At 43.6% G+C, this 72,089-nt stretch overlaps 1 protein-coding gene and 1 long non-coding RNA gene across 3 annotated transcripts; one reads left to right on the top strand and one right to left on the bottom strand.

Moving 5' to 3' along the window:
- The first annotated feature begins 38,672 nt into the window (after positions 1 to 38,672).
- On the top strand, positions 38,673 to 43,798 carry LOC140120565 (uncharacterized). Its single transcript, XR_011853876.1, has 3 exons — positions 38,673 to 38,926; positions 41,456 to 41,612; positions 43,071 to 43,798. It is a non-coding gene; the product is annotated as an uncharacterized lncRNA (long non-coding RNA).
- A 3,629-nt stretch (positions 43,799 to 47,427) lies between these two features.
- On the bottom strand, positions 47,428 to 53,153 carry CAMK2N2 (calcium/calmodulin dependent protein kinase II inhibitor 2). Of its 2 annotated transcripts, XM_072142384.1 has the most exons (3): positions 52,555 to 53,153; positions 51,754 to 51,768; positions 47,428 to 50,378 (listed from the first exon to the last, which is right to left on the bottom strand). In XM_072142384.1, exons 1-3 carry the CDS (start codon positions 52,721 to 52,723, stop codon positions 50,308 to 50,310), a joined length of 255 nt encoding a protein of 84 aa, XP_071998485.1. In that variant the 5' UTR covers positions 52,724 to 53,153; the 3' UTR covers positions 47,428 to 50,307. The 2 variants fall into 2 exon arrangements, with proteins under 2 accessions (XP_071998485.1, XP_071998486.1); XM_072142385.1 differs by lacking the exon at positions 51,754 to 51,768 and having other exon boundaries at positions 52,555 to 53,149.
- Between the last annotated feature and the right edge of the window lie 18,936 nt (positions 53,154 to 72,089).

Raw genomic sequence — 72,089 nt, 5'->3', positions numbered from 1 at the left:
GTCTACTCATTCTCCCTCTTCCTACAGTCCCAAGTAGCGAAGTTAGTATCAAAATATGACTGAGAGCAGCATCTTTTAAATTGCTTGGAACTACAGGAAGATTCTTAGAGTCCTGTTTGGTGTGCTGGGGCGATGACCCGGGTGCCCACATAAAGGGTGAGTGCCGCCTCTGGCACCCGTGCCATAGGTTCACCACCACTGGTCTATATACTCCAGGGGCTAGCAGGCTATATACTACAGGGGGCTGGCAGGCTATATACTACAGGGGTCTGGCTGGCTATATAGTACAAGGGGCTTGCTGGCTATATACAGTACTGGGGAGGCAGTGACCAATGTATTTCCCACCCTCAGCTTATACTCGAGTCAATGGGTTTTGCCAGTTTTTTTTCTTAAAATTAAGGGTCTCGGCTTATACTCAGGTCGGCTTCTACTCAAGTATATACAGTACTTGTCTTCTGAGACCCTTTGTCTTTTCTTTATATACTGCATTGTCCTCTTGGTTGTGACACATATCTGTATGACCATTTTTCTGTTTGTCTTTTCTGTATTTCTTTGTGTTTTCGTCTTGGTACAGGAAGGGGAAGTCGAGTACCAGCTAGGATAGCATTTTTATATTTTGATAGATTGGGGCTTTTTGGACACATGGATACCTACCATATATACTCGAGTATAAGCCTGGTTTTTCAACACAAAAAAAATGTGCTGAAAACCCAAACTTGGCTTATATTCGGGTAAAAACAATATAGGTTTTACCAGGTTTTTGTGGTAAAATTACGGGCCTCGGCTTATACTTGGGTCGGCTTATACTTGAGTATATACAATAATTTTAATGGTTGTTTATTTGTCCTTTTTTTTTAGAGAAAGTGGGATGATTTTGGATTCATGGCGTTTTGTATTATTACTTTTTTTAGGCCCCTTAGGGTTCCTTTATTTCTTCTCATGTTATATACATTTTTTAGAATATTTAAAAAAATGCCCTTTTTAAATTTGTTCTTGAGGACATTGTCCCAGTTTATGCCATAAAGGTCCCCTCTTGGCTGCAGTATATGTGCAGTAGATACAATGCAGGTGCAGATTTATGTGTGCGGTATATTCACTGCAGGTACATATTTATGTTTGCATTATAGTGACTGCTATTACAGATTTGTGTATGCAGTATAGTGACTGCATGTACATATTAATATGTGTGGTACATTAACTCTAGGTATTTTTTTTTTTTTACAAAGGCATAATTGTGATTGATCCCATATTGGTTGGCTGTTTGGATCTCTTTCTTAGAAACATATGCGTGAATTAAATATATGCAAGGTCTTGCCATATCATGGCTCAGGCTGTAGTAAATTTAGTGGGCTGGGTTGACCTCGCCCAGTCACAGCCACTTTTCAAAAAACAGTGTTGAGAGGGGGAAAAACAGCGATTTTATGGCCATATGGCATGAGTTACAACTTTTTCATGCATACAAGGCATGATAAATGCCCCCCAGCTTAATTTGTATGAGGAAAATACACACATGGGTCCTTAGAACCAGTCACTTTTAACTGGAAAGCTAGAAAAAGTTGGGACCTGCTGTGATAATTGTGTCACATGTGTCCGGTCCAAATAGTAACAACTTAATTCACTTTTGTCTGAACGCATATGACATACGTCCATACTGTGCTTACAACATATCTATATTCTCTTGCACTAATATTTTAATGTTTATTTTTAATCACTATGGCACAATAGGATCTGTATCTGTGTTCCGACAGTAATTCCACCTACATTGAGATGCCCAAAACTTTCACTTCTATGGGATGATGTCTATAGTTACACACATGGGACATTGAATGATTAAACATCTGATTGTTAGGGATGGGGCAGGTGCTTTTTCCTTCACTGATGAGATATTGATGGCCTATCCCAGTGATGGCGAACCTTTTAGAGACTGAGTACCCAAACTACAACCAAGACCCACTTATTGATCGCAAAGTGCCAACATAGAAATTTAATTTGTGACTCAATTAATTCATACTCCCTTCTCTGTCACAGTTTTCATTGATACGAGCACCCTGAGGACACCAATAAAGCAGAAAATAGAAGAAATTTGGATGATCATTGTAGCTTTCCTGCAGGATCCCATAAACAGGAAGAATTGTCAAGGCTGGAGCAGCAGCTACAATGATAATCCAGATCTGTCCACACCTTCCCACTCCTCCAGTAGTCCCACGTAGCTCTGTCACTTTAAAATAGCTCTGTGCACAGCAAGTCCTGGGCTGTCTGGGACTGCAGGAAGATACCTGGAGTCCTCTCTGGTGATGGCCTGGGTGCCCACAGAGAGGGCTCTGAGTGCCCACTCTGGCACCAGTGCCATAGGTTAGCCATCACTGGCCTATCCTGTTTAAATGCACTTTTAATGTAGTATGCCTTTACCGACTATTGCTCCATTTGGACCTACCCAACACCTCTAGCTACCCCCTGGGGGAGATTTATATACATTCCTCACATAACACATTTTACACGTCAATCTTTAAGGCATCACTTGAAAAGTAATGTAAAATGAAATCCTATTTTTCTTCGTTTCTGTCAAACACCATCCTGAATGTCATTTTTATATAGTGTGTAGGTGTTGAAGAGATCACTGTATTAGTCATGTTCTCTCTAGTTAAAAAAAGACAAATGTTACAAATGCAGCTTGAAACCAACTTTTCACTTTTAGCAAATACCGAGATTTCAAGTGCAAAAATATCTTTAACATTTAACACTCATTCTGCATCTGTATTATGAAGAAGACACATTATTTACAGTATATAGAAGGTTATTCAAATATTCACATTTACGTATCTTTTATTTGCTTGTGTTCAGAAATTCAGATGATAGATAGCGGTTGAGTTTTGCTAGATAAATGTGCAGCTAAATCTTCAATCTCTAACCAATGTCTATCCATAGAAGAATAGAATAGAATGGCTACTCAATAATTTGCTGCATTTGATTCATTTATTTGTTGGGGTTATAAATTATTGCAACTTGGGTGAAAATCTAAATGTTTTAGTACATTATATTTTTTTATTGTGGCGAATAGCTTATGGTATCCTTTCCCTATATTAGTTTTGCATGTTAGCTCACCAATTCTTTGCCATTCTACCGCATTAGATTACAACTAGACACAAAGTATGTTAGTTTGATATTTTCCAAATCAATTTACAGTGAACCCTTAAAGGACATTTACCACCAGGATGAAGGATTGTAAACCAAGAACACTGACATACTAGTTTGTGACCCCTCTGGCAGAATCTGATTTTCTTGTAGCTTCTTGTGCCCTGTGGTTGCATATATTGATCAGGTGCAGGAGCATGATAGGAAGGCTGCAGTTCCCCACCGTAGAGAGGCACTGGGAAACAATGGTTGGTAATAGGATTTAAATGCACCCCGACTAGAAGTCGGAATGGCCAGGGAACTCGGGTACAATTGATCTGGGGCCCCAGCACTTGCCCGGGTTGGCCGGGTCCTGGCGCCGGGCCTGCATGTGTGTATAAATTGTCTTCTGTGAAATATGACTGACATGTATGAATATGACTGATGGTGCCAATGGTGTATTTAACTCCTTAAGGACTAAGTTTATTTTTACCCCTAGGACACTGCCCGATTTTTCAGATCTGCCTGTGTCACGATTTGCAGTTATAACTTTGGAACGCTTTATCTTTCCAAGTTTTTTTTTTAGACTGTTTTTTCATAACCTGTTGTATGTCACAGTAATGCTATATTTTAGTTGAAATATATTGCACGTATTTGTAACAAAAATGAAAATTTGGTAATAATTTTGAAAATTGTCCTATTTTTCTGATTTCTAAATGTTATACTAATCATACAGTTAGTCTTATCACCCAAATTGGTTGGTAACTAACATTAACCATAAGTCGGACATAAATTTTTATATGTTAATGTATTTGATTAGGACGTTAGTTCAAACAACGATTTTCCAAATATTTAAGTAAATTTCTGATTCGATACAAATCACCACATTTTTAAAACTGCACCCCTCAAACTATTCAGAACAGCCTTTTGTTAAGCTTGTTAACCCCTCAAGCATCTTACATGAATTAAAACAAAATGGAGGCACTGAGCTTTTAAACGGCAGATTTTTATGACATTATATATTTGAAAAGTTCCTGAGCTACAAGAACAGTGACCCTACCCAATAAATTATCCTATTTTGGAAACTACACCACCAAAAAAACTTGCTTCAGCCACTAAATTTTTATTTTTTAGAAGGGGTTAAAGAAGTAAACAGTGATATCCCATTTATATAGCTTTTTATGTTTGACTTGTTCTACACAATAAAAACTAATTTGGGGAGAAAAATTCCTTCATTTTGCATTGCCGTCTACTAAGGGCGTAATATTTTTATTATTTTGTTGATTGAGCTGTTTTAGGGCTTATTTTTTGCGGGTTGTACGAGTTTACTTTTTATTGGTTTCATGTAGAGGCGAATGAGATTTTTTTTATAACTCTTTATGGTGTTTTCTTGTTTGGTTGGATGCGCAAAACTCATAAATTTTGCTGTGTTTTTTTTTTCATCATACGGGTTCAGTAATGATTTTATTTCATTGCACAGGTTACGGACGTGGCAATAACCAACATGTGCTGTTTGTGTGGTGTATTTAATGTTTTATTTTGTTTGGGAATTTTAGGCTATTCAAGGCATGTATTGGTCTTTCTGAGGAAGAGAGCTTGACTACAGTTTTAAAATCTCCTCCTCCTTAACCCCTTAAGGACGGAGGGTTTTTCGCCTCATTTCTCGCTCTCCAACTTCAAAAATCCATAACTTTTTCATTTTTCCGTGTACAGACCTGTGTGAGGGCTTATTTTGTGCGTAACAAATTTTAATTTCCCGTAATGTTATTTATTTTAACATGCCGTGTACTGCGAAGCTGAAAAAAAATTCCAAACTTGGAAAAATTGAAAAAAAACCGCACGTGCGTCATGTTCTTGTGGGCTCAGTTTTTACGACTTTCACTCTTCGCTTCAAATAACACACCTACTTTATTCTTTGGTTTGGTGCGATCGCGGTGATACCAAATTTATACAGGTTTTATTGTGTTTTAATACATTTTCAAAAATAAAACGAATGTGTACAAAAAAGAAAAAAAATTTTTTGCCATCTTCTGACGCTAATAACTTTTTCATACTTTGGCGCACGGAGATATGTGAGGGGTCATTTTTTGCGAAATGAAGCGACGTTTTCATTGCTACCATTTTGAGGTCTGTGGGACATTTTGATCATTTTTTATTTCATTTTTTATGTTATGTAAAAAGGTGTAAAAGTCTCATTTCGGACATTTGGGCGCCATTTCCCGCCTCGGAGGTCACCGCTGCCCATAACCGTTTTTATATTTTGATAGATCGGACATTTTGGGACGTGGCAATACCTAATATGTTTGTGATTTTTACTGTTTATTATGTTTTATATCAGTTCTAGGGAAAGGGGGGTGATTTGAATTTTTAATATTTTATTAATTTTTTTTATTTTTTAAACTTTTTTTTTTCTTTTTTTTTTCACTATCTTTTAGACCATCTAGGGTACATTAACCCTAGATGGTCAGATCGCTGCTACAATATACTGCAATACTTCTGTATTGCAATATATGGCATTTTTGCAGCACATTCATTACAATGAGCCACTGGCTCATTGATGACGTTCGGGGGCGTTCGGGGGCGTGGCGATTGAAAAAAAGATGGCGGCGCCCGCGCGCCGCCGTCTTTTAAACGCCGCCGGCGACTTTGCCGGCGGCAAAGAAGGTGTTAATAGCCGCGATCGGTGCAAGCACCGACCGCGGTTATTAGCGGTGGGGGTTTTGTGCAAAATGCAAAAACCCCCACCTTTGTATGAAGAGGACTCAGCCCGTGAGCCCTCTTCATACATCCCTTATACCTCTGCGCCGTAGAGCTACGGCGCAAAGCGTTAAGGGGTTAATTTTCTCCTTATCTCACTTCAAAGTTGATTTTCTGGGTGATGCCACTACACTAGGTCATGGAAGAAACACGATCTGGAAGGTGTTTAGCTGCTTGGACACATCTTAATAATGGTTTATTGGATTAATTGGATTAATTTCTGCAGGACATGCTGGGTAGTTTCCCCAACATATCCAAGGCCGCACGGGCATTTCAGTAAGTAGATACAAAATCTGAGTGAAGGAACCTGATAGGGTAGCGTCTGCCTGTATCTCCTCTCTGGATGTTATTGCACTAGGCACAATGTAGGCAGGGGAAGGTTCCTTTCTTAGGAGTATTTAAAAATGTTTGCCTAGGTAGTCTCTGGGAAGAGCCTATGTTGGCTCTATGAATGGGATGTCCTTTGGTCAAAATGGGCCAGTGGCGTCCAATGAGTTTATGTCTACTGAAAACAAAAGGATGATATAAATGTACATATGGAATATGGGCTTTATTTTCTTTCAGTGGACGTGGTTTTCATGTCTTGTATTTGTATATGGTATTGGTCTGGTAACCTCATGCACAAAATTTAGATTGCTTACACCAAGCTGGCAGAAATGCAATGTCTTGTTACTTACTATGCGTTCCCATGCATTTATGGCAGCCCGGATGAATCAACCATGTCCATCTATTCTCCTCTGGTTTTTCATTTATAAAAAGACTTGGGGATAAGGTTGTCCCCAAAGTCATACCTTTTTTGGCCACAAATCTGACACCTTGGGATACTACATTATGAAGATCTTTATTCAGCGAAAGTATTGGTAAGTATTATTATTTGTTTAATATTTTCAAACTGACAACTGTACTGCGTTGTGAATGTGACAGGTTTAGTTTTCCTCACTTATCTTCTATGATGTTCCTTTTTATTATTACAGTTCAAAAGTTCAGACCTTGGTTTATTCATGACCTTATTATATGCTGTTGTTATAAGTTGTTCACTGTAGCCTTGTTCTTTTAATCTTACACTGACTAGTTAAATATATAATTTGTATATCTCTTCCAAATGGAACAAAAAGTTTTGAACAAATCATTATGATAAATGAATGTTTCCTCGAAGTCTGCCATGTATGCATTTGCATATGGGGCTGCCACGATTAAGCCCATTGCTGTGCCCTGTATGTCAAAGGTGTCCTGAAATAAAAAATAGTTTTCTTAGTACCAAATTCAAGACAACATTCAATTTCCAAAGGTGGACGGTAGTTCTGAAATCAAATTTTTTGGACTGCTTGGACCCCTTTATGTGCAATGGAGGTATATAAACTGTTGACGTCGACTGTGTGTAGTATATGGGGTTGTACTTTGCCTGTATTTTTTTATTAATTGTAGAAATTCCGATGTGTCTAATAGGAAAGATTTTATAGTGCGAACCAATTGGGTCAATATTTTTGTTAAGTGCACAATAGTGAGGCAAACTGTACTAAGGCAGATGGCATCAGTTGTCATATATATCTGGGCCAATGTCAGTTTTAGGAAAATACCCGTATATATACTCGAGTATAAGCCGACCCGAGTGTAAAGCCAAAAACTGCTTAAACCTATTGACTCGAGTATAAGGCGAGGGTGTAGTATACAGCCAGCCTCCATGTAGTATACAGCCAGCCCCCTGTAGTATACAGCCAGCCCCCTGTAGTATACATCCAGCCAGCCCCCTGTAGTGTATAGCCAGCCAGCCCCTGTAGTATACAGCCAGCCCCCTGTAGTATACAGCCAGCCAGCTCCCTGTAGTATACAGAAAGCCAGCCCCCTGTAGTATACAGCCAGCCCCCTGTAGTATACAGCCAGCCAGCCCCCTGTAGTATATAGCCAGCCAGCCACCTGTAGTATACAGCCAGCCAGTCCCCTGTAGTATACAGCCAGCCAGCCCCCTGTAGTATACAGAAAGCCAGCCACCTTTAGTATACAGCCAGCCTGCATGTAGTATACAGCCAGCCAGCCTGTAGTATACAGCCAGCCCCAAGTAGTATACAGCCAGCCCCAAGTAGTATACAGCCAGCCCCATGTAGTATACAGCCAGCCCCAAGCAGTATACAGCCAGCCCCATATAGAATACAGCCAGCCAGCCCCATATACTATACAGTAAAACAAAAACGTAATACTCACCCTCTGGTGCCCGGATCCACGGTAGCGGTTCCCGATCCACAGCGACGGCTCCCGATCCACGGTGGCAGCTCCCAGCGGCTTCTGTCTTTTTTCTTCTCTAGCCGGCAGTCGTGTCCATGCGATCTCCCCACGACACACACTATGATGACACCGCCGCATCATAGTGTGTGCCCGCCGGCAGATCGCATGGACGCAACTCTGCTGGCTAGAGAAGAAAGAAGACAGAAGCTGCCGGGAGCCAGCACCGTGGATCGGGAGCGGCCGCCGTGGATTGGGAGCGGATGTGTTGCGAGTATTACGTTTTGTTTTTTTTTTAATCCACTTGTGTATAAGCCGAGGCGAGGTTTTTCAGCACATTTTTGTGCTGAAAAACTCAGCTTATACACGAGTATATACGGTACTTAATAAGCTTATGGAACGGATGATGTTCACTGCTGGTAAACACAGCCCATGAATAACTCCATTGACATTATATGGTTAGTTGAAAATGGAAAATGAAAAACTATTGACATAGGAGAATTTAATTTGGTGGTGACTGGGACATTTTGCCATGTTCAAAATATTTTGTTAATTTCTTCAAAATGGTAGTCAACCCTAGGGCCGGGCGGGGAAAGGATCTGCTGGTTCCAGGGGTGGTGCTTCTAGGGACCGAGAAACATTCTGATGCTGGAGGAAGCGATAAAGGTGCTGAGAGGAGTCTTATACTTATTTATAGCCTATTTATTCAGGAGGTCTACCAGCCAGGATACTTCCACATATGCTGCTTACATGATATACATCATTGCTTTACTCTTTTCTTTTCTAAATGCCCTTCTCAATAGCATAGAGTTTTGCTCTTTATATTAAGGATACCCACTGGTGTAGTTCTTCTCAGCTTCTCTCAGCAATGAAGACATCTGTACTCATACTCTTATGTGTCCTAACATGAATACCTATATTTACCACTCTTTTGGAATGCCCATTGCATTTGGGATTTCATAAAAAATTATATGTCACAGCAGTGAGCTTTCTGTTTCAGCTATTCACTCAAGGACTAGCAAAACTTGCATTCATATGAATCGTTTTTCCCCCATTGTTTCCTTGTGCACCTGCAACAGGATCTACTGAAGAGGTCACATCTTCATACCTTGAGCCCAGCAGACTGCAAATTTAAGCTATAGTACCCTAGTGCTATTTATATCTTACAGCTGAATTATTACATAATGGCTCATCATGTGTTGTGTGGGTGTAATTCTAGCATGAATGTTATTCAGTTTAGTAGCTGGTTGCAGAACACGGTAAGAAAATAATTAGTAACACTATTAATAATTACTAGCAGATTAACATTTTAACACTATACATAACAATTTGCAGTGGCCATGCAGATAAACTACAAAAATTATTTATGGACCATGCGTTACAGAGTGTCTCCTTTCATTGACTCTTAGAAACTGTTAGAAACATTTAGTCCGTTACTCTCTCCTCTCTAGATCACACTGACTAGTCCGTAATGCCCTTATGTGAGGTCTGCACACACAGCTGAAGGTCCCTATTCCTGCAAACTAACTGTCACGCACCAGAGGTAGTGGACCCAGTGGACCACCGCTGTTGATGACGTAAGCAACTATAGTTTTTACATCCTCAGGATGCTGATAAAATTGAAAACTGTGACAGAGCAGGTAGCAATACATTTTTGCCACTTTGTAGTTGTAGTTTTGTCCCTCTATCTCTCAAAGGTTCCACATCACTGATCAATGTCATATTCTGAGTATAACGGGCACCAAAGTAGCTTTCCAGTGAGAAGACAAAATATCTCAGCTCCGGTGAGTATTTTTTTGGAGAAAGGGAACCACATTTTAAAGTGGACTTGTGGTTTCCCTGTTGCTACTAGTAAAGAATAAGAATGTACCATGACATAATATATATATATATATATTGTGGCAGGGTGGCTGCCACTAGAGAAGCTTTTGGGCATAAAATGTGCATTTTGCCTTATGAAAAGCTGAGTAGAAGACAGACCTGGAAAAGTTGGGTCTGTCTAATTAAGTTGATTAGTTTTCAGCTGGAGGGGCTGCACTAATACATGGGGCAGACTTCACACTGGGCTCCACCCTGGGGAAGAGACAGGCTACGGCAAAGGCCTGTGGAGCGGTGGCAGTGAACTGTTACTGTGTTTTTGGGGTGGCTGGCAGTAGGCCAGCACCTGGTGAGGTAGGGAACCTCGATGTTTAGTTAGTGCCGGAGAGGCTTAGGTATTATTTTTATGTTTTGAGTTTGTGTACTGCCAAATAAAGCTGGCTGAGGCCAGTTTTAACCTTACTCACATTGTGTGAATTCCCTGTGTGTGCTGGTCGTCTGCTTAGGAGACGACGATCCCCGGAGCTAATCCCTTACATATGGTGGAGGATGCGGGCATGAAAATCAGCACACACAGCGAGATTTAAAGGGCCAGTAACCCTCATGTGAGAGACTCTTGTTCCTGCTGCTGGAGGCGCTGTGGTCACGGGAAGATTTGTCTTGGTGTGAGAGATATACAGAGACTGCTTGTTTGCTGTGGGAGTAATCACCATGGGTCCGATGGATGAGTTCCAGAGACGCTGGCGGCAGATGATGTGGGAGGACCTTGGAATGCCAGAAGCCATTCGGGTTATGGAGACCCCAACTGCCAAGGCGAGCGGATCCCAGCCGATGGTTCGAGATGTCTGTGATCGGTCTGCAGTTCCTGAGGAGAGGTTGCTATGTGCCGTTGCCGGGGGCAACCGACGGGAGCAGCTTTGCAGATGTCTACAGATGAACCGGTGTGTGGCGGAATGTCCTGCGGCCAAGTGGCCACGTGTTGCAGCGTGTATGCAGCAGCGCAAAGATGTGGTTGCTAGGGGCAACCAACGGCGACAGCATGCGGCTGTGCCATGTGAGGTCAGTGCACCTCATTGTCCTCTGGTCAGGAGACCAGAGAAGTTGCCAGTCAAGACCTGTGAGATGATAGTGGGTGGAATCCCGCTGATGGTGGAACTGGACTGTTCTCAGGATGTCTCCAGAGTTAAACCGGACATCTTATTGTTCCTGAAGTACCAGCCAGGGAAGGGTAAGACTGTCTGGATTGACTTTGAAAGTGATATTGCGATTGTGACACATAAGCTGGAGATTTGTGCAGATCTGGAGGTGGAGTTCATCCTGGGGATAAACCTCCCTTTTTTCTGGGACTTGTGGGAAAGTATTCCAAGTAGTGGGAATAGCTGCTTTTCCTGGGAGACCCCTCTGACATCGGGTACAGTCCCAATCTCCCCAAAGGACGATCTGGAGAAGTCTCAGCGACCTGAGGTGATGGTGGGTGGAGTCTCAACAGGTTGCAGTCTGAACTGTGACCAAGGGGTCTTGATCCCACAGAAGGAGACTCTGCCACTGAGACTGATAAAGTCTGATGGACTATGTGATGATGATAATATTTGTGATGCCTTAATTTCTGAAGTTAAACCAGAAAAGTGTAATGTTGTGCATAATCTGCCTCTAACCTGTGATTATAGTGTTAACTGTGATTATATGACACTACCTGTAACATGTGACAATTCTGCAATGCCGATAACATCTGATAGCGTTACAATGTCTGTTCAGAATTATGCAGAGTGTGAACAAGGTGCAGCCCTAGATACTGAGAGAGTTAGCTCAGAGGTGCCCCTAGAGGTTGTGAGTTGTAATGACACAGGTAGCGAGCCTGAGATGTATAATGTAGCTAATGGCAGTTCAGATAGGGATACCGCCATAGCAAGGGCAGGTGAAGATAATGAGATCCTGATTGTTAGTGGTTTCCCTTCAGCCCAGAGTTACACAAACAGTGAGTGTGAACAGAGCCCTAGAGAAGCAGCTACTCGCTCAGAACCTGCAGGAGGTGAGGATAGCCTGTGTCAGTCACCTGTGGAGGAGTCTCACATCAGTGTTCAGGAAATGTCAGGGGGAAACCAGACATCTGATACACCTGAGGCTTCTGAGGAGATTGATGTACTGAGTTCGTGTGTGAACAAGGCCAGAAGAAGCATCAATAAACTGAAGCGTCATGTGAATACTGGTTTGCGGAATAACTGGTATAAATGCTACAATTGTCACGTGTCTTATAGAAGAAAAGATGACCTAAAGAGACATATATTACAGAAACATGAGTTGAAGATTGATATCTCGTACTGTCCTTTCTGTGATACAGTGTTTGCAAAGAAAAGTGAATGGGAGGTTCACATGTGTACGTGTTCGGGGAACAAAAGAAAGTGCCAAAATGGTGATGCCGACCTCCAGGTGTGTTCTGTCGTGATGTGGCACCAGAAGTGTCCTAGGAAGGAGACCAGGCGTAAACCAGACCCCTGTACACCTGCTGATGAACCGCAGAATACGCATGATGGCGTGCTGACTGAAATTGTGTGTGAACAGGGTGGAAGCGCCACTCTTAATCATACACCTACGGATGAGGGGACCCCAGATCCCCAGAAGGTGGTGGAACATGTGATGCACCAGCCCTTTGGTAGTTCTGCCTGCAGTGTGGCGAGTGCAGTCTACAACTCTGTGAGGGAAGGTCGCCCATGCATCCGCAGTGATCGTGATGTTGCTGAGAAGGAGGAGAAGCCCTTGACTGACGTTACAGTGACTGGATCAAGGCCTCTCATAGGCATTCTGGAGCCACCGGTTGCCACAAGTAATGACTTTGCTCGCAAAGGTTTGGGGAAACAGGAGTCCAACCTGGTTTTTCTTCAGCAGCCAACTGGAAAAGCCGTATTGAAGACAAATACAGTGACTGGTGCCCGAGACACTGTTACAGGTGCGACGACCGATATATTGGGCTGGGAAGCTGGTGCAGTACAAGGCGGTGTGGGTGTTACTAAGTCTGTAGTCTCAACCGTGATGGCCACCCAAGTGGGATCGCTTATAACCAGTAGTCTGAATACAGTCTTGGGAAAATCCGAAGAATGGGTTAATGGTTACCCTCCGAAGACAGGTGAAGAGCTGTCTCAGCCTGCTGAACCTGTGGAGAAGGTTGAAGTGGCGCCAAGTCTACAACAAAGGGACCAGCCGAGTTGCTGTGTACGTGTGGAAGCTCTGTCGTCTCGTCTCTGTCATAGTGCATGCCAGCATTCTCTGGGCAAGTGGAGGAATACCCAGATGGGCCCTACAGAGACTCCAGCACAGCTGCACCCAACGGTAGATCTGCCTGATCATCTGAAGAGCGAAAGTGAAGATGGTCTGGATGGTGAGAAGTGCCTTGAAGATCTACCGGGTGATGACTGCAGTGGATGTGAGGAGACGGTGTCTGATATAATGTCAACAGAGCCCTCGAAATTCCTACACAGGAAAGACTCGGTGAAGACTGAGGTGTTGGCCAGCAAGGCGTATGAAGGATTGACCGAGGAAGAGGTCAGCCAGGAACCTAGTGCAAGCCATGAAGAGCTTAAGGCTGCCATTGTGGAAAGTCCATGCCAGGACTTGGGTCCGAAGTGTTAGCTGGAGGTGATGAGGATGATGCTGATGTTGAGATGAGTTTCACCTACACCGAGAGCGGAGGTTGTGACCTCAGAGGTAGCAAGCGCACAGCTTTGCAGACATGTGACCAGAAGCTCACCAATGTGAATCGTGCCCTGGTTCTGAACGGTAATGCCCCCTTCAATGACAAAGAAGGTGCCGAAGCTGAAGACTGGAAAACGGGCAAACCCGTGCGTGTCGTGTGCAATGCTAAGGGGAAAAAGCACAGTGCATATGCCTCAGTGGATGGTAACCGGTGTGACGGCATCCACAAGGTGATGAAGAGATGGGGCCTAACCATGCCAAGCCCTGAGGGGTATGTGGAGTCTCCAGTAAAATGCAAGAGAAAGAGGAGAAGAAAATCTATCATTGTTAATAGAGACATGATTGAAGATGATCAGTTGTGTGAAGGAAGAGATGCTGGGACTAATTTTGAGCTGTCTGTGTCTCCTGCAGTTAAGGAAAAAAGCTGTCATTTTCAAGGTATAGAAGATGTAGTAGATAGTAGGGTCTCTACAGTGCTTCTAGGAACCGTAGGGATTAGACCCCAATATAGGAGCTTTGACCCCGGAGGGAGAATTAAGCTTATTGATCAGGCCTACGGCCTTGATCACAGGGGGAGGATATGTGGCAGGGTGGCTGCCACTAGAGAAGCTTTTGGGCATAAAATGTGCATTTTGCCTTATGAAAAGCTGAGTAGAAGACAGACCTGGAAAAGTTGGGTCTGTCTAATTAAGTTGATTAGTTTTCAGCTGGAGGGGCTGCACTAATACATGGGGCAGACTTCACACTGGGCTCCACCCTGGGGAAGAGACAGGCTACGGCAAAGGCCTGTGGAGCGGTGGCAGTGAACTGTTACTGTGTTTTTGGGGTGGCTGGCAGTAGGCCAGCACCTGGTGAGGTAGGGAACCTCGATGTTTAGTTAGTGCCGGAGAGGCTTAGGTATTATTTTTATGTTTTGAGTTTGTGTACTGCCAAATAAAGCTGGCTGAGGCCAGTTTTAACCTTACTCACATTGTGTGAATTCCCTGTGTGTGCTGGTCGTCTGCTTAGGAGACGACGATCCCCGGAGCTAATCCCTTACTATATATATATATATATATATATATATATATTATTATATACACCGTATATTCCGGCGTATAAGACGACTTTTGAAGACTGAAAAATCTGGTCTGGTCTGGGGTCGTCTTATACGCCGGTAATGTTTCTCACCTTTCCCGCGATCCACCAAAGCTCCGCTGCTACACTCCGGCTGCCGGTGACAGCTCCGTGGGTGCTGGCGACGCAGAGAATATGAAGTCGGCACGTGGCTGACGTCATATTCTGTGAGCCGCCAGCGCTCAATGAGCTGTCACCGCCGGCCGAAGTGTAGCAGCGGAGCTTCGGTGGATCGCGGGAAAGGTGAGAAGCTCTAGAGAAAATCTTGCCTTGCGGCCATCAATAAAGCAATGAAAACAGATATAATTCAGCAGAATACTTTAATATTGAAAGGGCCTATGAGTCTGCACCCCCATAGATTAGTCAGTGGTTATGGGGGACAGCCTCAGGTACTACAACTATATACGATGGAGGGGTGGAAGCAGGTGGCTCTGTCCACTGTGTAGTAGGCATATTGAGGTATTACAGCTCCATCTACCTTTACTTCAATGGGATAAAGTGAAATAATTGGGGGTAGAAATCCTTTTTACGCAATGGATACCATTAGTTCATATTACAACAGTAGTATGCCATGGAATCTACAGCAAATGCAAATTGTGCCAAAACACAGTGTCCTTCATTTATGCAATAAGGCCTCTACTTGCTCCATTAAATGGATACCAGTTTGGATGTTTGGAAATTAATTTAATTTAATGTGCCAAGCAGGCTGGCTATATAGAGGGGGAGGCGGCAGGATGTATACTGGGGGGACTGGCTGGCAAAATACAGGGGGAGCTGGCTGTATACTGGGGGGACTGGCTGGCAATATATAGGGGGGCTGACTGTATACTGGGGTGGTTGTTTGGCTATATACAGGGGAGGGCTAGATATATACTGGGGGGGCTGGCGGTGGTATATGGCATAGTAGTTATATTCCTGTACATAAGGGGCAGTATTATAGTATAGTATGGTAACATTTACAGTAAAATGGACGATGGTAATGTTGTTGTATGCCTTATGTTTATGAGCGACAGTTTTCCTGCTATATACCTGCATGTCATAAGAATTTAAATTAAAAAAAAGGACCATGTTAAATTCAAATCTGTTTTTTTTTTTTTTTTTTTTTTACCGGTGTTTTGTATGCGTTGGAAAATGGGTAGTCTTATACGGCGAATATATCTTAAACTTTATATTTTAACAGGAATGTAGGGGGGTCGTCTTATACACCAGGTCGTCTTATACGCCAGAATATACGGTATATATATAATGTAATAATATAATACCATGACATATTGTAAGAAGAAATTGTGACAATAAGTCTAAATTCAAATGCACTTATTTTTCATTAGAAATTGGCCAACAAGTTAGCAACTAAAGCGATTATTTAATAATATCTATAGAGTTCATAACCAAATCAAAATAATGATAAACATTACTACAGGGAGTACTTCTCACTCAGAATACATCATATTCATGGAAAAGGCCATAGTTTCTCATATAAGGGTTAGTTAACAGCAGATCATTTTTGTATTTATTGTAAATCAAACTGGTTCTGGATCTTGTCTCTAGACACCCGTTTACCACATGACTACCCAACTGTTTTAAAGAATTTCTACTGACCTTTTTTAATTGAAATTTTTGATGTGGCATAGAGGCCCTGATAAATATCCCCCATGATCTTAAGGATTGGCAAACTCCCAAATACTTAGAGGATGAGCCAATTTGTAATTGCCCAGCGTCAAAATTATTAAGGAGTGGATCCAGGGGAGGAACAGTTTATTTTAATGCCAGAGTACGCACCATAAATACCCATAAAGGGGGGGGGGCAGGAGCACTGCACATCATCATGTCATCTGCGTACTTGAAACCACCAATTGCCTTTAAGGCCCTAACCATACATGCCAAATGCTCCACCGCCAGGGCGAACAGGATCAGGGACGGGGGCAACCCTGACGGATCCTGCTACCCAGTTTAAATGGATCCGGCAACACTCCATTCACCCGGAGCCTGGCCTCTGGCTCTGGGTAGAGTAGTTGAACCCACCGCAAGTAATACGGTTTAAATCAAATTGTCTGCATGACTGCCCATAAAACTCCATCTCAACGCTATCAAAAGCTTTGTCAGCGTTGAGTGAGATGACAGCCCTGAATTTTGCATTCTCTGGGGATGTTTGTAAATGCATAAACAAGCGCAGATATTAATAGTGGGGGATTTACCCGGCTAACAGTCCAATGTGCACATTGCTTGAACTTTGCACTTTGTCTGTATTGGTCAATAATGATCACATGACCTCCTCCATTTTGTTTATATACCTGTACACAATCATGGATATTCAGCTTGAGAAAGGCTCACTGTTTGGAGCTGAAACGTTGCTCTTTCACATGGAATAATTCTACTAAGGTGACTTTTCACTACAATCTGGTGTGCTGCTTTTTTTTTCTTTGTCTCTATAACTGAAGGACCTGATGCCCGGCCCTCTTAGGTGTGCACCCTTCTTATTTTTGTTTACCCATTGTCTGTTTTGATAGTGCTGCTTGGATCTTTTCTTACTGAGTTTTGTAACTAGGACATGGCTAGCAAGATTGGTGGTATGCCCCAGTGCACTCTCTGCCGTATGTATACACTGCTGGAGCAGGAGTTCCAAGGTGACTACCGCTGCGATAGATGTTCCCATAACTGTAAATAGAGGGGGTAGAAAGGGGTCCAAGAAAAGGAAGGCCAAATTTGACTCTGAACACCCAGGCAAAATGGCAAAATTGTGCAATATAAGGATGTCAGTGTCAGGAATGGCAGCCCTAGTGCCAACAGCTGGGGGATCAGACCAGCTAGTAGTAGGGGGGATGTGCAGGTAAGTCGAGGCAGCTAGTGGTTGTAGGGGACTCTACTATAATCAGGAAGACTGATAGAATAATTTGTCGGCAAGACCACCTCAACCGAATGGTTTGCTGTCTCCCTGGGCCCAGGGTTCGGCATGTGGTGGAAAGGGTGGATAAATTTACTGGGAGAGGCTGGGATGACCCAGCTGTTATGGTCCATGTTCGAACCAGTGACAGAATAGAAGGTAGGTGGAGGATCCTAAAGAATAGTTTTAAAGAATTAGGTTCAAAGCTTAAAGGAAGAACCGCCAAGGTAGTAGTCTCTGGAGTACTACCTGTGCCATGGGCTACACAGAGAAGACAGCAGGAGCTTAGGGAATTAAATGCATGGCTCAGATCCTGATATAGAGCAGAGGGATTTGGGTTCCTAGAGCCCTGGACTGGCTTTCCATTGGAGTACAAGCTGTTTTCCGCACATAACTTGCACCGAAATTGTAGGGAGGCTGCTGTGCTGGGGGAGAAGATCCTAGCAGCGGTGGCAGACTATTGAAACTAAGATTGGGGGACACAAAAGGGGTAGACGGGTCAGAAAAGGGACAGGTTATGTTGGTGGGTGGTGAAGTGGGCAGTGAATGAGGGAGTAGGGCAGTGGATAAGGAGAGCCACAAGTTACAAAACAATTGTGAGGATATATGTGCCAGTAAAATTACTATAAATCAAATAAATAACTGCGGAATTTTTTTTTTTTTTTTTCACAAATGCCAGAAGTATCGCCGGGAAAATGGGTGAGCTTGAGGCTCTGATATTAGAGGAACAGTTAGAGGTTGTTGGTGTAGCGGAGACATGGCTCTATGCATCACATGATTGGGGTGTTAATATTTAAGGTTTACCACTCTGTCGGAAAGACAGGACAAATAGGAGGGGAGGTGGTGTATGTCTGTATGTCAGAAGAGACTTAAAAGTGATTATGAATGAGACAGTGGTCAATGAAGAGTGTGAGGAGGCTAAAACTTGGGTTGAAATTCAAAGCCAGGAGACTTTGAGAAAATTATTTTTGGTGTAATTTATTATTTAACTCCCCCCCCCCCCCCCCCCCAATATCTCTGAAGAAGTAGAGGGTCACTTATATAAAAGGATGGAGCAGGCTGCACAGGAGGGTACAGTAATGATAATGGGAGACTTTAACTTTCCAAATATAAATTGGGGTCAGGGCTCTTCTTCATCTGTGCAGGGGAGAACTTTTATCAACTTTCTCAGGGTAATTTTATGATGCAGCTTGTGGAAGGTCCGACAAGAGATGAAGCTTTGCTGGTCCTTGTGATTTCTCACAATGCGGAAATTATCTAAAATGTCACTGTCCGGGAAACCTTTGGGAAGAGCGATCAAAACATAATTATTTTCCTCTTAAACTGTAAAAATCAAAAATAGGTGGGAAAATTGAAAACATTGAATTTTAAGAAGGCTAATTTCCCGAAATTCAGGGCTGAACTACAGGATATAGACTGGGATTAAACCTATGCAAGAAAAAGTCAGAATTTCATAGATGTATTTTGCAAAAAAATTGTGGTAGAGCAGACATGTTACAGAAATGCCAGCTTATGCTGGAAAAACAACATAAACATCAGGTGGACGTGATTTGTAAACAAAATAGTATAAAGAAGATTTTTATTTTATTTATTTTAAAAGTTTATCTGAATGCCAGGCAAATGCCAGAAAGGCCTTATAACCATATGAACACATAGTCATGCAAGACAATAAACGTTATAAAATCCAATATAATGATTACCTGGCACAGAAATTCTCACGTTCTCCCAGATGACTGACACCCCGACGCGCATTTTGGCACGCTGCCTTCGTAAAGGGGTGGAATATAGACTGGGATCAGACACTGTCACATGATGATACTAATGGTAAATGGGAGACATTCAAATCTATCCTGGGTCATTATACTTCTACATTTATTCCAGTAGGTAACAAGTATAGATGGGCTAGATTACACCCCATGTGGCTTAGAGCTAAAGTTAAAAGGGCAATTAATGATAAAAAGAGGGCATTCAAAAAATATAAATCTGACGGGTCGCCTGAGGCTTTCAATAATTACAAAACACTTACCAGAATCTATAAAAAGGAAATAAAATCAGCCAACATACTGAATGAAAGACATGTGGCCAAAGATAGGAAAACAAATTCAAAATTTTTTTTTAAGTATATCAATGCGAAAAAAATGGATCAGAGAAGGTTGGACCCCTTTATTCTGAAAATAGGGCATCGGTGACTGGAGACCAAGAGAAGGCGGAGATACTAAATGGGTTTTTTAGCTCCTTTTATACAATAGAAGAAATAACTTCTGACGTGGGTGGTGCCAGTGTGGGTCATACATCCTGTAATATACTAGTCTGGCCGAATGTAGACATCATTCAATCTAAGCTCAATAAAATTAATGGGCACATTTATTTACCCGTCTGCAAGAGTTCACATAAAGTGCATGGTCCGACGATAATGCACTGTGCTGCGATTCACAAAGATTGTGCGCCCTATATCATGAATGTGTCGCTTCCCCGCTCAGGTCCGATAGAGTTCAACATCTTTTAAGTGGTGCATGTAACTGCATAAGCTTGCAACACAATTTAAAAGTTAAATCCCGCGCTCAGTCTGAATCAGTCAGATAGTCCGATGGCATACCCCAATTTGTGTTGCATGGCAGCCAGCGCAGCTGCGCCAAAAAACTATCGTGTGCACCAAAATCCCAGCATGGACACCTGTTAAATACTTGTCCAAGCCGTGTAATCCCCGAAAACAGTGCAAAGTCCGACTAAAGTGACTAAAGTAAATGAGCCACAATGTGTACAAGGCTCCTGGACCAGATGGGTTACACCCCAGAGTTCTTAAAGAACTCAGTTCTGTTATTGCTGTGCCGCTGTCTAAAATCTTCAGGGATACACTAATGTTTGGTACCGTGCCAAGAGACTGGCACAAGGCAATTACAGGCATGTAAGCTAAAGTTCCATTTTGGGGAAAATATTGGAAGGCTTAGTAAAAGACTTCATACTGGGGTATGTGACATCAAATACTATAATAAGTGACAGCCAGCATGGGTTCATTTGCAATTGGATTGAAACTGGCTGAAGAGGTTGAGATTAGAGATGAGCGAACATACTCGTCCGAGCTTGATGCTCGTTCGAGCATTAGCGTACTCGAAACTGCTCGTTGCTCGGACGAATACTTCGCCTGCTCGAGAAAATTGCATCTCCCGCCGTTTTGCTTTTTGGCGGCCAGAAACAGAGCCAATCACAAGCCAAGAGACTCTGCACTCCACCCAGCATGACGTGGTACCCTTACACGTCGATAGCAGTGGTTGGCTGGCCAGATCAGGTGACCCTGGAATAGACTAGCCCCTGCCTGCGCTGCTCGGATCATTCTGTGTCTGGATGCCGCTAGGGAGAGAGCTGCTGCTGGTCAGGGAAAGCGTTAGGGTGTTCTATTAGAATAGTGTTAGGCAGGAGTGATTCTACAAGAACCCAACAGCCCTTCTTAGGGCTACAATAACGTTATACTTTTTTTTTTTTTTATTTGCTTGTGGCTGGGCTTGCTGGCACTAGTAGTGCAGCTAGTACCATATTGTGAGGAATTAGCAGGGGGACTTGCTACCGTTGTGTTTAGCTCTTAGTGACACACATATCCACCTCAAACACCGAAGTGGGACAATTTATTAGGGGTTTGAGTAGAATTAGGCAGAGTCTGCTGATTTTTTTTTTTTTAGCTGTATTTCATTTTATAGCTCAAACTCATCTTGCAAAGCAGTGTGCTTTCAGTGTCGGCTACAAAATAGCCATAGGAGAACCCCAACGGCTTACTTAGGCCTACAATAGCGTTATATTTTCCTTTTTTTTGTTTGCTTGTGGCTGGGCTTGCTGGCACTAGTAGTGCAGCTAGTACCATACTGTGAGGAATTTGCTGGGAGACCTGCGGCCGTTGTGTTTAGCTCTTAGTGACACGCATATCCACCTCAAACACCGAAGTGGGACAATTTATTAGGGGTTTGAGTAGAATTAGGCAGAGTCTGCTGATTTTTTTTTTTTTTTTTTTACCTTTATTTAATTTTATAGCTCAAACTCATCTTGCAAAGCACAAAATCCAGTTGTGTGCTGTCAGTGTAGGTTAGAAACTAGCCATAGCAATAGGATAGCATCGTTTTGTTAAAAAAAATAAAAAACAAAAAAAAAATAAACACAAATTATTTTTTTTTTCAAGTTTACACTTTAATTTGGAAAATGTTTAACCCGAGGGCTAGGGGTAGAGGACGAGGGCATGGACGTGGGCGTCCAACTACTGCAGGGGTCAGAGGCCGTGGTCCTGGGCGGGGTGAGACACCACCTGCTGATGGGGGAGCAGGGGAACGCCGGAGAGGTACACTCCCTAGGTTCATCATGTCTCAAGTTACTGGGACTCGTGGTAGAGCACTGTTGAGGCCAGAACAGTGCGAACAGGTGATGTCGTGGATTGCTGACAATGCTTTGAGCAATTTGTCCACCAGTCAGTCTTCCACGCAGTCCACCCATGTCACCGAAATCGCCACTCCTCCAGCTCCTGCACCTCAGCCTCCTCCCCCCCAGTCTGCCCCCTCCCAGGAAAATTTGGCATTTGAACCGGCATACTCTGAGGAACTGTTTTCTGGACCCTTCCCACAGTCACAAACCACTTGTCCGGTTGCTGCTGAGCAATTTTCCGATGCCCAGGTTTTCCACCAGTCACAGTCTGTGGGTGATGATGACCTTCTTGACGTAGTGGAAGTGTGTAAAGAGGTGTCCGACGATGAGGAGACACGGTTGTCAGACAGTGGGGAAGTTGTTGTCAGGGCAGGAAGTCCGAGGGGGGAGCAGACTGAGGGATCGGAGGATGATGAGGTGACAGACCCAAGCTGGGTTGAGAGGCCGGGTGAACACAGTGCTTCTGAGACGGAGGAGAGTCCTCGACCAGAACAGGTTGGAAGAGGCAGTGGTGGGGCCAGACGGAGAGGCAGGGCCAGAGCTGGTGCATCAGCGCCAAATGTGTCAACTAGTGAAGCTCCCGTGGCGAGGGCTAGATCTTCAGAAGTCTGGAGGTTCTTTAAGGAAACACCGGATGACCGACGGACTGTGGTGTGCAACATTTGCCAAACCAGGCTCAGCAGGGGTTCCACCACTACTAGCTTAACTACCACCAGTATGCGCAGGCATATGAATGCTAAACACCCCACTCAGTGGCAACAAGCCCGTTCACCTCCGGCCGTGCACACCACTGCTCCTTCCCCTGTGTCAGCTGATAGTCAGCCCCCTGCCCAGGACCCTGCCACAAAAACCCCATCGTCGCCTCCACGATCCTCCACAGCATCCACCAGCGTTCAGCTCTCCATACCCCAGACGCTGGAGCGGAAACGCAAATATAGTGCAACCCACCCGCACGCCCAAGCCCTTAATGTGCACATCTCCAGATTGCTTAGCCTGGAGATGCTGCCCTATAGGCTAGTAGAGACCGAGGCCTTTCGCAACCTCATGGCGGCGGCCGCCCCTCGGTATTCGGTCCCCAGCCGCCACTACTTTTCCCGATGTGCCGTCCCAGCCCTGCACCAGCACGTGTCAGACAACATCATCCGTGCCCTGACCAACGCCGTTTCTGACAAGGTCCACCTGACCACGGACACGTGGACGAGTGCTGCCGGGCAGGGCCACTATATATCGCTGACGGCACATTGGGTTAACTTGGTGGAGGCTGGGACCGGGTCTGACCCTGGGGCTGGTCATATACTGCCGACGCCGAGGATTGCGGGGCCTACCTCGGTCCAGGTCTCAAAGGCCTACTATGCCTCCTCCTCCTCCCACCCCTCCTCCACCTCCTCCTCTGAATTACCATCCGTGGGCATGGCGCCATCAGTCGGTAGCTCTAGGCACAACAGCAGTGCCATCGCTAAGCGACAGCAGGCGGTGCTCAAACTGCTGAGCCTAGGCGATAAAAGGCACACCGCCCAAGAGTTATTACAGGGCATCACGGCGCAGACTGATCTGTGGCTGGCACCGCTGAACCTGAAGCCAGGCATGGTTGTGTGTGACAACGGCCATAACCTGGTGGCAGCTCTGCAACTCGGCAGACTGACACATGTGCCATGCCTGGCCCATGTGTTAAATCTCATAGTTCAGCGTTTCCTCAAGACATACCCCAATCTGTCTGATTTGCTCACGAAGGTGCGCCGCATCTGTGCGCATTTCAGGAAGTCCAGCACAGATGCTGCCACTCTCAGGGCAGCGCAGCGCCGCCTCCAACTGCCCGCTCACCGACTGTTGTGTGACGTGCCCACGAGGTGGAATTCAACACTAACCATGTTATCCAGAGTTTACCAGCAGCGCAGAGCGATTGTAGACTGCCAGATGTCAACTTCCACCAGAACTGGTAGTCAGGTCAGTCAGCTTCCTCAAGTCTACAATGAGGAGTGGACGTGGATGTCTGATATCTGTCAGGTGCTGAGTAACTTTGAGGAGTCAACACAGATGGTCAGTGGTGATGCCGCCATCATCAGCCTCACCATCCCGCTGCTTGGCCTGTTGAAAAACTCTCTGGTCAGCATGAAGTCGGAAGCTTTGCGCTCGTCACAAGAGACGGGGGAAGAAGATTCCCTTGTTGATAGCCAAAGCACCCTTAGGTCTGTTTCTCAGCGCATATCGGAGGAGGTGGAGGAGGATGAGGAGGAAGAGGAGGAGAATGTTGGCGAGACAGAAGAGGGGACCATTGTTCAGTCCTTCACTGTTCAGCGTGTATGGGCAGAAGAAGAGGAGTTGGAGGAGGAGGAAATGGACAGTCAGGCCAGTGAGGGGAGTGAATTCTTGCGCGTTGGGACTCTGGCGCATATGGCAGATTTCATGCTAGGCTGCCTATCCCGTGACCCTCGCGTTCAAAGAATTTAATCCAGCACCGATTACTGGGTATTCACTCTCCTGGACCCACGGTACAAGCAAAATCTTTCCACTCTCATCCCTGGAGAGGAAAGGAGTGTGAGAATGCATGAATACCAGCAGGCCCTGGTGCACAAGCTGAAACAGTATTTCCCTTCTGACAGCGCTAGCGGCAGAGGGCGTACTTCTGCGGGACAAGTAGCGAGGGAGAGTAGGCGACCAGGCAGCTTGTCCAGCACTGGCAGGGGTACGCTTTACAAGGCCTTTGCCAGTTTTATGTCACCCCAGCAAGACACTGTCACCTGTCCCCAGTCTCGGCAGAGTAGGGCTGATCTTTACAGAAAGATGGTGAGGGAGTATGTAGCTGACCATACCATCGTCCTAAATGATCACACAGCTCCCTACAACTACTGGGTTTCAAAGCTGGACATGTGGCACGAACTGGCGCTGTACGCCTTGGAGGTTCTTGCCTGCCCTGCCGCTAGCGTGTTGTCCGAGCGGGTTTTCAGTGCAGCTGGTGGCATCATCACCGATAAGCGTACACGCCTGTCGACTGACAGCGCTGACAGGCTGACGCTTATCAAGATGAATAAAGCCTGGATTTCTCCGCATTTCCATTCTCCACCAGGTGAAAGAAGCTGAACCTGAATAATGTATGCACTCCTCCTCCTCATTGTCCTCCTTCTCCTCCTCTTTGTACACTAAGGCAGAGGAAACTGGCTATTTTTTTGCCAGGGCCAACTGGCTCTGGCTATAGTACTCTATGTATTTAATTTTTCTGGAGGGCTAACTACCCTGTCCTCTGTTTTAAACAATTTTTGGGAGTGCCACATACAGGCATTCAATCTATGTAATTTTTCTGGAGGACCAGCTACCTGCTCCTCTGGTTTGAAAACTTTTTTGGACTGCCACATACAGGCACTCAATTTATTTAATCTTTTTGGAGGACCAGCTACCTGCTCCTCTGCTTTGAAAACTTTTTTGGACTGCCACATACAGGCACTCAATCTATGTAATTTTTCTGGAGGACCAGCTACCTGCTCCTCTGGTTTGAAAACTTTTTTGGACTGCCACATACAGGCACTCAATTTATTTAATCTTTTTGGAGGACCAGCTACCTGCTCCTCTAGTTTGAAAACTTTTTTGGACTGCCACATACAGGCACTCAATCTATGTAATTTTTCTGGAGGAGCAGCTACCTGCTCCTCTGGTTTGAAAACTTTTTTGGACTGCCACATACAGGCACTATCCAAATTAAATTGTCTCCATAGCAGCCTCCACACGTCGTCTTTTTAGCTGCCTTCACACGTTGTCTCCATTGCTACCTCCACACGTCATCGCCATAGCTGCCTCTAAAAGTAGTCCATATAGCTGCCTCCATACATGGTCCCCTTATCAAACGAGCTGTGTCAGGCAGAATTTTGGATTGTTTTCATGGCTTCCATGTTAACTTTGTCGCCACCCTGCTGTGTAATCCACAAAATATACTGGCAAACTTTTATCATTTACCAATATTATTTCAGCGCTTCTTGCGCATCTGTTTACATTCCCCTCACCCGCCAGAACCCAAACTTATAAGAACGCTACTACACTTGATCTTATACAAAAGGTTCTTAGAAGTGCTGTTTGGGGAGTAGCCTAGAGACAGGGGCTTGGATTGGCGAAAGCTCGCCTGGCAGCGGAGCGCCAGCTCCATCCCAAGATCCAACTAACATAGTTTTAACTGCAGCACCTTTAATCTACTACTAGTTCAATGCCTCCATACATGGTCCCCTTATCAAACGAGCTGTGTCAGGCAGAATTTTGGGTTGTTTTCATGGCTTCCACATCAAACTTGTTAACTTTGTCGCCACCCTGCTGTGTAATCCACAAAATATACTGGCAAACTTTTATCATTTACCAATATTATTTCAGCGCTTCTTGCGCATCTGTTTACATTCCCCTCACCCGCCATATCCTAAACTTACAAGAACGCTACTACACTTGATCTTATACAAAAGGTTCTTAGAAGTGCTGTTTGGGGAGTAGCCTAGAGACAGGGGCTTGGATTGGCGAAAGCTCGCCTGACAGCGGAGCGCCAGCTCCATCCCAAGATCCAACTAACATAGTTTTAACTGCAGCACCTTTAATCTACTACTAGTTCACTGCCTCCATACATGGTCCCCTTATCAAACGAGCTGTGTCAGGCAGAATTTTGGGTTGTTTTCATGGCTTCCTCATCAAACTTGTTAACTTTGTCGCCACCCTGCTGTGTAATCCACAAAATATACTGGCAAACTTTTATCATTTACCGATATTATTTGAGCGCTTCTTGCTCACCTCCTTTGGTTCCTCTCTGCCACCCATTGGTTTTAAGCCTGAGTCCATTTGGGGTATGTTGCCAAGACACTCTCTAGCCTGCCGCTGCTGCCGCTGCCTCTGCATAGTCCCCTATAGTGTCAGGGTCAATTATTGGATCACAACAAAAAACAAAGTTTTAAATTTTTCCGCTCACCGTCTGATGTTCACTGTGCTGGCTGCTGCTCTGGGACCATGAGGGTAGAGATTCAGTAGGAAAAAAAAGTGTTGCAAGCCGCACCAGGTGTGGATAAAACCATCGAAAACTCTTTATTCCAAAAATTTGTTTAAAATAACACGGAAGGTGTACATAGAAAAAGACGGAGCATCCTGCTTTATAGAGAGTGTAAATGCTGACAAATGGCCTACGCGTTTCGGGCGTACACGACACCCTTACTCATGGCTGGTTTCTAAGCAAATGGAGTATGTGTATATATAGTCTCCCTCACCTGCCAGCTCGTCATGCTAATGATGTGCACGTGATAGAGAAAGTGAAATACAAGCTTAAAAACATGATGTAAAAACCTTTGCATAAAGTTACAGAATATTACCGACCAGTATGTTATTCCCATATCCATGTATCACACAAATATATAATTCTATTGTCTAACAATGTGGTCACTCACTTGAATGAAACATTAGCCGGGAGCTAATCCGGAAGTGTATCCCGGAGGCTTGACAGGAAGTATGTGTCCTGTGTCTCCATGGTAACATAACGCCCGGAGTGTGCCAGATCCGGCTTTGTTCTGCGAGGTCCGCGAGGATCAAGACAGAACAAAGTAAACAAGGATCTCGGTAGGTAAGAGTTTATTGGTGAGGACCTTCTAGTGGTACACTCTCATTCAGGTATATTATAGACAGTGTTGGGAATGGGAAAAAGACATAATATATCGACAATGAATACTCGAACGAGAAAAGGTAATGATGATCCCAGTATAAAAAAGGAAAAAAGAAGAAATAGGAACTAGCTAATGGAAAAATAAAGAAATGTGGAGAATTAAGTAGCACCTTATATATGTTATTCCATATGTGGGGAACATGTATATTGGAGAAGCAATGCGTTATTAACCCCATACCTTGGTGTACCCTGTAGATAAAAATAAAATAAAGGAGAGAGGGAGGATCAATAATGAAACATCAGTTCCCTTTTAAAATTCATGCCCCTTGGAAAGCTGGTATTAAGTGCAAAGATCCAATATGCCTCTCGATCCAGTAACAATTTGTATCTGTCTCCTCCTCGTTGGGGAAGATGTACCTGTTCTATGGCAAATGTTTCCAGCGAGGCTACTCCTCCCTGGTGGCACTCGACAAAGTGTCGTGCCGCTCCAGAGAGGGATCTTTTCCTGTCCTTTTGTTGTGCAGCATTAAGTTTGTTCCAATTACGTATGTCTCTGAGGTGTTCCAGGAATCTATGTTTGAATTTCCTAGTGGTACACCCCACATAGAACTTGGTGCAAAGGGTACATTTGATCATATACACTACATGATCAGAATTGCAATTCAAAAAATCCTGTATGTCATGTAATTGTGTAGTGTCAGAATTGGGAAAGGTTTTTGTGGGTACAACGAAGGAACAGGTCTTACATGGGTGCGAGCCACATCTATAAAAACCTTTGTGGTGTAGCCATGTCCGTTTGTGTTTAGTTCTGGTGCCAAAATAACTTGGAGATATTTTATTTCCAATTGTAGGTGATTTTTTGGCTATAACTTTGACACCGTTACTTAATAGTCATGATAGTTTCTCATCCCCCTGCAAAATAGCTAGATATTTCAGGAAAATATTCTTAATATCTGAAAACTGATTAGAGTATTGCAGAGTCAGACATGGAATATCTGCATTGTTTGTTGGCGGACCCCGATTAGTCCTGTGTTTAAGCATATCTTGGCGGTTTCTATTAGAAATGGCAGTTTCTGCCCTGCTTAGCATCCAATTGGGATATTTTCTGTCCCTAAGTCTATTTTTAATCTCTGAGACCTCCCGTGTATAGTCCGCATTGTGGCTACAATTCCTGCGTGCCCTGTTCATTTCTCCTACAGGAATGGCCTTGATGACATGCATGGGATGTGCACTGCGTGCATGTAAGATTGTGTTTCCCGCAGTTGTTTTGCGATAAGTGGATGTGGATATGGTTCCCGATTCATCCACCTTTATTTTTAAATCAAGAAATTCCATGTAAGCCTTGTTTGTGGAAAAGGTAAATTTTAAGTTGTATTGATTGTTATTAATGTAATCCACAAACGCTGGCACGGCAGACACATCTCCGACCCACACTAAGAGTAGATCGTCGATGTATCTGCCGTACCAGTGCACAGCGTCGCAAAAGGGGTTATTGGTTGAAAAGATGTATTCCTCTTCCCACATTGCCATTACCAGGTTTGCCAGGGAGGGGGAGAACTTAGCCCCCATTGATACCCCCTGTATTTGTAAATAGTAAGTATCATTAAATGTGAAGAAGTTGTGTGTCATCAAGTACCAGGTCACCTCTTTAAGGAGTAACTGTAAGTTATCTCCATATCCACTATATTTGGTGACATGAAGATCCAAGGCCTGCATGGCCACATGATGGGGTATGGAGGTGTACAGAGAGACCACGTCGCATCCGACCCACGAGAAGTCCGGCTGCCACGCGATCCTCTGCAACCCTCTCAGCACATCCCCTGTATCCTGCAGGTAACCAGGTGTTCGTTTGACGAGGGGCTGCAAGAATGTGTCTAACCATTGGCATAGGCGTTCGTTAAGGGAACCTATCCCTGAAATTATGGGTCTCATGGGGGGGGGGGGGGTTAGTCCCTTTGTGTATTTTTGGCAGCGCGTGCATGATCGGTGTGATGGGGCTTTTGTTTTTTAAAAATTCTGCTTGTTTGTCGGTCAGCACCCCCAAGGCTGCACCGTCATCAATGATGTTAAACATTTCTTGTGAGAATTTTTTGGTGGGGTCTGCCGGTAAGATGCGATATGCCTGCCTGTCTTTTAATAGGTTTTCCACTTGGGTTTTATACAGATCACGCCCCATAACAACAACCGTACCCCCCTTATCTGCCATTTTTATGACTTTGCTGTCGTCCTCTTTCAAGGACTTTAATGCCATGCGTTGTTTAAAGCTAAGATTGGATGGGGTACGTGAGTTGTTAGCATGGAGTTCCTTTAGGTCACGTTCCAAAACCTCCTGGAACCTATCCATAGCATCCACCCTTGCCTGTATAGGATAGAAATCAGGGTTAGGCACATTAAAGGTACATGAATCAGCCGTGATATTTAATCTGTCTTCAGTGTGATCATTAACGTCCGACAGTGTAATCATTGTAAGTTGGTCTGCGAAGTTCATGTCATTAAAGACGTTGTTATATGTTGGGACCTCGTCCCTGTTAATCTGGATTCCGGTTTGGAGGTCACCTGATAAGGGTGTATCCGAAAAAAAGTGACTTTTCACTGTAAGACCTCTTATAAATTTGTTAACGTCCTTTAATGTCCTAAAAAGGTCGAAATTGGAAGAAATGGAAAAATTGAGACCCAGAGATAATATTTCAATTTGATCGACGGTTAGAGGGGAGTCAGAGAGGTTGACAACATCCATAGAAGAATTTATTTCTGGCGTTGGCTCCTCAGGTTCCTGTCCTGGGTTTGGGCATTTTTTTCGGTGTTTCCTGCCTCCCCTCCTCGTTCGTTTTTTGGCGGCTGCTTTTTATTTTTTGGTTTCTTATAGTACGAGCTCTGCGCATTGTGATGCGGTTGTGAAGATTCCGGATCCGATATATCCGTATCAGCGTTCGAAGTCTCCATTTCTGATGGACTGAAATTGACTTTTGGACTGTCCCGAAAACGCCTCCTGTGGGGACGTTTTTTAAGGATGGAACGGGGTGTGGATCGTTGCTGATCCCATCTTCCCCACTCGTACACTTGTTCGTGTGTATAGTCATACGTATCTCGTTTAAATTTATTGCGTTTCATTAGCATGACGAGCTGGCAGGTGAGGGAGACTATATATACACATACTCCATTTGCTTAGAAACCAGCCATGAGTAAGGGTGTCGTGTACGCCCGAAACGCGTAGGCCATTTGTCAGCATTTACACTCTCTATCAAGCAGGATGCTCCGTCTTTTTCTATGTACACCTTCCGTGTTATTTTAAACAAATTTTTGGAATAAAGAGTTTTCGATGGTTTTATCCACACCTGGTGCGGCTTGCAACACTTTTTTTTCCTACTCAATTATTGGATGTTTTAGATGCTATCTAGCCTCATTCGGTCACTCTGTCATTGCCATGCTGTTGCCCATACTTTTGGCATAATGGTGCGATTAAGCAGCCTCAGAGGCATCCATGCATGCTGCCCCTGATGTTTCCTGTCCATTTCCGTGGTGTTTCCATCCTTTTCTGAGGTTCCCAGGTGCTTGGCCAAGCTTCCCTGTGCAGATCCTTGGTCCCCTTGAAAAATGCTCGAGTCTCCCATTGACTTCAATGGGGCTCGTTATTCGAGACGAGCACTCGAGCATCGGGAAAAGTTCGTCTCGAATAACGAGTACCCGAGCATTTTAGTGCTCGCTCATCTCTAGTTGAGATCAATCATTCCTGCTCAGAATGGTCACCAGTAATATGTGGTGTATTAATGATATAGAGATAGGAATGAATAGCACTGTGTCTTTTTGCAGATGACACCAAGCTGTGTAGTGTAATACAGTCTATGGAGGATGTTCATAGGATGCTGGGTGAATTGGACAAATTGAGTGTTTAGTCATTCACTTGGAAAATGAGGTTTAATGTGGATACATGTAAGGTTATGCACCTGGGGCTAATAATCCACAGGCAACATATGTCCTTGGGGGAGTAAATCTGGGAGAGTCCCTTGTTGAGAAGGATCTGGGCTTACTAGTAAACCATAAATTAAATAACAGCATGCAATGTCAATCACCTGCCTCTAAAGCAAGCAAGATCTTGTCATTTATCAAAAGTGGTATGGACTCTTGGGATAGGGATGCAATATTACTACTGAACAAGGCATTGGTTTGGCCGCACCTGGAATATGCTGTCCAGTTCTAGGCTCCAGTCCACAAAAAGGACGCCCTGGAGCTGGAGAGGGTTCTAGAACTAGATTTATTTAGTCTGGAAAAGAGACGACTACTAGGGAACATGATTGATTAATTTATATAAATATATTAATCGTTCATACAAAACCGTCTCCATCTGGAGAAAACAAAGTTTAATCACCAAAGGTGACAGGGCTTTTTTACTATGAGAACTGTCAATCTATGGAATAGCCTGTCTAAGGTGCTGGTCACGGCAGGGACAGAAGGGAGCTTTAAGAAGGGCCTAGATGCCTTTTTACACCTAAATAACATTGACAGTTATATTATATAGAATTGTTTCCCCTAAATCCCTTCCTCACCCAATCCCTTCCTTGGTTGAACTTGATGGACATTTTTTTTCCACCGAATAAACTATGATCCTATGATACTTTGATATTCACACACCGTAATTTTGTCCCTGACCAACAACAAAAGAGGCTTCAAATTAAGATCCACATAATCCCCAACTTTCTTGGTGATGTTCATCCCCAAATAATGAAATTCCTCCACTACCGAAATATTGCCCATCAGCAGGTTGGGCAGCTCCCGATCCTGGACAACAGGGCTGATTAAGAACAATTTATCCATAATCTCGATTACTGCCCAAAATTGGTAATTACTGCCATAACAATGCGGAGCGTAAGTTCAACCTCTGTCAAAAACAACAATAAATCGTCAGTGTAGAGTGATATTCTATCCTCCCCCATCCCATATCTTAACCAAGACAACTCCACGTTCTGACATACCCAATAGGCCAGAGGCTCAATTGCCAGTGCAAACAAGATGGGCAACCGGGGTGCACCCCTGTCTTGAACCTCTCTCTAATTGAAAGAGGTTTGACAGCACCCCATTCAAGCTAATACTTGCTTCCAGAGCCCCATACAGAAACTTTACCCAAACAATAAACATCGAACCAAGTCCATCCTACGCAGCACCACCCACAGGTAGCCCCACTCAACACAATCACGTGAACCACAGAGCCAACCATCCAGGATAATATGCTAGACAACACCTTTGCTTGTACTTTCATGTCAAATGACAGAAGGGAGATCGGCATATACCAATTCTTCCACTCCCAGGATGGTTGCAGTCGTTCCCTTTCAAAGCTGTACTACAACAAATAAGACAATAAAACTTCTGTATGCTTCCCATACACCTAATTGTGGATCCCATCTAGTCCAGGTGCCTTCTCATTTGCCATACTTGCCACTACCAGATCTAATTCCTCTAGTGGGGCCTACAGTAATTCCCTCTCTTCCTTAGTCAGCCACGGAATATCAGTACCCTGCAAAAAAGTATCCAACTGTTCTTCCATATGCACTGCCATTTTACAGACTTTTGTAGAAACTCTTAAACTGCTCCAAACACCCCTGCCGTATCTGTCACTAACCGTCTCAACGGGTCCCGAAGAACAGAGAGAATTTATTATACAAAAAAAAAAATCAATGTTGCATAGCACTCGGAATGAACTGTGGAAAACTCTGAACACAATCTGATCAAAATTGCACAATTTTGCCTTAGAAAATATGCACAATTTTCAACACAATTTTTTCTGTGTTTTTAATGGAGCCATGATGTTTTTAATCATGTGTTAAACCATATATACATCCCTTCAATGGACTTGGCATTTGTTTTTGGTCCACTACTGAGCCTGACTCCACTATATTCGTGCAGCGAGACATGCAGAAATCAGAGGAGTTGAGCTGAATTACTTCTTTTTGATTTTTTTATATTCCAAACAGCAAGTGCAAATTATGATTGCCTCCCCCTGCTACTAACTTTCACAAAGTCACCAAGACTGTTGCCTCTATCTGTATTCCTGGCATGGTCTATAGAGAATACACTGCAAAGATAGAACATAGCCATATCATTGTCAAACTGCTCTGGATTAACAGAGCTCTGAGACTGAAGGGCCAGTAACACTATAGTACACATACATAGATAAGACCTCAGCATATATGGCTGTCTGTTAGCTGATCTTAGGCCACCATTACAACTTCTTGCATACACAGCTTGTTTCTGCAGACTTTGCAACATAGAAATCTTAGGTTCTTTACTTCATCCTCAACCCCCCCAACTTCTTAGCATAAACGAAATGCTATTCTCTTTCTCCCATAGAGATGACTATTATGCCTCCACAGTAGCCAATATAACAATATACAAAAAGTGCCCTCACAGTAGCTAAGATTAGTCTTTCCCTATGTTCCTTGTCTCCTCTACTATTTGTGGAAGAATTGCCCTGTAAAATTAGAGCAGAAAATGAAATAGAGGAATTTAGATGTGAAGGAATAAAAGCTAAAATACTTTTATATGTGGATGACGTACTGCTATGCCTTAGCCACTCAGAAAAATCTATTCCAAAAAAGTGCAAATGGTACAGAAGTTTGGGACACTTTCTGGCATTGAGATTAATTGGAAAAATCAGTCTGATGTCCCCCGGACCAGGTTAAAAAAGTCAAATATTAAGAAATTAGTTTTCTTGGAGCCACTACAGAGTTTTGAATATTTAGGTATTAAGATAAACTGAAGGATATGTACATTTTGGGAGCTTAACATCCAAAATCCACCGGTTTGTAAGGTCAGATATCCAAAAAAAATGCAATGAGGCAGCACTCCAATAAGTATAAAGGTGATCTTTATTCACCCACGGCAAAAAAGGTGTAAAGTTTCAGCTCATCCATAGAGCCATTATCAAGCATCTCTATGGATGAGCTGTAACGTTGCACCTTATTTTGCCATGGGTGAATAAAGATCACCTTTATACTTATTGGAGTGCTGCCTCATTACATTTTTTTGGATATCTGACCTTACAAACCGGTGGATTGGGTTTGTTGGAGGCGTGCACCCACCATTGGACTTGATCCATTATACATGCTGTGCTGCTCCACAATCAGACTGTTTGCTATTGGGAGCTTAGTATATTGTCTGTGATCAACAAAAATTCCAACTAAAATTAGTATATGGACAAAACTACCGATTTTGAAAATTGACAGAATAAGTTTAATAAAAATGGTAGTACTACTACACATTTTATATACCGTAGTGAATTCCCCTACAAACAGCCTTGTGTGTCCGCATGATTTTAACCTCAATAAAGGATTATTCTTCTACATTGGACCGTCTCCGTGTTTGGCATAGAGTGCTGGATCCAAACCTGCTTTTTCTTCTTGTAGTGAATTCCCGGGTATGGGTAGAGTAGAAATGGTTAATGTTAATCAGAAGGTGGAATAATCCACTCATATGGGGGAAGGAAACTGGATAGGCAGAGTTGCACTGAAATCTTTTTTCCATTATTTTTTAGCCAAATCTGAGTGTATGTGTGTGTGTGTATATATGTATGTATGTCTGCTAAAGGAATCTGTACCGTCCTGTTTACAGTCAGCAAATTTTGCACAACAGCTTTCTGTGACTCAGGGAATGTCATAGAATAGGTTTTGACCTGAAATTTTCACCCCGCACCTTCCAAAATCCACTTATTAACCACCATATACAGAATGTCTGCTGCTGCGGCAGTTGGAAGCTGAGCCGTGATTGGTTGCTGCTCTGCCACAGGTCAATTATATGAGCTCTGAGGTGTGATTGGTTGCTATAGGCATTGAGCAGAAGAGACATGGTAAGATGGATAGAAACAGAGATAGGGCGATATTTATCAGAAGTGTCTGAGGTAAAACTTTTCCAGTTGCCCATGGAAACCAATCAGAGCTCAACTGTAATTTTATAAACAGCTGTGCAAAAATGAAACTTGAGCTCCAGTTGATTGCCATGGCCAACCATTGACACTTCTGATAAATCTCACGATAGAGAAAGCGAAAGTCAGAGGTTGAGACTATCAATGGAATGAGAGTGCCAGAGGCCGAGACGATCCATGGTATGAGAGTGCCTGAGGCCGAGACAGTCCCTGGAATGAGAGTGCCTGAGACCAAGAAAGTGTCTGGAATGAGATTGCCCAAGACCGACACAATCAGAGACAGTCTATAGATACATATAAAATATTTTTTGTTAACCCATTCTATTTTGCTACAGCTAGGAGAAGTTATTTACTATCCCGGGCAATGCCGGGAGATACAGCTAGTTCAATATATAGGAGAAAATAGCAATTCAATTGTATTTAAAGCACTGTTGAAGATGGGAAAAGGATTGGTATCGGAATTAGGAGTGGTATGCAATTTACACCATTATGGGGAATCGATATTTGAAAGAATTTGCGATCTAATCCACTTTTTTGGGGAAATTTTTTGATAGTAGATTATACTTCTTTGAGGAGTTGAAGGGGAAAAAAATTGATCACAGACTAACATAGATTGAGATTTTTTCAGTTATTAGACGCAGTTAGTAAAGAGGAGAATAAACATATATTTAGTATACCTTTAGTATGGCTGCCGGGGACCCGCTCTTGGTCAGCAGTATATCACAAGGCACTCAGTTACCTTTCCTGTATGAACATGGTCCAGCCTTCAGCTCTCCAGGTAGTGCCTCACCTACTGCTTTTGGCCTGGAATCTAAATCAAACTCCAACGAGTTCTGTGACCTGCACCAGTGGGCTACACAAAATCCCAGGACCAAAGCCTGGATGGAGTATGCATCCGAATACAAGCCTACCCCTACTCCATGATCAGCAGGCCCAGTATAGACTTTACAAAGGTGTCTATGCTAGCTACACCAACATAGACTAAACAGACTGCTTATGTAACTGCAGAAAAATCCTGGGCTTTTACCATACATCCTTCATCGGCCTGTGGTTATCCCAAACAACAAGGGCCGCATCTGCCGTGAGGCGAGATGAAGGTAGGTAAGTATAAGTTATATTATTTTTAATGGCCAATGGCAGATGCGGCCCTTGTTAACTGTGGCCGAATGCTAATATAATGTTATAGGCCTGTGCCTATATATTTATATGGAACCAGATTCTTCTTATACTGGGGGGGATGTATATATTTACATGGCACCAGATTCTTCTTATACTGGGGGGCTGTGTATATTGATATGGCATCCAATGAATAGTGTCCAAAATAATGACCACACAAGTAACGTTGCAAAACGTATTACTTTTACTTTAATACATTCTTCTTTAGAACATTCATTTGTCCCATAACGCATGTAGTAACTTAGTATCTGCACATTTATATCAATGTCGCTTGCAACAATGTTATAACCTTGGATCACACGAGCCAGCTTCAATTTATCATTTCATTATAGTTCACCGATCTAGCGGAGTCGGTACATAAAATTGTAATATAAATGGAGACACTACCTCAATTAGACGCTATGCCGCGATCTAGCGAGCTCCATGTTGGCTGTGACGTATCGAGGGACACGCCCTCTTCCTCAGATGTTTGCTCCCTTTTTGGGTTAGATCATGGTTTTGACAGGCATATTTGTTTATAGAGGTAGAAAGGTTGCCGGCAATACAGCATAGTTTTGATCATGATGATATTATTATCTTTTGTAGGTGGTCAAGTTTTTGGTGTGGATACCCAGATATAATAACAGTGATAGAGACTTGTCTATAATCATCTTGGATATCTTAGTTTTGGTGAGCATTGGAAATTTATGAATGATGGACGGTACTTGGTGAAGAATTTGCCGAGCCAACACACAGCCTCAACACCCCCTGACAAAGCAGGCTGCGAAACGTGTTGGGGTGTCGGACAGAGTGTGATAGTTGGCAACATGGTGTCTGGTGGGTACTTGTGAGACCTAGTTATGGTTTAATTTTTCAGATTGCTTATGGTTGGGATATGGTATTTACCTATGGATATCCGTGATTTCCAATGCTCGAGTGCTTGTTTCGAATAACGAACCCCATTGAAGTCAATGGGAGACTCAAGCATTTTTCAAGGGGACCAAGGGTCTGCACAGGGAAGCTTGGCCAAACACCTGGAAACCTCAGAAAAGGATGGAAACACCACGGAAATGGACAGGAAACAGCAGGGGCAGCATGCATGGATGTCTCTGAGGCTGCTTAATCGCACCATTATGCCAAAATTATGGGCAACAGCATGGCCATGACAGAGTGACCGAATGAGGCTAGATAGCATCTAAAACATCCAATAATTGAAATCAGAAAGCAAACTGAAATGCGGATTGCTGAATGTCCTGGTACTAATGTGAACAAAAAATCGTATTAGATTACGCCACAGGTGACGTACAGTACGCTTCACCGGCAGAGAGAATGTGGATTGGGATTTCTGGAGACTAGCTTGCTAAACAGTGTCTAATTCAATCAAACCCCTAATAAATTATCCCACTTAGCTGTTTGAAATGGATATGTGTGTCACCAAAAATAACGTTTGCAAGTCTCCCTGCAAATTCGTCACAATATGGTAGTAGCTGCACTACTAGTGCCAGCAAGCCCAGCCACAAAAAAAAAACAAAACAAAAAAAAAAAATAACGCTATTATAGCCCTAAGAAGGGCTGTTGGGTTCTTGTAGAATCACTCCTGCCTAACACTAAGCTAATATAACACCCTAACGCTTTCCCTGACCAGCAGCAGCTCTCTCCCTAACGGCATCCAGACAGAGAATGATCCGAGCAGCGCGGGCAGGGGCTAGTCTATTCCAGGGTCACCTGATCAGGCCAGCCAACCACTGCTATCGACGTGTAAGTGTACCACGTCATGCTGGGTGGAGTGCAGAGGCTCCTGGCTTGTGATTGGCTCTGTTTCTGGCCGCCAAAAATCAAAACGGCGGGAGATGCTGGCGAAATATTCGTCCGCTCAACGAGCAGTTGCGAGTATGCTAATGCTTGAACGAGCATCAAGCTCGGACGAGTATGTTCGCTCATCTCTAGTAATAATCCATTTGCATCTGGGTTCAGAGTCTAAGTAATTTTTTTTGTATTAAAGATTTGATATATTCAGCTATTGAGTTTGTTATGTGCACTCTTTTCATGGAGAAATTTGCATTTGTTGTGGCCCTCTGAACTGTGAACATTAATTATTGGACATTTTATACTGTAAGTGACTGTGGTATTTTTAGGGACGCTGGGTGGATATGTGCTGCACGGAGCTGAAGCTATCTGGCCGTGAATTCACCATTGATATGTCATGGATTGGAGAACCCAGAATAAAGTCCTCCTGATGGAAGAGATTGTCATCTATAAGGTACTAGATGCCACTAGTGACTCTCAGAACTTGTAGTCAGTCACACAATGTCAGCGTGCCTGCCTGTGGGGATGTTAATTGTTAGTAAAGTTTTCAGCATTTAGTGAACAGGAAGCGGGCACTGGAACAGGAGTGTGGGGGGGAGGGGCAGCATTTTAATAGTCGCCTCAGGCAGCAAATGGGCCCTGCAAACACCTCTCACTTTCTCACACTGTTCTATCAAAATATAACAAAATATTATTCCCGGACGTGATCACCATAATGGCATTTTTTGCTGTTCTTTTTTTGCTCTTTTCATTTTTAGGTCTTGACTTGGCCAATCTAACACCTGAATATGTTTATTTGTAAACCATTCCATTGTAGACTTAGCTTTATGTTACAAACAAACATTATAATTTTTTGTTGTGAGTTCAAGCCAAAAGGGATATGTATGTAAGCTAGCCGTAGCAGCTTCTACGGGGCCCGGGCGGCACAGTGGCCCGGGATGAACAGCCGAGACAAAATTTATAAATGCTATTTTCTCCATCCCTCCCTGCGTGCTGGGGCGATGAGACCGCCTTTGTACAGTGATACGGGTCCCTGTGTCGTCCCACTGTTCGTGTCCATCCACCTCATCTGTGCCGCCCCACTTGGCCTCTTCATTTGTGGCCACTCAGCCCGCCCACTTCATTTGTCGCTGACCGCCCGACAGCTCTAACAACGGCCTATTCTATCCACTGACAACGGGGCCGCCCTGCTCTGTTTGCCCCAGTTCTGTGCTCTGCTGTGTTGTATGTATGTATGTTGTACAGTACATACTGTATGTATTTGTGTATACACTGTATATAGCGTATGTATGTGTATATACTGCATGTATACGCAGTCTGTGTGTAAACGCTGTATATACTGTGTGTATGCATATATATACTGTATGTGTGATTATATGTAGACACATGCATGTAAATATATATTTATATGCATATGGTGTATGTGTGTTTCTGCTGTATATACTGTCTGTATGTGTGTATGCTGTATGAATATGCGTTATGTGTGTATACAATGTATATACTGTATGTATGTGTTTGCTGTATGTATATGCATTATGTGTGTATACACTGTATGTTTGTGTGTATATGCTTTATATACATTCAGTATGTGTGTGTATATAGTGTTTTTATTCTGCATTTATGTGTATACACATTGGGTGTATATCATATGTAAAAGAATATGATTTATGTATGCTATATTTATGTATAAAAACAGTATGTATGCAAATATATACTGTATGAATATACAGTATGAGTTTGAATACACTGTGGGGGTCTTTTACTAAGGGCCTGATTCGCGTTTTCCCGACATGTTACCCGAATATTTTCGATTTGCGGCGATTTTTCCTGAATTGCCCTGGGATTGTGGCGCATGCGATCGGATTGTGGCGCATCGGCATGCACGCGACGGAAATGGGGGGAGGGGTGGCCGTAAAAAAAAACGACACCTGGTGGACGTCGGAGGAACTGCCTTAGTGAATCCCGGCCGGACCCGAATCCACCACAGAGAACGCGCCGCTGGATCACGAATGGACCGGGTAAGTTAATCTGCCCCTGTATGTATTTGTGTATAAATGTATAAATGAGTACATAAATGTGTGCATATGAGTGTACATGGATACGTATTTATGTATGTGTCTATGAGTATATAAAAGTGAGTGTATGTTATGTGTCTGTATTTAAAGGGGTATTCTCATCTGGGCATTAAAATTTTATTTCATTAATCTGCCATATATATACATTTCTTTAATTTGATGTTATTAAAAAAAAATTACCTGTGTGAAGATAATTTCTCATAAATGTAGTCATTTGGACCCTTAGAAACCAGACTGTGCCCTTGGATACGGCCACCTCTGATGGAGGGATTGCACAAAGAAACAAAAGGTTTTTCTATATGAAATGTCCGGGAGTTACTACATGACCCACAGCCGTCCTGTAGAAATAAATGATGAATCTAGGAAGTCAGACAGGACTCAATAGCACATGTCTGACCACCGCTAACCGCTAACCAGGTGGTCGTAACCAAGGAAGCTATCTCGTTTCTAAGGGACAACATGGCTAAATTTGTGGGAAATTGTCTTCACACAGGAACATTTTTTTTTAACAACATCCTATTGAAGAAATGTTTACATATGACAAATGAATTTAAATAAATGGGAATGTACAGATGGGAATACCCCTTTAAGTGTGTAAATGTGATTGTATAAACGTGTGTGTATGTATGAATATTTTTTAAGTGGAACGGGGCCCCATGCAGAAACCTGCTATGGGGTCCTGCCTCTCCTAGTTTCACCACTGATCATGAACCCACGTATCCTTTTAGGCTTGAACTCACAGCATAATCTTATGTATTCGTAGTAAAATGTGACTGTTCATATGTGCTCCTGATCTTTTCTGTCTGGAGGATTTTATTCGCCTGAATGAATACACTGGGGAATAAATAAAAAAATATTTGTGTATTTCTGAGCTGCTGATTCCAAAAATACCTTCCATTTCTTTCTAGCAGCTCTAGTTTATGAAATGTTGAGCATTTCCATCAAGAAATAAGTACAGAATACAATACCGTGGACGATGGGATACACATATGATGGCTGATTACTGTTGGAGCATCCAGCGTGAAGTTCGAAGAACACCTCATCGCAGGAAATCAGAGATGCAAGGTTTAAGTGACTTGATGGAAAATCTCTAGCCTACAGTTACAAAATATGACACTAATTTTAAAAATTTCTTTGCCCAATATTAAGTGACCACTAGCTTAAACAGAATATAATAGATGCCAATGCCAACGGGTATCCCTTCCAGAATCAGGGCCCAAAATATAGTAAAAAACCATTCAACTTTTAAGGCACCAAAATTATTGTTCCTCAGTGTTATAGTTGTTTCTGTTTTTCCCTTTTTTTCATTGATTACACCATCCCTTTAACCTTGAGTATCTGTACTTACCTGTGCTAAAGTAAGTGATAAGACCCATCTTTTGCTATACATTCTTGTTTTTTAATAGATGCAACTTATTGGAGACACTTTCCCCAAGTACAAATCAGACAATGGGGCACATTTACTTACCCGGTCCTGTCGCGATCCCCGGGGTGTGTTGTGCGGCGCAATTCACTAAGATCGTGCGCCTGATATCCTGCATGTGTCGCTTCCCCGCTGAGGTCCGCCGGAGTTCACCATCTTCTTTCCAGTCTTGTGACACAATTTGAATTTTAAATCCCACGCTTAGTCCGAATCAGTCGGGTTGTCCAACGGCCTTGCCCCCCGATTTGTGTTGCAATAAAGTAGTCTTGAATGCGCCAAAATTCAATCGTGTGTGCCACAAACGGAAATAGTCGGGAAACCCGAGTTTTTGAGGGGCAAAAACAGGCAGGAATAGGACCTGCCCTATCTCTCATGGTGAACAATGCATCTGCATGTCTATGGCAGCTGTGAGCTATCTGCTGTTAGCTAGCTCAGGTCCATCATTCGCAGACACGTGTCTGAAGCCTGAAGTGTTATTTGTTTTTGCACCTCCAAAAGAGGACGTGTCACCCAGATATTCGGCACTAGGAGCTGCTTACTAAAGTAAGCAGCTCCTAGTGCTAAAATAAACGCTGCATTGTTACAATGATAGCGTCATCGGAAACCTTCAATAACGCTAACACTACTGCGCTGTACACTAGAAGTGCCGGACTGCTCTCAAAGCGGTCCGGCGTATTTATGAGGGGGCGGTCCGAGGCGTTGCCTCTTCTTCACACCACCCTACCCACTCATGCGGCAGTCACCTTCCCTAATCCCGCCCCCTCATGAAGGTTTCCCCCCTCATGGAGGTTTCCGATAACGCTATCATTGTAACACTGCTGTGTTTGTTTGTTACTTTAGTAAGCAGCTCCTAGTGCCGAATTTCTGGGTGAAAGGTCCTCTCTAAGCATTGTAGCTTAGCTCACTCATGATCAGCAGAAGGCTTATTGAAATTTTAGTACATTAAGATTTTTTAATTACATATTTTTTACCAATATAGTTTCCAATAAAAATCATTATAAAATCATTCAATAAATAAATTACAATGTGTAATAAAAAGTACAATAACCACCCAAAGGGGAATTTTATAAATATCTACAACTCCGCCATTTTCTCTCTAGGTATAAAGTTCGCAAAGCATCGGTCCAATAGAAATGTGAGGAGTTTCTTGTATCCCCAAAACCCTATAAAAAGGGCATCTCAATAACCTACCCAACCTTGGTTGACCTTCATGCCCCCACTTCAGTTCCCTAGAGGGAAAAATGCGAAAGTGAATTCCAACAGCAATTTACAGAAAAACAGTGGAGCACAGCCATAATTACTTGTAGCAAGGCATCAAGATGTGTTATCCACTTGGAGACAGCCAGAAAACTGTTATACAGATGGTACCTTACCCCCTATAGACTCTCCAAAATGTTGCCAAACTCCTCTACTGTTTGTTGGAGATGCTCCCTATCTAAAGGATCTCTATTGCATATTTGGTAGTCATGTACTAATATTACCTCCGTATGGTCAAAGGTTTATAAACTGTTAGGGTACTGTTATATCCTCCACCTTGGGGCCCTCAAGTAGGTATTGGTTTAGAACAGAGAAAATCATACAGGTACCTTATGCATCATATTCTATGATCCGGGAGATAGAACACAACTGCACGATGGAACGGCTTCTTGCCCTCCGCACAAACTAAAGGATCCTGTCATATTATACCTCTCTATACTTACAGACAGCTCATCTGGAAATTTCCGGTCTGTAATTGTTATGGCTTAACAGTTTGTTTTCCTGGTTGTACTTCCTAATATAACAGAGAGTCTGGAAATGTATATACTGCTTTATATAGCAGGGCTGGTATCCTGTGCCTGGGCTTACTTGTCCCTTACATTTGTACATATTCTCATGTGTCATAAAATTCAATAAAACTTTTATGATAAAAAAGGTATATGAACCAGTGTTCTTTGAAGGTGCTTAGATATGAAGAGTTTTTTATGGTCCTTAGTATAGGACATTACTTTTGAAATCCTTGCAAACCCATTTAATTCAACAGTAAGCAATTGAAAAATACCTGGTTATAGAAACTAGTCTGCTCATTTGTGAAACAGGACCCTTTAGTCAAAATATTAGTCAAAACAATGTGCCATTCCATTGTTATTACTTTAGGAAATGTATGCTCTTACAAAACTTACAGAAGCTAGAAAAGTAGCTTTGGATGCTATCATAATTGAAGCTGTTTCCCAGTATAAAGACTGCCAAAACATCTCCAGAAAAGTAGCTAGTGTCAAAAGTCAAGACTTGATAGGTGGGACAGAAGAGCACTTCTTTGTAGCCAAGAAATACAAAACATGGCCCATCATGTTTTTTGGCTACAAATTGATGAAAAACTCTTCTGTGTCTGGAGTAAAGCCTTGACTTTCAATCATAGCTACTTCTGAGTGCAGATGTTGTGCCAGTCATCTAATGCTAAACAAAACAAAACAATCCAAAGCTAGTAAATAACTGCTCTTAGCTATAACAAGATAGAATGAGTTAACAAAAAATATTGTATGTGTATCTCTCTCTGACTGTCTCTAACTGACTGTCTCTGTGACTGTTTCTGTCTCTGACTGTCTCAGCCTGTGTTTATCTGTCTCCAATTTTCTGTCTCTGACAGTCTTTGTTGTCTCTGTTTTTGAATGTCTCCGACTGTCTCTGAGACTGTTTCTGTCTCTGTCTGCCTCTGATTGTCCCCAACTGTCTCTATCTTTGACTTTGTCTATCTCTGCCCATTTCTGTCTTTGAGTGTCTCTGAGCGTGTCTGTCTGTCTCTACTTCTGACCATTTCTGTCTCTGATTGATTGCCTCTGTCTGTCTCTCACTATCTCTGTCCGTCTCTGTATTTGTCTCTCACTGTCACTTTGTCTATGGGGTGATTTATCACAAGTGTCTGAGAACTGTAGAACTGTTTCAGTTGCCCATTGGAACCAATCAGAGCTCAAGTTTCATTTTCCCACAGCTGTTTATAAAATTACAGCTAATCTCTGATTGGTTTCCATGCGCAACTGGAACGGTTTTACCCCCTACATTTCTGATAAATCTCCCCCTATCTTTGTATCCCTGTTTATATTACCTCACACATAAGTGTCTTATACTCATTGCCTATAGTAATCAATCAAATCTCAGAGCTCATATTAATGACCTGTTGAAAAGTAGCAACCAATCACGGCTCAGCTTCTAACTGCCACAGCAGGCAGCAGACAATGGCTCAAAATCTTCAAAGTTGCCTTTTTTTCATTTGATTACTGCTTAGCACACTCCTGACATTCTCTTAATGAGCTTCAAGAGGTAGTCACCAGAAAAGGTTTTGACATCACAGGTGCCCTGTCAGGTGTAATAAGTGGGATTTCTTGCCTTATAATGGGGTTGAAACCATCAGTTGTGTTGGGCAGAAATCATGTGGATACACGGCTGATAGTCCTACTGAATAGTCTGGTAGAATTTGTATTATGGCTAGGAAAAAGCAGCAAGTAAAGAAAAACAAGTGGCAGTCATTACATTAAAAAATGAACGTCAGTGCGAAAAATTGGAAAAACTTTAAAAGTGTCCCCAGTGTAGTTGCAAAAATATATATATATATATATACTGGAGATCAAAATTAGAGAATAACAAACAATTTCCTGAATGTCCAAGTCATTGTGTAGTCCTATGTGAATAAATCCTAAAATAAGTAAAATAGCAGTGATTTAAGCTTTTTTCATAAATATTCTTCTAAAGGGCAGAATAAAAATGTAAATAGAAAATTCTAAAAGAATACTGATAAAAATTACAGAACCTGTTCAGATACCTGCAAGTTATTGGTGTTATAGGCCAAAGGGATGACCATATCAGCCATAGCAAGAGAAGTTGGTTGTTCCAAGTCTGTGATTTCTAGATTGTTGCATCTTTACAACATCACAAACGCATTCAAGTCCCCCAAGAAGGCTGGTTGCCCTCGAAAGACAAATGCACCCGCGATTGCTCGCCATTACAGCAGTGAATAGGGTAAGGATCTGTCTCCTCATACAGTGTCATGATGTTTAAAGGGGTAGGCTACTCTTTTATATAAATTTACTATGTGACATTACTGCCTTAATAATAACCCCTTAATGCTCACCAATTCATTCATTATCCCTGATGCTTTCATTATTGCTATTTGCAGACTCTCTGTGCACTCTGTATGATGTTAGTTTGCAGTTCTGAACACTAATAAATAGGAGGGCCTTCAGATGTCTCACAGTTAATTTTAGTGATGAAAGCAAATTTTATTTATTTGTATATGATAGGAAACATTACATTCATCAACAAACTGTGGAAAACTGAATGTAAGATGTGTAAAGAAGTCAGTGAAAGGTGGTAGAGGAAGTGTCATTGTTTCAGGAATGTTTTCTGCAGCAGGAGTTGGACCTCTCATATAGCTACATGCAGAGTGAATTCACATGTGTATGAGCACCTTCTTCATCAACACATGGTTTCTTCACTCAATCAGCCAGCAATTTCCAGGCAGGACAACGTCCCCTGTCACACTCCAAAGCAGTTCCTTGAAACAGAAAACAATGAAAGAATGAAATGGCCTGCCTACAGTCCTGATCTAAACCCAATACAAAACTTTTGGAAAAACCTTGGTTACAAAGTTATGGCCCAAAAACCCTCAACAGTCACAGAACTGCAGATGAGGCTGATAAACGAGTGGAATAAAATCACATCGAAACAATGGGGGTCATTTACTAAGGGCCCGAATCGCGTTTTTACGTCGGGTTACCTGAATATTAGCGTTTTGCGACGATTTCCCCTGAATTGCCCCGAGTTTTTGGCACACGCTATTGGATTGTGGCGCTTCGGTGCCGGCATGCATGCGAGGGAAATCGGGGGGGGGGGGGCGTGGCCGTAAGAAGACCTGGCGGATTCGGAAAAACCCCTGTATTTAAAAAAAAAAGTGTCGCTTGACACGCACTTACCTGCACCCAGCAATGGATCGTGAACTCCAGTGAACTCCGACAGACTTCAGCACAGCAGCGACACCTGGTGGACATCGGGCGCACTACTTTAGTGAATCACCGGAAGACCTGAATCCTCCACAAAGAACACGCCGCTAGATTGCGACAGGACCGGGTAAGTAAATCTGCCCCAATGTGAGAGACTAGTGATGTCCTGTGGTCGCAGATGTACTGAAGTCATTCAAAGCAAAGACCTGTGCACTTCTTACTGACTTCAAAATAAAGGTTTTATGTTGATATACTTTGGCAATTTGGAAAACAATGTTCTAGTGACATGGTGTACCCTATCAAATGTTGTTCGATAGAGATTATATTATTTCTGAAAAAATCAAGTGATCAAACATTGTTCTCCAGTGTATGTATATAAATTCACATTGCTTTTCATTCTGCTTACCTTATGGAACGCAGATGGATTTTGCTATCATTTTCTTAACCATGAAATCAGTTGAATTTCCAAGTAAAACAAACACACTAATTCTCAGTGGTGATCAGTTTATTGATTTATTCACCAAATACAGTTGAAATGGCATTAATGTACAATGAGTCATTCTCAGAATGGCACAGCATTGCCTTATAGGAATCAGAAAATGGAATATATTAATTCAATCTTAAGTCCATGCACAGGATTTATAAGCTAAAAAAAATGAAGAAAAAAAAACTGAAAAAAAAACCCAATAAAAAAAAAAGAAAAGTAGAAAATTAAAAACACAACTATTACGTCCCCTAAAAGAGGCGGTTAACAGCTGTTACCTCACATTCAGAGAGTGGATTCCTGAAACTATCCCTTGGTGTAAGGTAGCAGTATAAAATGTCCACACTATTTCAACTGGCCAGAAACCTTTATTTCGTAGGTCACCACCAGCAGTGATTGTAGACGGAGATGATAGTGCCACCACCAGGATGTGACTATGCCCACCCTTAACATCAAGTGCTGCACACTTACAGGACCAACATGTCTCAGGTAGCAACTCGAAATCTAGAAAATAGGACACCTGTCACTATTCTTAAAACTATGGGGATAATTTCAGGGTATATCCTTAGCTGCATTTGTAACAATTAAGTATAGTACATTGGGTTTTAAGGTGCCTAGGAAAGACCTGCTATATCTTATAGGTTTACTCACACAGTAGTCATATAAATGTATACGAAAGTGAAATTACATTTTGATGACACAGTGTCTCTTAGCTATAACTTGTAGAGTATTGTATTTCAGGTAGAGGCGGCCAAAGAGATTTAGTGTTATCTCTTCTAAAGGTATCTTCTCACATGTTAATATTCCCTGGGTATTGATGGAAACACTGATAGTTTCTAACACCATAAAATTACTGTATTCTCTCTCCGGATACATCTATTTTAGTATTTATTTCATTACCATAGAAATAAAAGTTTTTGTTTACATCTTTCCTTAAAACTATGTGTGGGGTATTTCCCCTGTTATTCCTCCGGAGTAAATTAAAAATAAGGTTAACAATTTTCTTATCACAGGGGCTTGTCCCCAAAAAGTCAGCGGGGTAACACTTGTCCAGTTGTCTATATATTTATACATTTCGAGAAGGAATAACGGAAGGAAAGTACAGAAGGAAAGTAAAAGAAAAGATTCCCAGGGCAAATATTTACTAAAGTAGAGCGGAGAGGGCTATTTTAAGGTTTAGGCTTACCTCTATGAGAATTCCATTGCTGACATAGTGGGGGAGTGTAATCCTACTAAATCAAATTTTTCCCCATTGACTTCTTCTAACCAAAACTGCCTGGAAATAGTGCAGCCTGATGGCCTGATATTAGCCATCAAAAACCTGTGTGTGTGTATATATATATATATATATATATATATATATATATTTATATATAATTTTTTTTTCCATGGTTGCAATGTAGAAATACGTGCACCTCTAGCTCAAAAACTGAAAGACACTGAATGTAAAATGAACACTTGCTACATATGCGGTATGCAGATATGAATATAAGGAAAACTATCCAGTGTAAACATTTTCCATACATGAAATGTGCAGCATATTTCTACATATGCACTTAGGTAAAGCTGGCACATATATAATATATATCAAGTTTAGCGCCATATAAAGCATTGTATAGCTATTTAAACATATACTATATAATACATGTATAAGGGACACATCTCCGACATGGAACAACATGTCCTAGTAGCAAGCAGCATATTGATGTAAAAATTCTATCAAACAATGGCAAACATACCATCAGCAGGTTGGCTCAGTTCTTACACATTCGTGGTGGTGGCAGCAGTATGTTACATAAAGGCCTGATGAAGACTCCCCCTCCTCAGGTTACTGCTCTACATTGCCATCCAGTTGACCGCCAATCACTCGGCTGCATCTCTGATGTGACATTACACAGTCACCAGCATATATCAGAATTCATATTAATAACAAAGAGTTGTTTATAAAAATACAAATGTAAAGGGTTCCTGATAAAAAGGAGCGTGCTAGGAAAGGGTGGGATCCAGGATGGATTCGGAAGCTCATGCAAGAGATGGAGCAAATTAAGTCTTATTCTTGCTTGGGATTGGACAGCAAAAGGACAGCCTGTGCCTGCTCTGCGCCCTCCAGCTGCTCTGCTTCCGACCTGCTGGTTTCTTGAACATGATGGGCAAGATGAAAGGGAAAATGGGTGTTTGTCCAGTCTCTTATTGTTCTGATGCTGGTTTACTGGTTGACTGGAGGGGCATGGTATTAATAATTATCGATCATCCTATGTATATATAGGTATATATACATATACCTATATATACACATGACTATAGATATATAAACACAGCCGTGCAGATGGGCTCCCTTTGGGTCCACAAATACGCACACAGCTAAAAATTATTACTTCACTAGAGACACATATTGTCAGCAGAATAAAGTGCATTTCTAATAACCTACAGCCTCTGGGATGTACATTGTGAGTCAGGAGGAGGAGGCAGCACCTGGCAAGTTTTGGAGTTGATAGGCACAAACTCCATGGTGCTCCAGTCTACAAGCACCTTCTTGGCACACAGGCAGATGCTAAGGACAACAACACCCATTCTGCATTCTGGGGTTGGCTTTTAACATGGATTGATAGGCTCATCACTGCCACCAGAGCCCAGGGTGAAGGACAGTGACAAGGGGTATAAAAAGGTGCTGAAATGAACATCTCCACATTGGAGGTCATTGGCGTGGTTTGAGTGGAGTGGGGAGCCAGATGGCACCATCAGGAGACCTGCAGAGGGTCTGGATCAAGGTGGAGGGTGGAGATTTGCCAGCAGCCTCAAAGCCTTTCCTTCTTCTCCATGTCCACAAACATGCACAGCCAAAAGTGCTTACAAATCAGGGTGGAGAGCAGCCACTTCCACACCTTATACTCCGGAGGGAGACTTGTCCGACACCCCCTTCAGCACCTCGTCTATTCTGTCATCTTCAATAACAACTGAAGAAAGGGAGAAACATGGGGTTGGGTATCAACAAGCTGGAGCAGAGCATACCAAGATAGGTGAAGATGGGAAGGAGAGATGACATGGAGAGACATGAGATGCTGAGAAATAAGATGAGGAGGAGGTGAGGGCTTGAGAAGCAAGGAAAACAACATGTGCATTCACTCCTACACTGCAGTTTGCTGGAGTCTAGCAATGCACACACTTATGGACACAAGGATGCATACACGTGTAAACAGAAACAATTGCATAGCTAGATACAAAAGATGCATATATGTACAGCCAGGAAATTGTGCACTCACCTCTACAGTTCTAAGGCCTATACAGTGATGTCAGTATCTATCCTGCTTCTATACCTGTTCTCTTCATGCCTTCATCAACATGATCGGCTGGTAGGGTACATATTCTCAACCATTGCTAATTGAAAGCTGCCATAATAATCTTATCCACACTGGACCATGTTCCAATGCAAATGATGATAGCATTGGCTACTATAGTCAATACTATATATAGATAATAATGTGCAGAACCAAATTAATGGATGAACTTTCATAGAATCTGAACTAAGAATAGCTGATCATTGTGATTCAGTTCTACTCTAACTTTACAACCATCTCATTTAGATCTGTTGTGTAGAATTTCCTCCCTCTTATGTTCAGCACTGATGGCATCATAGAAACTGAAGAGAGAACCATGGTTCCCCCAATCCTGTACCCCACACTGTGGCCAACGGGGGCCATGTCCCTGATGCTACACTTGTTGCTAAGTCCTTGGGTTTAACCAGTAAAGGGAAAAGAACGGCTATGATAACAGTGCACAAGCTGGTGGGCAGAATACACAATGCACCAATGTGCTCTATATTAAATGCTTTACATACATATTTTTGGTAAATTTTTCTTCTTGATATTGATTACCATCACACAATTGATGTGTTTAATAAAATATAAGTAGCCACATCTATGGCAAGTCCTATGTTTGGCTAATGCAGTATCTAAAATGGACCCATAACCCCCGTTCTCCCAATAAAACTGAACAATGCCATTCTGCAGTTCAGATATCCATTCCCTCCTATGTAGCATTAGATCTATCAGCAGAAATAGATCTCCTCTAATGCATAGACAGTAGCAGAGCACAGGGTTAATGGTCTTGTGTGACGTTTGGTGACCCCCATCTAGAAGGTGAGAGCACAACTTCTTTACACTTCATTGGAAAACAAACAGCACCTTACAGACACTACTGGTAGCAGAAACTGACCGCTTGAGGAGCGTGACAACGTACACTGCGTATGTGTGCTTCTCTGTGTACAGATATACAAACCACACGTATGCACAGAGAATATAGAAATATATAGGCACGCTCTGAGATCAGTACCTTGGACAGTGTCAGCTCCAAGAGAGAAGAATGCACAACAAAACAAGGCATTATAGGTGTTAGTAAGTGTATAGTACATAGTAAGCTCAACATGTTCATCTACCTGTCTGCATCCAGTGTGCTTTCTCTATAGGGAAAAGCACCCCAATATAATAGTATGACAATTGTATGACCATTTCATCCTGTATGCCACCACCCCTTGCTATGCATTTCATTCATATACCATACATTAAGGAAGTAGACCATTAGAGCATGATGTATGTCCCCCCTTATCTACAGAGCAGGGGGGCACAGGAGATGGGCAGAGGATAAATCACAGTAAACACATGGTATAACTCACTGTCTATAGCTACAAGTGCTTATTATAAAATACACAGTGTGCCATATAGACCAGCATACATTAGCCATGGTGGGTATAGAGGTGCCCAGCCCTGCTCTGTACATATAGGGCAGACATGACTGGCAGGGGCTATATAACATCATATTATACAGGAGACTGATATTCATCATGTTCTGCTCGGGCTGAGTGATGGATCCACGCACCCTCCTCATTGTCATCTCTTACACCCCATGATCACACAGCATCACCCTCACATAGACATGAGGAGTCATCACCCATGGCGGAGGAACATGGGGTCTGGGGATGAGGCACAGACAGAAGAGGGCGATGACATGGCGGATATAGGTGCAGGGTAGTATATAGACATGGATGATAGATATACTGCTCGCCATGGATGCGGTTTCTGTGCGGTATTTCCCCTCTATGAGTACATGATTATGTGGGCATAGGACCCCTCTTACCTCTCTTGGCTCTTCCAATCTGCCCCAATTTCGGGGGTCTCTTCTGCTGGTTTCCCCCATAGAAGGCGCTGGTGTCCTGGAGGCGGCAGCTGAAGGAGATCTGCCCCACCTCGGTGTCAGAGCCATAGTGCCCCATCTTATCCTCGCTGTAAGGGAGAATCTCAGACATGGTGACAGCACCAGAGCCGAGTACTGCGGCGTGAGGGCTGCGGATCCTGCGGTGGCGGCTGCCCGGGCACACAATCCGTATTCTGGCTGCTCACACTGCAGAGGATGAATGGGCTGCGGGCGGGGGAATACGGGCGTACAAGGCTGGCGGGCTCCTCTCCCCAGCTCCTGAGGAAACGTCTGAGGAGAATCTGAGAGGTTCTACATCATAAAGGGGAGCAGTGTCCCGGTGACGTCATGTGAGGGGGTGTGTGACATCAGGAGGCGAGTGCGGAATAACAATGACACTGCAGCAAAACAAGGAATCAACTTCGCAGAAACAAACCCCAGAGAACAGAGGCGGCCGGGCGGGCGGGATCCTGCTGAGGAGGGGAGAGCTGCAAGCCCCGGGTGTCATGGAGTATCCTCAGGGACCGGGGACACCCGGCGCCTGTCACATGCCAGTACGTGGGACATGGTGATGACTGGTCGGGCATGTGTCATGCTCCACACCAGAGCTTATCAGTCACCACTGTGCCAGACACATGTCCGGGGCATGCAGTCTGTCACATATGTGCTCACCATCACATCTATTAAGGAGGGTTCATTATACCAAAAGGGAAAAGTAGATGCCTGGATCTGTCCCAGAATAAAGGACAACCACGTTTCTGACATTTTGTGGTAGTTTCTAGAGAGGAAATGTCATGCTTTACTTGAAGGGGCTGTGCAACAATAACAACAGGATATTTGGGAAGTGTATAAGCTCTGGGGTACCCCACTGATCACAAATCAAAGGCCCTTATGGTCCCATCTCCACCCCCTGTTTTAATGCAGGGGTCATCTAATAGTCCATCCAAACGCAGATCACCGGACACCTGTTTTTGTGACTGGTGGGATTTACCAGCAATTACATATATATGAATAGCTGATGAGTTGTTATTGTGGGATAATCCCTCCTTGGTCCTGTCCTCAATCGCAGTGTGGGGTAGGAAGAATCTGTCTGTCCTGCTGCACCAGGGATACCAAGGTTATTCCACACCCTGCGTTGTCTATTGTAAAATTCACAAAAAAATCTTCCTTAACAATGAAGTTATTATGGAAATGGTGATGCCTCTTTGTTCAACACTTTTCCCAAGAGAAAAAAAGGAACCGCCCTGATGCACCCATTTTTACTCAGACCCGTTGGTGACAAACCTATGGCACTAGTGCCAGAGGCGGCACTTGGAGCCCTCTCTGTGGGCACCCAGGCCATCACCCCAGCATGAAGTTCACCAGACAGGACTCAAAGAATCTGCCTTCAGAATCTTCCTACAATGATGGCGAATTTGCCCTCCTCCTTTCAACTGCGTTGGTGTCTTTAGGAGGCTGAACGATTGAAAGTTGTCAAAGAACAAGGAGAAATAAATTACTGCTTAAAATGCTGTGCTGGCACTTTGCAATAAATAAGTGGATTTTGGTTGAAGTTTGGGCACTCAGGCTCTAAAAGGTTCACCATCACTGGTCTATGAGAAGCTTGGAGAGACTGAAACACTAGTCCCACCTGCTATAGGTTCAGTTGAGGGGAGGAGTAAGGACGGATTATAGTAGTGGAGGATTCTCTGAGTATGCTGCTAGCTGTTTGGTACCCTACTTAAAGGGAACCTGTCATCAGGGACCTCATTTTCACTAGAGACAGGTTGCGGAAGCCCATTACAGTGCAAAAATGTCTACAACCTGTCTGTATTGAAAATGAGGTCCCTGGTGACAGGTTCCCTTTAAAGACAGCCAACTTACAGATGACCACTAGTTGCAGACGGACCTCTCTGCCCAATGTGACCTCCGGTGAAGATCTCTGGATGATTTACTTTAGTCCCAGGCTGCAATGATCAGCTGTGTCTGTAATGAAGCTTTATTGATAATTCTTGTTGCCGATACAGCTAAAATTTTTGAGAATCCAATTAGTTTCTGGGGCAAAATACATTTTTGTCTCTACTTACAACTATTAAATACACCCATTCTGGCTCACATACAAATTCAACTTAAGTACAAACCTAGAGAATCTATCATGTACGTTACCTGGGGACTGCCAATATATTCTTTTTTTGCCATTATCAAATGTTCCCACTTTATGTTTAGGATGTGTTTTTTATATTTGTTGTTGTCTACAATACAAAATAAAAAAAAGGAACTGGTATGCACTTAGGGAAAACTGAAGTAGATCCAGTTGGATGTACTACTTTATGTCTATCTCAAACATTTAAAATGGTCTCTGCATGTGGCACCTACTTATAACACTAAGAGTGCGCCAAAGAACATTAATAGTGAGATAAACCGATGATATAAGGTGAGGAATGTGACTTTGTGCACATACAGTATTAGATTCTAACTGTAAGATGGCTCATCATGGACTTGACTCTTTGTGTCTCTCTTTAACAAGTCACTAGTCATTTTCACCTATGACAACTTTTTGCTCAAAATAAACCAAAAAATCTAAACTGGAGTGACTGTAGAACAGTTATTGCCAAGTGGTACTGTATGTAGGAACTAAAGGAATAGGGTATACACTAGTACAATGGGTGGTGCTTTTGGGCTGTCCCCTATATTATTTATATTATATTGTATATTCTTGTTCTAATCTGCAAATTACATATAGCTATACTTTTAACCCTCATCTGGTCTGCTAGTATATACCTTTTTTTTTCGTTCACAATCATTTGCTCAGTCCTTCACATGTAGTCTTATAGATAATGATAAGCAACCATATTTGCAACTGTACAGGCTGAACATATATGATATGATGCTGGTCTCCTATATGTAGAAGTATAAGTGGTGTTAAGCTATAAGAATATTATGTCGAGCACTAAAGGATTAAGTTAGAAATGTACGTTTATAGCACCTGTTTATGAGTCATTCTCTGAGAAAGCATTCCCTTCTCCCAAGATGGCCCACAAGCTGATGTTCTTCTCTGGCCTTTTATGTTCTGACCTTGTTTTGTAAAGGACAGAAATAGCAGATCTCCCTTATTCATGACTCTCTGGCCATCATCTGCCAGATCATTCTGTTTAGTCTTCTACTTGATGCTAGAATGTCTGATGTACAAAACATCTATGTATCCAGGGCTGGACACAGCATGTGCTCCATCTAATAACCCGGAATTTGCAGACCCAAAGTTCTTGTTTCATTGTAATATATTTACCATAATTGTAAACCTGGGTTAACTTTGCTCCTCTATACAAGAGGTAGGGTATGGTCTGACTGCTGCCAAGATGCTATAAATGATATAAAGAAAAAAAAAAACTCCCCCCACCGATTTCCCCACTGCTCCTTCTTTTTCTGGTTTGAGTCATTTCTGTTTACTGGCTGGTGATTTGTTGTATTGGTCATTTATCCTTATTGTATGTAAATGCTGGAGAAGAAAGTACATAGAATAAAAAGAGGTTGGAAAGCATTGGAACTGTAGCAGGGGTATAGAGAAAGTACGACTTAATTGTTTTATAACATCTATATAGCATTTTATTTTATAATAGTTTCTAATAAGGTTTTCAATGTGAAATGTATGAACATAGTTGGAAAAAAAATAAGCAAAACGGTTGAATTCTGTTTTGTACATTTTTATGGGGTCCTCACAAGTTATACATCCTTTCGATAATAAAAGGAAATAATAGACTTAACCATCGTGGGAGATGTTTTCCTCCATGGCCACTTAGGTTATTTAGAAGACCTGGCAATACAGATATGTGGCAGATTTCATCCTGATGCCTGCAAAATGTCACCTTAAAACGGGTTAACCAAGTTAATATGCTGAAAAAGTCTATGTGAAGTTATGTAGAAAGTATGCATGACTAATGTAATATATCTGGCAACAGTGACATTATGTTTGTAATGTTATGAAAATTTGAATAAAAAGTATTCCGATAAAACGGTATTCCCACAAAAACTTTTAAATATACTCAGGGTAACAAAAATAACACATTCTCTAATGCAATGTTATTAACAAAAATACAGCATTTCATAGATATAATGCCAACCTGTCTCTATCAGCCCTGCTGTTTATATTTTGGTTGTCCTGGATATGACCATAAACTCCCAACTATGGTCAGGCAGATTCCTTTCACATGAATATGCTCTCTTATATTGCAGGGGAAGGGAAAGAGACGGAGAGCACTACAGACAGAAGCAATTCCAATTCAGCAGCAGCATGCAGAGGAGACCTTATCTACAAACTCTACATACAAGATAAAGTCTTCCTTCAGAGCTGTCTTATATCCATCTCATGACTCTGATCTGTCTCTTCTCTCTTTTTTATGTGTCAGATATTAGTAGAATCTTTAGAATCTAAATGAAAGTGTAGCTAAACCCTGTACCATAATAATCAAAGCACATTGTCAGCAAACAGCATTTCATAGTACAGAGGAATCACTAAGTGGTCTGCTCAGCTATTGCTTGCCCACACTGCTGAATCTTACACTGACCAGTCTAGGTAGTAATAGGAGCAAGCACACCATAAAACCAAGTAAAATTGTAAAGTAAGGGTTAAAAATTATCTTTATTGTGTAAACATCACCATGGGATTAAAATTGAAGAACTTTCTTTCATGGGCAATCCCCCGCCCATTTTCTAGACCTGAATCCAATCGAGCACATCTGGGAAATCATGTCTTGTTCCATCCACCAATGCCACATTGCACAGAAGACTATGCAGGAGTTTACTGATGCTTTAGTCTAGTCGATCCTCAGGAGAACGTTAGTAGGTGTTATTGGAATTTCATAAAGGCATGTGGAGACCACACACTACTGAGCCTCATTTCTTTGTGTTGAGGTACTTCCTTTGAAGTTAGATCAGCCTGATGTGCCATTCAGATGTTCGTATATAGCAGCCGTGACCTGGCCGAAAACCATGCATGGACACAGTGGGGCAGATTTACTTACCTGGTCCATTCGCGATCCAGTGGCGCGTTTTCTGCGCTGGATTCGGGTCCGGCCGGGATTTATTAAGGTAGTTCCTCCGATGTTCACCAGGTGGTGCTGCTGCGCTAAAGTTCCCTGGAACGCCCTGGAATACACCAAGCTGGGCTGAGTTAAGGTAAGTGCAAACTCCGCGACACATTTTTTGTTTTAAATGCGGCGGTTTTTCTGAATCCGTCGGGTTTTAGTTCGGCCACGCCCCCCGATTTCCGTCGCGTGCATGCCAGCGCCGATGCGCCACAATCCGATTGCGTGCGCCAAAATCCCGGGGCAATTCAGGGGAATTCCGTGCAAATCGGAAATATTCGGGTAACACGTCGGGAGAACGCGAATCGGGCCCTTAGTAAATGACACCCAGTGTTGTGAGCACACTGGGACAGTTATTATTTTCTGCCTGGTTTCCCACACTGATGCACAGCTCCCTATGGAGAGGGGACAGGTGAGGGGCTTTCCCTTTCCATCCAGATGGCGGTTCACGGCTCCTGTTTATTCACATGGAGGTGTGAATGGAGCTTGAATTTGATTTTGAGTATCACTACAAATCTAGACCTCCATGGGATATAAATTTCTATTTTCATTGATCATTTTTATGTTTATGTCCCCCATAGACGGCAATGGCCGAACGGAACAATATAGTGCTGCACACGCGCATGTCCTATCTTTCCCGTGTTACAGGAGGGTCACCCCTCCTCCTCTCCATCGCAACTGACGTATGCCTGCCCGAATGTAGCCTTAATGTTATCAATATATTCCAATATTAGTAATGACTAAAAATTGCAACTGGGATATTTAATTGAGATCTAGGATGTGGTATTTTGGTGTTCCTTTTACTAATTTTGAGCAGTATACATAAATATATAATGGCATGTACTGTGTGTTGCCCATGTTAGTATAGATTCACCTCTGCGTTGGACATCTTCATCTCCAACTACTGAAATGTGGGTGGTTATCACAGAGGGGAAGTGCAGACAGTAATAACGGCATGGCAGCCTTGATTTGCGGGAAACCAGCAGGACACGGAATGTCACTGAAAGTCCCGAGTCCTGCTGCTATTGGGCCATGTGACCTGGTGGACTACAAACAAACTTTACAGGAAGTACAATATGGGTGATGACATTTGTTATTAGTGGCCAATCCGTTTAATATTTTTTAGAGATTGTATCTGAGCGGTAAAACAATAAACATACCTAGGAGAGGTATAGTATGGTTCTTGTACATCTGTCCAATACCAATCTCCCATCTGATGTTGGGAGTTAAGATAAACTCGGAAGCACAGTTGCCAAGACAACCATTCCTTTTTTAGTCTTTTAAATAGTATTTATAGTCCATAAATAAATCTAAATAAGTAAAAAAATATTCACTAAATAATGACAGCAGAATCTACACTTCGTTAATCTAGTCTCCCTAGGCTCAGCCATTGCTGTATTGTACAATTCATTGGACTGTTATTCTAAAATACATATGGTCCCATCTTCTGGCAACAATGTAAAACTTCATGAATTGGTCAATTATATCCAATAATATCTAAAGCTAATGGCAGATGGTTAATACTGTAATGTATATTCCTCTAATTCTAAAGGTAAGTGCACTTACTGTACTGGCTAGGTGAACAATTGGTCTATACAACGGATGTACTTGCAAATACTTAATTCACTCAAAAGGATACAGCTCCACCGTCCCGGAGTATGTGGTTGCGATGGCACGAGTGTACTGACTGTTGGCGCAAGTGTGTTCCAAATGGGAGGCACCACAGATCGCAGTAGGTTGTAATACTGGTGAATAAGATGAAAGGAGAATTGGACCTCTATCTTGAGTGGTGATTTTTGCAGAATTAGTACTAGATGAGTTGATATATCATCGTATTAATCTGCAGATATATGGACCGGCTGATTCTCTGTAATAAGGCTTATCATGTTTCGAAGTAACAACTTATTCTTCAGCAGCCAAAAGTAGAAATGTATGAACACTGGTCTTTTTGCAATATTAGTCTGTCTACAATGTTTAAAAAGTCATAAGACTGTTTCTAAAGGGCTGCTTCACAATTATTTTTGTGGAGTCTGGGGTCAACAATTGTCTAACTGGGGTTCCTAGACACTATATTACTATATATACCAGCAATGTATTGTCATGATCTGACACCATTTTCTATTCATATGGTTTTTATATTATATTTTTATTAGAGATGAGCGAGCACTAAAATGCTCGGGTACTCTTTATTCGAGACGAACTTTTCCCGATGCTCGAGTGCTCGTTTCGAGTAACGAGCCCCATTGAAGTCAATGGGAGACTCGAGCATTTTTCAAGGGGACCAAGGCTCTGCACAGGGAAGCTTGGCCAAACACCTGGGAACCTCAGAAAAGGATGGAAACACCACGGAAATGGACAGGAAACAGCAGGGGCAGCATGCATGGATGCCTCCGAGGCTGCTTAATCGCACCATTATGCCAAAATTATGGGCAACAGCATGGCCATGACAGAGTGACCGAATGAGGCTAGATAGCATCTAAAACATCCAATAATTGACCCTGACACTATAGGGGACGGCATGCAGAGGCAGCGGCAGCAGCGGCAGGCTAGAGAGTGGCATGGCAACATACCCTAAATGGACTCAGGCTTCAAACCAATGGGTGGCAGAGAGGAACCAAAGGAGGTGAGCAAGAAGCGCTCAAATAATATCGGTACATGATAAAAGTTTGCCAGTATATTTTGTGGATTACACAGCAGGGTGGCGACAAAGTTAACATGGAAGCCATGAAAACAATCCAAAATTCTGCCTGACACAGCTCGTTTGATAAGGGGACCATGTATGGAGGCAGTGAACTAGTAGTAGATTAAAGGTGCTGCAGTTAAAACTATGTTAGTTGGATCTTGGCATGGAGCTGGCGCTCCGCTGCCAGGCGAGCTTTTGCCAATCCAAGCCCCTGTCTCTAGGCTACTCCCCAAACAGCACTTCTAAGAACCTTTTGTATAAGATCAAGTGTAGCAGCGTTCTTATAAGTTTGGGATATGGCGGGTGAGGGGAATGTAAACATCTGCGCAAGAAGCGCTGAAATAATATCCGTAAATGAAAAAAGTTTGCCAGTATATTTTGTGGCTTACACAGCACGGTGGCGACAAAGTTAACAAGTTTGATGCGGAATGCCCTGTAATAGCTCTTGGGCGGTGTGCCTTTTATCACCTAGGCTCAGCAGTTTGAGCACCGCCTGCTGTCGCTTAGCGACGGCACTGCTGCTGTGCCTAGAGCTACCGACTGATGGCGCCATGCCCACGGATGGTAATTCGGAGGAGGAGGTGGAGGAGGGGTGGGAGGAGGAGGAGGCATAGTAGGCCTGAAACACCTGGACCGAGGTAGGCCCCGCAATCCTCTGCGTCGGCAGTATATGACCAGCCCCAGGGTCAGACTCGGTCCCAGCCTGCACCAAGTTAAGTGTAGTAGCGTTCTTATAAGTTTGGAATATGGCGGGTGAGGGGAATGTAAACAGATGCGCAAGAAGCGCTGAAATAATATCCGTAAATGGTAAAAGTTTGCCAGTATATTTTGAGGATTACACAGCAGGGTGGCGACAAAGTTAACAAGTTTGTTGTGGAAGCCATGAAAACAACCCAAAATTCTGCCTGACACAGCACGTTTGATAAGGCGGCCATGTATGGAGGCAGTGAACTAGTAGTAGATTAAAGGTGGTGCAGTTAAAACTATGTTAGTTGGTTCTTGGCATGGAGCTGGCGCTCCGCTGCCAGGCGAGCTTTCGCCAATCCAAGCCCCTGTCTCTAGGCTACTCCCCAAACAGCACTTCTAAGAACCTTTTGTATAAGATCAAGTGTAGTAGCGTTCTTATAAGTTTGGGATATGGCGGGTGAGGGGAATGTAAACAGATGCGCAAGAAGCGCTGAAATAATATCCGTAAATGGTAAAAGTTTGCCAGTGTATTTTGTGGATAACACAGCAGGGTGGCGACAAACTTTGATGTGGAATCCATGAAAACAACCCAAATTTCGGCCTGACACACCTCGTTTGATAAAGGGACGATGTATGGAGGCAGCTATATGGACGACTTTTGGAGGTAGCAATGGAGACAACGTGTGGAGGCTGCTATGGAGACAATTCAATTTGGATAGTGCCTGTATGTGGCAGTCCAAAAAAGTTTTCAAACCAGAGGAGCAGGTAGGTGGCCCTCCATAAAAATGGAATAGATTGAGTGCCTGTATGTGGCAGTCCAAAAAAGTTTTCAAACCAGAGGAGCAGGTAGGTGGCCCTCCATAAAAATGGAATAGATTGAGTGCCTGTATGTGGCAGTCCAAAAAAGTTTTCAAACCAGAGGAGCAGGTAGGTGGCCCTCCATAAAAATGGAATAGATTGAGTGCCTGTATGTGGCAGTCCAAAAAAGTTTTCAAACCAGAGGAGCAGGTAGGTGGCCCTCCATAAAAATGGAATAGATTGAGTGCCTGTATGTGGCAGTCCAAAAAAGTTTTCAAACCAGAGGAGCAGGTAGGTGGCCCTCCATAAAAATGGAATAGATTGAGTGCCTGTATGTGGCAGTCCAAAAAAGTTTTCAAACCAGAGGAGCAGGTAGGTGGCCCTCCAGAAAAATGGAATAGATTGAGTGCCTGTATGTGGCAGTCCAAAAAAGTTTTCAAACCAGAGGAGCAGGTAGGTGGCCCTCCAGAAAAATGGAATAGATTGAGTGCCTGTATGTGGCACTCCCAAAAATTGTTTAAAACAGAGGACCGGGTCGGTGGCCCTCCATAAAAATTAAATGCATAAAGTACTATAGCTAGAGCCAGTGGGCCCTGTAAAAAAATAGCCAGTTTCCTCTGCTTTACTGTACAAAGAGGAGGAGAAGGAGGAAAATGAGGAGGAGGAGGAGTGGATAAATTATTCAGGTTGAGCTTCCTTCACCTGGTGGAGATTGGAAATTAGGAGAAATCCAGGCTTTATTCATCTTGATAAGCGTCAGCCTGTCAGCGCTGTCAGTCGACAGGCGTGTACGCTTATCGGTGATGATGCCACCAGCTGCACTGAAAACCCGCTCGGACAAGACGCTAGCGGCAGGGCAGGCAAGAACCTCCAAGGCGTACAGCGCCAGTTCGTGCCACATGTCCAGCTTTGAAACCCAGTAGTTGTAGGGAGCTGTGTGATCATTTAGGACGATGGTATGGTCAGCTACGTACTCCCTCACCATCTTTCTGTAAAGATCAGCCCTACTCTGCCGAGACTGGGGACAGGTGACAGTGTCTTGCTGGGGTGACATAAAGCTGGCAAAAGCCTTGTAAAGCGTACCCCTGCCAGTGCTGGACAAGCTGCCTGCTCGCCTACTCTCCCTCGCTACTTGTCCCGCAGAACTACGCACTCTGCCGCTAGCGCTGTCAGAAGGGAAATACTGTTTCAGCTTGTGCACCAGGGCCTGCTGGTATTCATGCATTCTCACACTCCTTTCCTCTCCAGGGATGAGAGTGGAAAGATTTTGCTTGTACCGTGGGTCCAGGAGAGTGAACACCCAGTAATCGGTGCTGGAATAAATTCTTTGAACGCGAGGGTCACGGGATAGGCAGCCTAGCATGAAATCTGCCATATGCGCCAGAGTACCAACGCGTAAGAATTCACTCCCCTCACTGGCCTGACTGTCCATTTCCTCCTCCTCCAACTCCTCCAACTCCTCTTCTTCTGCCCATACACGCTCAACAGTGAAGGACTCAACAATGGTCCCCTCTTGTGTCTCGACAACATTCTCCTCTTCTTCCTCCTCATCCTCCTCCACCTCCTCCACCTCCTCCGATATGCACTGAGAAACAGACCTAAGGGTGCTTTGGCTATCAACAAGGGAATCTTCTTCCCCCGTCTCTTGTGAGGAGCGCAAAGCTTCCGACTTCATGCTGACCAGAGAGTTTTTCAACAGGCCAAGCAGCGGGATGGTGAGGCTGATGATGGCGGCATCGCCACTGACCATCTGTGTTGACTCCTCAAAGTTACTCAGCACCTGACAGATATCAGACATCCACGTCCACTCCTCATTGTAGACTTGAGGAAGCTGACTGACCTGACTACCAGTTCTGGTGGAAGTTGACATCTGGCAGTCTACAATCGCTCGGCGCTGCTGGTAAACTCTGGATAACATGGTCAGTGTTGAATTCCACCTCGTGGACACGTCGCACAACAGTCGGTGAGCGGGCAGTTGGAGGCGGCGCTGCGCTGCCCTGAGAGTGGCAGCATCTGTGCTGGACTTCCTGAAATGCGCACAGATGCGGCGCACCTTCGTGAGCAAATCAGACAGATTGGGGTATGTCTTGAGGAAACGCTGAACTATCAGATTTAACACATGGGCCAGGCATGGCACATGTGTCAGTCTGCCGAGTTGCAGAGCCGCCACCAGGTTACGGCCGTTGTCACACACAACCATGCCTGGCTTCAGGTTCAGCGGTGCCAGCCACAGATCAGTCTGCGCCGTGATGCCCTGTAATAGTTCTTGGGCGGTGTGCCTTTTATCGCCTAGGCTCAGCAGTTTCAGCACCGCCTGCTGTCGCTTAGCGACGGCACTGCTGCTGTGCCTAGAGCTACCGACTGATGGCGCCATGCCCACGGATGGTCGTTCGGAGGAGGAGGTGGAGGAGGGGTGGGAGGAGGAGGAGGCATAGTAGGCCTGAAACACCTGGACCGAGGTAGGCCCCGCAATCCTCGGCGTCGGCAGTATATGACCAGCCGCAGGGTCAGACTCGGTCCCAGCCTCCACTAAGTTAACCCAATGTGCCGTCAGCGATATATAGTGGCCCTGCCCGGCAGCACTCGTCCACGTGTCCGTGGTCAGGTGGACCTTGTCAGAAACAGCGTTGGTCAGGGCACGGATTATGTTGTCTGACACATGCTGGTGCAGGGCTGGGACGGCACATCGGGAAAAGTAGTGGCGGCTGGGGACCGAATACCGAGGGGCGGCCGCTGCCATGAGGCTGCGAAAGGCCTCGGTCTCTACTAGCCTATAGGGCAGCATCTCCAGGCTTAGCAATCTGGAGATGTGCACATTAAGGGCTTGGGCGTGCGGGTGGGTTGCACTATATTTGCGTTTTCTGCTCCAGCGTCTGGGGTATGGAGAGCTGAACACTGGTGGATGCTATGGAGGATCGTGGAGGCGACGATGGGGTTTTTGTGGCAGGGTCCTGGGCAGGGGGCTGACTATCAGCTGACACAGGGGAAGGAGCAGTGGTGTGCACGGCCGGAGGTGAACGCGCTTGTTGCCACTGAGTGGGGTGTTTAGCATTCATATGCCTGCGCATACTGGTGGTAGTTAAGCTAGTAGTGGTGGAACCCCTGCTGATCCTGGTTTGGCAAATGTGGCACACCACAGTCCGTCGGTCATCCGGTGTTTCCTTAAAGAACCTCCAGACTTCTGAAAATCTAGCCCTCGCCGCAGGAGCCCTCGCCACGGGAGCTTCACTAGTTGACACATTTGGCGCTGATGCACCAGCTCTGGCCCTGCCTCTCCGTCTGGCCCCACCACTGCCTCTTCCAACCTGTTCTGGTCGAGGACTCTCCTCCGTCTCAGAAGCACTGTGTTCACCCGGCCTCTCAACCCAGCTTGGGTCTGTCACCTCATCATCCTCCGATCCCTCAGTCTGCTCCCCCCTCGGACTTCCTGCCCTGACAACAACTTCCCCACTGTCTGACAACCGTGTCTCCTCATCGTCGGACACCTCTTTACACACTTCTTCCACTACGTCAACAAGGTCATCATCACCCACAGACTGCGACTGGTGGAAAACCTGGGCATCGGAAAATTGCTCATCAGCAACCGGACAAGTGGTTTGTGACTGTGGGAAGGGTCCAGAAAACAGTTCCTCAGAGTATGCCGGTTCAAATGGCAAATTTTGCTGGGAGGGGGCAGACTGGGGGGGAGGAGGCTGAGGTGCAGGAGCTGGAGGAGTGCCGATTTCGGTGACATGGGTGGACTGCGTGGAAGACTAACTGGTGGACAAATTGCTCGAAGCATTGTCGGCAATCCACGACATCACCTGTTCGCACTGTTCTGGCCTCAACAGTGCTCTACCACGAGTCCCAGTAACTTCAGACATGAACCTAAGGAGTGTAGCTCTGCGGCGTTCCCCTGCTCCCTCATCAGCAGGTGGTGTCTCAACCCGCCCAGGACCACGGCCTCTGACCCCTGCAGTAGTTGGACGCCCACGTCCCCGCCCTCGTCCTCTACCCCTAGCCCTCGGGTTAAACATTTTGAAAATGAGAGTTATAACTTTAATTTTTTTTTTACCTTTTTTTTGTGTTTTTTTTTTTTTTGTGTGTGTTTTTTAGTTTTTAAAACCAAACGATGCTATCCTATTGCTATGGCTATTTTCTAGCCAAGTATGAAAGCACACTACTATGCCAGATGAGATGACGCTGAGTTATGAAAAAAATAAACGTAAAATAAAAAAGGAAATGGCAGACTGTGCCTAATTGAAATCCAACCCCGGGCCCTAATAAATTTTCCCACTTCGGTCTTTGCGATGGATATGTGCGTCACTAAGCGCAAAACACAGTGGTCGCAAGTCTCACTCCAAATTGCTCACAATTTGCTAGTAGATGCACTGCAACAACTACAGCCACCAGCAGATCAACCAGAAATCAAATATATATAACGCTACTGAAGGCGTAAGTAAGCCGTTTGGATTCTCCTATGGCTATTTTCTAGCCAAGTATTAAAGCACACTACTATGCCAGATGAGATGACGCTGAGTTATGAAAAAAATAAACGTAAAATAAAAAAGGAAATGGCAGACTGTGCCTAATTGAAATCCAACCCCTAATAAATTTTCCCACTTTGGTGTTTGAGGTGGATATGTGTGTCACTAAGAGCTAAACACAACGGTAGCAAGTCCCCCTGCTAATTCCTCACAATATGGTACTAGCTGCACTACTAGTGCCAGCAAGCCCAGCCACAAGCAAATAAAAAAAAAAAGGATAACGTTATTGTAGCCCTAAGAAGGGCTGTTGTAGAATCACTCCTGCCTAACAGTAAGCTAATAGAACACCCTAACGCTTTCCCTGACCAGCAGCAGCTCTCTCCCTAGCGGCATCCAGACAGAGAATGATCCGAGCAGCGCGGGCAGCGGCTAGTCTATCCCAGGGTCACCTGATCTGGCCAGCCAACCACTGCTATCGACGTGTAAGGGTACCACGTCATGCTGGGTGGAGTGCAGAGTCTCCTGGCTTGTGATTGGCTCTGTTTCTGGCCGCCAAAAAGCAAAACGGCGGGAGCTGCCATTTTCTCGAGCGGGCGAAATACTCGTCCGAGCAACGAGCAGTTACGAGTACGCTAATGCTCGATCGAGCATCAAGCTCGGACGAGTATGTTCGCTCATCTCTAATTTTTATGTATTTTGTAACAGGATTTGTAAAATAAAACAAACTATTTGAGGTATATTTGTACCAGTTTTCTTCTAAAAAGTACATTTTGTGAATATTCTTGGCTTATCACAATAACCATTTTAACAAACTTGTCTTGATTGGCTTACAGCTCAGCATGGAGATTTTGCAGATGTTTCAGCTGTTACATTCTGCAAATTTGGTGTGCAACACTCACACACTGTCAAATTTGGTGTGTCAGCCATTTTTGCATGATTTGCAATAAATATGTCGACTGGTCAGATGAAAAAATTTTGATCTAGCAGAGATCTTCCTGGAAAACCCAAGGTATGTATGGTCATGATGAAAAATGCTTGCTGGAAGCCCTGCATATGTGAGTGCAATATATCCTGCACATGTCTCTGAGCCATTTGTATCCCTAATATCAATACTAGTAGTGACCAACTCTTGTATGAGAAGGATACCTAGATCATCACACAGCCAATGTGCAACTCCACTGTACTACACATTAATATATCTGAGACATAGTTTGTGAAAAGGACTTTTATTTTATTTGTCTTGTCATTGCTACTAAGGGTTTTCTAGTTTTGTGATCATCCCCATTTGAGTAAACACTCCATGGACATGACTACCAACTGTGTGTCTTGTGAAATGCATTCATGCCTTGAACAGCTGTTTAAGGCATAAACAGCTCGAATCGGCACGAATGCCAATTGTCCCAAACTGGGAGAAAAAAATCCCTTCCTGACCCACTAAATATATTATCATAAACTGTCATCAGAGAGCATTGCCTCTATCCCTTCATTGTCCCTCTACATGCCTGTAAACCTAAGCAATGAGGTCCTAAAACTGTATGCAAATGACCTGTGAGATGTCCAATGAGTAATTAGCATATTCAAGCTGTCCAGATTATTCATGAGTGGGAGGTACAGCCACACCCCCAGTGCTTGACTGACAGCCTGTATAATGGTGTGAGGCTGTATAATGATGTGCTTCCTGGTGCTGGCGCCCCCTGCAGCCTGTGTGTGTATAGGAGAGACACAACAGCTCCAGGATGCAGCCATGTTATAGCAGAACATGTCAGGTACTTGTGTAGCTGATGTCTGTGTCTCTCACATGTGTATTAGGAGGATGCAGCACGTCAGCAGGTGCAGCACACACACTAGCCATGCTTTACTACACATTACACACAGACATCACTGCCTCTGACCATGTGACCAGCCTCATTTACATAATAAAGAAAATATGATTTTGCAATGATTAATGTAAGAATTGATTAGATAAAGGCTGAGATGGGATCATTGTGAGCTGCTCTAACAGGTAGTAATGACAGGACAAGTGACACAGACCTGATGACAGGTGTCCTTTAAGGACGCAAGGTTTTTTTCGCTCATTTCTCGCTCTCCACCTTCAAAAATCCATAACGTTTTCTTATTTTGTGTGTAACAAATTTAATTTCCCAAAATTTTTCGCCATCTTCTGACGCTAATAATTTTTTCATACTTTGGTGTATGGAGTTGTGTTTTTTTTTTTTTGCAAAATGAGCTGACGTTTTCATTGCTATCATTTTGAGGTCTGTGCGACATTTTGGTCACTTTTTATTCCATTTTTTATGTGATGTAAAATGGTGTAATAAGTTGCGTTTCGGACATTTGGGCGCTATTTTCCATTACGGGGGTCACTGACGGCAATAAAAATGTTTATATTTTGATTTGGCATTTTGAGACGCGGCGATGCCTATTGTGTCTGTGATTTTTACAGTTTATTAAATTTTATATCAGCTCTAGGGAAAGGGGGGTGATTTTTTACTTTTTTATTATTTTTGAAACTTTTTTGAAACTTTTTTTTTTACAATTTTTTTAGACCTCCTAGATGGGCTGGTCGTTCCTACCATTTACTAGTAGTATATGGCATTTTTGCACAGTATTCATTACAATGAGCCACTGGCTCATTGTAACGAATCTACAGGAACCATGTAGAATCGGGTCTGATGAGGACCCAAGGATATCATGGCAACCGATCGCCACCCCCAATGACGTTGGGTGGAGCAACAATCGGATCCAAGATGGCAGCGCCCACGCACTGCCGTGCTTTAAATACAGGCGCCAGCTTTGTCAGCAGCTTCGTAAGGGTTAATAGCTGGTGGGGTGGGGTAGCTGCAATATGCATCAAACCCCACCTGTGTATGAAGAGGGCTCACCCTGCACCTCTGCGCCGTACAGCTAAGGCGTGGAGCGTCAAGGGGTTAATTATGACACTTTTCTATCAATAAGCCATTTTATAACACAAATACATAGAATTTTCACTAGTCCCAGCAGTCTCATTTTATGTACCAACCTTTTATGTGGCACATCAAAAAGTCCAGATGCACAGCATCCATACTAGAACTTATCTCCTCATAGAAGCTGATCAGATTAGTCTGACAGGACCGATCCCTCATTAACCCATGCTGGTGCTGGCTTCAGGGGTGTAACAACAGCCGTAGTCGCTGCTACAAGGCCCGCATTGCACATGGGCCCGCGATGACGGCAGAACTAAAATTTTCAATGCTCTTTTCCCAGGCCCATCCCTCCCTCCTGGAAAGGGTGTCAGGTGTAGCAACAGCACAGCAGTAAGGGGCCCGCAGTGGGGCCTCCACTGCTGTGCTTACCAGGCCCACCTGCACACCTCGTCTGTGGAAGCTAGCCGGACACACACAAAACACGTCTGCAGCCCATGCATATCTGCAGCTGCACAACTGCCGGGGCAGCCTTCTGCTGTACACCTGCCTGAACACCCGTCCAACCTGTCGGCATAGATCCGTGCCTGACTGGCGCAGCAACCAGCCCACCTGCCAACACATGCGCCTTCCCAATACACATGCCCACTTGCCTGCACAGAAGCCTACGCAATGCTCACCTGCTGGCACAGCCATCCAAATGCACACCCAAACAAATGCCCACCTGCCAGCACAGATGCTCGCCCTAAATGCAAGTACCTTTATATGTGTATATTGTATGTATATTTGTATGTATATATATATATGTATCTGTATGCAATCTACTGTATGTGTATTTATGTATATGGTGTGTGAGTGTATATGGTGTGTGTATGTATACTGTATGTGTGTATATATACTGTATGTATGTGTGTAATTGCTGTATCTATATTGTATATACAGTATGCATGTGTTTGCTGTTTGTGTGTGCATATGATGTCTATATACTGTATGTGTGTATAAATGTATGGATGTGTACATACTGGGGCTCATTTACTAAGGGTCCGTCGGACGAACTTTCGTCGGATTTCCCGACGATTTCCGCTCTGCGCCGGAATTTAAAAACGCAATTGTGTCACAAGATCAAGCACTCACATGCACCGGGAAGAAGCAGGTGAACTCCGGCGGACCTTGGCGGGGAAGCGACAGATGCAGCAACTTGGGCGCCGAGACCTGCAAGCCAATCAGCAACCAGCAGGCTTATGTGAAGTCACACAGCCCTATAAAAACTGACAGCCATTTGCAATCTCGGCATTTCACACTGCATGTGCTGTAGCGATTTCTGCTTTAATCCCAGGGTGTGCATTTAGGGGGATCTGTTTACCCCAAATAGCAGTTCTTTTTTGTTACTGAAGCGACTAGGAAGAAATCTGTGTCATATCCACACAGCTGCTGTAGTGATTTCTGCTCCTCTGCCAGGGTGTGTGTTTTGGGGTATCTGTAGAATGCAAATTCCCATACTTTTGTGTGGCTAAAGTTGAGAGTAAGAAATACGTGTCAAATCCATGTAGTTTATAGAGTGATTTTCGCTCCAATTAAAGGGGGTCCGTTGTGGGGTATCTGTATAGTGCAAATTCCCATACTTTTGTGTTGCTTAAGTTGAGAGCAAGAAATACGTGTCAAATTCATGTAGTTTATAGAGTGATTTTCGCTCCAATTACAGGGTGTCCGTTGTGGGTTATCAGTATAACGCAAATTCCCATACTTTTGTGTTGCTTAAGTTGAGAGCAAGAAATACGTGTCAAATCCACTATGTCAGACTGAAAGGTGGCAGGGGTTACTCTATGAGGCCAGGACGGCCGTTGATGATTGGATGACTAGGTCACCAAATTCCTCAAATATAACATCTCCCAATCACAGCCAAGAGTCCGTGAGTTCATAAGATACAACAATTAGTTGCCATGGCCCAGGAGCAGGTCAGCAGCCCTCACCTATCCTCAACCAGCCTCTGTCCTGTTCACTTCCCTCAGCCAGAGATCTACTATATTGTCTGGGCTCAGCGGCACTATACAGCGAGGACGAAGTGTTTGAGGACATTCAGCAGCTGCTTGGCAGTGAAGAGGTGGGGCAGACATTTGCTGCTTCGTGCAGTAGGCAGGCTGTGCATACTGACACAGTTGAGGAGAATAGCAGTGACATGGAAATATACACTCACCGGCCACTTTATTAGGTACACCTGTCCTACTGCTCGTTAACACTTAATTTCTAATCAGCCAATAACATGGCGGCAACTCAGTGCATTTAGGCATGTAGACATGGTCAAGACAATCTCCTGCAGTTCAAACCGAGCATCAGTATGGGGAAGAAAGGTGATTAAAGTGCCTTTGAACGTGGCATGGTTGTTGATGCCAGAAGGGCTGGTCTGAGTATTTCAGAAACTGCTGATCTACTGGGATTTTCACGCACAACCATCTCTAGGGTTTACAGAGAATGGTCCGAAAAAGAAAAAACATCCAGTGAGCGGCAGTTCTGTGGGCGGAAATGCCTTGTTGATGCCAGAGGTCAGAGGAGAATGGGCAGACTGGTTCGAGCTGATAGAAAGGCAACAGTGACTCAAATCGCCACCCGTTACAACCAAGGTAGGCAGAATAGCATCTCTGAACGCACAGTACGTCGAACTTTGAGGCAGATGGGCTACAGCAGAAGAAGACCACACTGGGTGCCAATCCTTTCAGCTAAGAACAGGAAACTGAGGCTACAATTTGCACAAGCTCATCGAATTTGGACAGTAGAAGATTGGAAAAACGTTGCCTGGTCTGATGAGTCTCGATTTCTGCTGCAACATTCGGATGGTAGGGTCAGAATTTGGTGTCAACAACATGAAAGCATGGATCCATCCTGCCTT

The sequence above is a fragment of the Engystomops pustulosus genome, chromosome 3 (genome assembly GCF_040894005.1).
Source record: "Engystomops pustulosus chromosome 3, aEngPut4.maternal, whole genome shotgun sequence".
In the NCBI taxonomy this organism is placed as follows: domain Eukaryota; kingdom Metazoa; phylum Chordata; class Amphibia; order Anura; family Leptodactylidae; genus Engystomops; species Engystomops pustulosus.
This window is presented reverse-complemented; position numbering and strand designations above follow the sequence as displayed.

Bases quoted from the DNA above. Each gene is read 5' to 3' on its own strand.
- CAMK2N2 (XM_072142384.1), bottom strand. From the start codon at position 52,723: ATGTCTGAGATTCTCCCTTACAGCGAGGATAAGATGGGGCACTATGGC.